Genomic DNA, 70,180 nt, shown 5'->3' with positions numbered 1-70,180 from the left:
TTGTACAGGGCCTTGGTGAGACTGCACCTTGAGTACTGTGTGCAGTTTTGGTCGCCTTACCTGAGGAAGGACGTTCTTGCCATGGAGGGAGTGAAGCGAAGATTCACCAGGCTGATACCTGGGATGGCAGGAATGACGTATGAGGAGAGATTGTGTTGATTGGGATTATACTCACTGGAGTTTAGAAGATTGAGAGGGGATCTCATTGAAACTTATAAAATTCTAACAGGACTAGACAGACTAGATTCTGGAAGGATGTTCCCAATGGCGGGGGAGTCCAGAACCAGGGGTCACAGTCTAAGGATCAGGTGTAAGCCGTTTAGGACAGAGATGAGGAGGCATTTCTTCACCCAGAGAGTGGTGAACCTGTGGAATTCTCTCCCACAGAATGCAGTTGAGGCCAATCCATTAAATATATTCAAGAAGGAGTTAGATATTTGTCTTAAAGCTAAAGGTTTCAAGGGATAAGGGGTGAAAGCAGGGACAGGGTACTGAATTTGGATGATCAGCCATGATCTCATTAAATGGTGGAACAGGCTCGAGCGGCCGAATTGCCTACTCCTGCTCCTATCGTCTGTGTTTCTATGTTTATCAATCAGTCTTTGGTAGTGTGTGTGAGTGTGGGATTCCTTCTGTATCTGTCAGTCTCCAGTAGTGTGAGTGTGGCATTCTGTCTGTGTCTGTGAGTCTCTGGTAGTGTGTGTGAGTGTGGGAATCATTCTGTATCTCACTGTCTCTGGTAGTGTGTGTGAGTGTGGGATTCATTCTGTATCTCTCAGTCTCTGGTAGTGTGTGTGAGTGTGGGATTCATTCTGTATCTCTCAGTCTCTGGTAGTGTGTGTGAGTGTGGGAATCATTCTGTATCTCTCAGTCTCTGGTAGTGTGTGTGAGTGTGGGATTCATTCTGTATCTGTCAGTCTCTGGTAGTGTGTGTGAGTGTGGGATTCATTCTGTATCTCTCAGTCTCTGGTACTGTGTGTGAGTGTGGGAATCATTCTGTATCTCTCAGTCTCTGGTAGTGTGTGTGTGAGTGTGGGAATCATTCTGTATTTGTCAGTCTCCAGTAGTGCGAGTGTGGCATTCTGTCTGTATCTGTGAGTCTCTGGTAGTGTGTGTGTGTGGAATTCATTCTGTATCTCTCAGTCTCTGGTAGTGCGAGTGTGGGAATCATTCTGTATCTGTGAGTCTCTGGTAGTGTGTGTGAGTATGGAATTCCTTCTGTATTTGTCAGTCTCCAGTAGTGTGAGTGTGGGAATCATTCTGTATCTCTCAGTCTCTGGTAGTGTGTGTGAGTGTGGTATTCATTCGGTATCTGCAAGTCTCTGGTAGTGTGAGTGTGGGAATCATTCTGTATCTCTCAGTCTCTGGTAGTGTGTGTGAGTGTGGGATTCATTCTGTATCTGTCAGTCTCCAGTAGTGCGAGTGTGGCATTCTGTCTGTGTCTGTGAGTCTCTGGTAGTGTGTGTGAGTGTGGGATTCATTCTGTATCTCTCTGTCTCTGGAAGTGTGTGTGAATGTGGGATTCATTCTGTATGTCTCAGTCTCTGGTAGTGTGTGTGAGTGTGGGATTCATTCTGTACCTCTCTGTCTCTGGTAGTGTGTGTGAGTGTGGGATTCATTCTGTATCTCTCAGTCTCTGGTACTGTGAGTGTGGGAATCATTCTGTATCTCTCAGTCTCTGGTACTGTGCGTGAGTGTGGGATTCATTCTGTATCTCTCAGTCTCTGGTAGTGTGAGTGTGGGATTCATTTTGTATCTCTCAGTCTCTGGTAGTGTGAGTGTGGGATTCATTCTGTATCTCTCTGTCTCTGGTCGTGAGTGTGAGTGTGGGAATCATTCTGTATCTGTGAGTCTCTGGTAGTGTGTGTGAGTGTGGAATTCATTCGGTATCTGCAAGTCTCTGGTAGTGTGAGTGTGGGAATCATTCTGTATCTCTCAGTCTCTGGTAGTGTGTGTGAGTGTGGGATTCATTCTGTATCTGTCAGTCTCCAGTAGTGCGAGTGTGGCATTCTGTCTGTGTCTGTGAGTCTCTGGTAGTGTGTGTGAGTGTGGGATTCATTCTGTATCTCTCTGTCTCTGGAAGTGTGTGTGAATGTGGGATTCATTCTGTATGTCTCAGTCTCTGGTAGTGTGTGTGAGTGTGGGATTCATTCTGTACCTCTCTGTCTCTGGTAGTGTGTGTGAGTGTGGGATTCATTCTGTATCTCTCAGTCTCTGGTACTGTGAGTGTGGGAATCATTCTGTATCTCTCAGTCTCTGGTACTGTGCGTGAGTGTGGGATTCATTCTGTATCTCTCAGTCTCTGGTAGTGTGAGTGTGGGATTCATTTTGTATCTCTCAGTCTCTGGTAGTGTGAGTGTGGGATTCATTCTGTATCTCTCTGTCTCTGGTCGTGAGTGTGAGTGTGGGAATCATTCTGTATCTGTGAGTCTCTGGTAGTGTGTGTGAGTGTGGAATTCCTTCTGTATTTGCCAGTCTGCAGTAGTGCGAGTGTGGCATTCTGTCTGTATCTCTCAGTCTCTGGTAGTGTGTGTGTGTGTGTGGAATTCATTCTGTATCTGTCAGTCTCCAGTAGTGTGAGTGTGGGAATCATTCTGTATCTCTCAGTCTCTGGTAGTGTGTGTGAGTGTGGGAATCATTCTGTATCTCTCAGTCTCTGGTAGTGTGTGTGAGTGTGGGATTCATTCTGTATCTGTCAGTCTCCAGTAGTGCGAGTGTGGCATTCTGTCTGTATCTGTGAGTCTCTGGTACTGTGTGTGTGTGGAATTCATTCTGTATCTCTCAGTCTCTGGTAGTGCGAGTGTGGGAATCATTCTGTATCTGTGAGTCTCTGGTAGTGTGTGTGAGTATGGAATTCCTTCTGTATCTGTCAGTCTCCAGTAGTGCGAGTGTGGGATTCTGTCTGTGTCTGTGAGTCTCTGGTAGTGTGTGTGAGTGTGGGAATTCATTCTGTATCTGTCAGTCTCCAGTAGTGTGAGTGTGGGATTCAGTCTGTATCTCTCAATCTCTGGTAGTGTGTGTGAGTGTGGGATTCATTCTGTATTTGTCAGTCTCCAGTAGTGCGAGTGTGGCATGCTGTCTGTATCTGTGAGTCTGTGGTAGTGTGTGTGAGTGTGGGATTCATTCTGTATCTCTCAGTCTCTGGCAGTGTGTGTGAGTGTGGGATTCATTCTGTATCTGTCAGTCTCTGGTAGTGCGAGTGTGGGATTCATTCTGTATCTCTCAGTCTCTGGTACTGTGCGTGAGTGTGGGATTCATTCAGTATCTCTCAGTCTCTGGTACTGTGTGTGAGTGTGGGATTCATTCTGTATCTGTCAGTCCATGGTACTGTGTGTGAGTGTGTGATTCATTCTGTATCTTTCACTCTCTGGTAGTGTGTGTGAGTGTGGAATTCATTCTGTATCTCTCAGTCTCTGGTAGTGTGTGCGAGTGTGGGATTCATTCTGTATCTCTCAGTCTCTGGTAGTGTGAGTGTGGGATTCATTCTGTATCTCTCAGTCTCTGGTTGTGTGTGCGAGTGTGGGATTCATTCTGTATCTCTCTGTCTCTGGTAGTGCTGTGACTGGGGTTCATTCTGTATCTGTCAATCTCCAATAGTGTGTGTGAGTTTGGGATTCATTCTGTGTCTGTCAGTCTCTGGTAGTGCGAGTGTGGGATTCATTCAGTATCTCTCAGTCTCTGGTACTGTGTGTGAGTGTGGGATTCATTCTGTATCTGTCAGTCTGTGGTACTGTGTGTGAGTGTGTGATTCATTCTGTATCTTTCACTCTCTGGTAGTGTGTGTGAGTGTGGAATTAATTCTGTATCTCTCAGTCTCTGGTAGTGCGAGTGTGGGATTCATTCTGTATCTGTCAGTCTCTGGTAGTGCGAGTGTGGGATTCATTTTGTATTTGTGAGTCTCTGGTAGTGTGTGCGAGTGTGGAATTCCTTCTGTATCTCTCTGTCTCTGGTAGTGCGAGTGTGGGAATCATTCTGTATCTGTGAGTCTCTGGTAGTGTGTGCGAGTGTGGAATTCCTTCTGTATCTGTCAGTCTCCAGTAGTGTGAGTGTGGGAATCATTCTGTATCTCTCAGTCTCTGGTAGTGTGTGAGAGTGTGGAATTCATTCTGTATCTGTCAGTCTCCAGTAGTGCGAGTGTGGCATTCTGTCTGTGTCAGTGAGTCTCTGGTAGTGTGTGCGAGTGTGGAATTCCTTCTGTATTTGTCAGTCTCCAGTAGTGCGAGTGTGGCATTCTGTCTGTATCTGGTAGTGTGTGTGAGTGTGGGAATTCATTCTGTATCTGTCAGTCTCCAGTAGTGAGAGTGTGGGATTCATTCTGTATCTCTCTGTCTCTGGTAGTGTGTGTGAGTGTGGGATTCATTCTGTATCTCTCAGTCTCTGGTAGTGTGTGTGAGTGTGGGATTCATTCTGTAACTCTCTGTCTCTGGTAGTGTGTGTGAGTGTGGGGTTCATTCTGTATCTGTCAGTCTCTGGTAGTGCGTGTGAGTGTGGGATTCATTCTGTATCTCTCAGTCTCTGGTACTGTGCGTGAGTGTGGGATTCATTCTGTATCTCTCAGTCTCTGGTAGTGTGAGTGTGGGATTCATTCTGTATCTCTCTGTCTCTGGTAGTGTGTGTGAGTGTGGGATTCATTCTGTATCTCTCTGTCTCTGGTAGTGTGTGTGAGTGTGGGATTCATTCTGTATCTTTCACTCTCTGGTAGTGTGTGTGAGTGTGGAATTCATTCTGTATCTCTCAGTCTCTGGTACTGTGTGTGAGTGTGGGAATCATTCTGTATCTGTCAGTCTCTGGTACTGTGTGTGAGTGTGTGATTCATTCTGTATCTCTCAGTCTCTGGTAGTGTGTGCGAGTGTGGGATTCATTCTGTATCTCTCAGTCTCTGGTAGTGTGTGTGAGTGTGGGATTCATTCTGTATCTCTCAGTCTCTGGTAGTGTGTGTGAGTGTGGGATTCATTCTGTGTCTCTCAGTCTCTGGTAGTGTGAGTGTGGGATTCATTCTGTATCTCTCAATCTGTGGTAGTGTGAGTGTGGGATTCATTCTGTATCTCTCTGTCTCTGGTAGTGTGTGTGAGTGTGGGATTCATTCTGTATCTCTCTGTCTCTGGTTGTGTGTGTGAGTGTGGGATTCATTCTGTATCTGTCAGTCTCCAATAGTGTGTGTGAGTGTGGGATTCATTCTGTATCTGTCAGTCTCTGGTAGTGCGAGTGTGGGATTCATTCAGTATCTCTCAGTCTCTGGTAGTGTGTGTGAGTGTGGGATTCATTCTGTATCTGTCAGTCTCCAGTAGTGCGAGTGTGGCATTCTGTCTGTGTCTGTGAGTCTCTGGTAGTGTGTGCGAGTGTGGAATGCCTTCTGTATTTGTCAGTCTCCAGTAGTGCGAGTGTGGGATTCTGTCTGTGTCTGTGAGTCTCTGGTAGTGTGTGTGAGTGTGGGATTCATTCTGTATTTGTGAGTCTCCAGTAGTGCGAGTGTGGCATGCTGTCTGTATCTGTGAGTCTGTGGTAGTGTGTGTGAGTGTGGGATTCATTCTGTATCTGTCAGTCTCTGGTAGTGCGAGTGTGGGATTCATTCTGTATCACTCAGTCTCTGGTACTGTGCGTGAGTGTGGGATTCATTCTGTATCTCTCAGTCTCTGGTAGTGTGAGTGTGGGATTCATTCTGTATCTCAGTCTCTGGTAGTGTGTGTGACTGTGGGGTTCATTCTGTATCTGTCAGTCTCCAGTAGTGTGTGTGAGTGTGGGATTCATTCTGTATCTGTCTGTCTCTGGTAGTCTGAGTGTGGGATTCATTCAGTATCTCTGAGTCTCTGGTACTGAGTGTGAGTGTGGGATTCATTCTGTATCTGTCAGTCTCTGGTACTGTGTGTGAGTGTGTGATTCATTCTGTATCTTTCACTCTCTGGTAGTGTGTGTGAGTGTGGAATTCATTCTGTAACTCTCTGTCTCTGGCAGTGTGTGTGAGTGTGGGATTCATTCTGTATCTGTCAGTCTCTGGTAGTGTGAGTGTGGGATTCATTCTGTATCTCTCAGTCTCTGGTAGTGTGTGTGAGTGTGGGATTCATTCTGTATCTCTCTGTCTCTGGTAGTGTGTGTGAGTGTGGGATTCATTCTGTATCTGTCAGTCTCCAGTAGTGTGTGTGAGTGTGGGATTCATTGTGTATCTGTCTGTCTCTGGTAGTGCGAGTGTGGGATTCATTCAGTATCTCTCAGTCTGTGGTAGTGTGTGTGAGTGTGTGATGCATTCTGTATCTCTCAGTCTCTGGTAGTGTGTGCAAGTGTGGGATTCAGTCTGTATCTGTCAGTCTCTGGTAGTGTGCGAGTGTGCAATTCCTTCTGTATTTGTCAGTCTCCAGTAGAGTGTGTGAGTGTGGGATTCATTCTGAATCTCTCAGTCTCTGGTAGTGTGTGTGAGTGTGGGATTCATTCTGTATTTGTCAGTCTCCAGTAGTGCGAGTGTGGCATGCTGTCTGTATCTGTGAGTCTCTGGTAGTGTGTGTGAGTGTGGGAATTCACTCTGTATCTCTCAGTCTCCAGTAGTGTGTGTGAGTGTGGGATTCATTCTGTATCTCTCAGTCTCTGGTAGTGAGAGTGTGGGAATCATTCTGTATCTCTCAGTCACTGGTACTGTGTGGGAGTGTGGGATTCTTTCTGTATCTCTCAGTCTCTGGTAGTGTGTGAGAGTGTGGAATTAATTATTTATCTCTCAGTCTGTGGTACTGTGTGTGAGTGTGTGATTCATTCTGTATCTTTCACTCTCTGGTAGTGTGTGTGAGTGCGGGATTCATTCTGTATCTCTCAGTCTATGGTAGTGTGAGTGTGGGATTCATTCTGTATCTCAGTCTCTGGTAGTGTGTCTGAGTGTGGGATTCATTCTGTATCTCTCTGTCTCTGGTAGTGTGTGTGAGTGTGGGATTCATGTTGTATCTCTCAGTCTCTGGTCGTGCGAGTGTGGGATTCATTCTGTATCTCTCAGTCTCTGGTAGTTTGTGTGAGTGTGGGATTCATTCTGTATCTCTCTGTCTCTGGTAGTGTGTGTGAGTGTGGGATTCATTCTGTATTTGTCAGTCTCCAGTAGTGCGAGTGTGGCATTCTGTCTGTATATCTCAGTCTCTGGTAGTGTGTGTGAGTGTGGGAATTCATTCTGTATCTGTCAGTCTCCAGTAGTGTGAGTGTGGGAATCATTCTGTATCTCTCAGTCTCTGGTAGTGTGTGTGAGTGTGGGATTCATTCTGTATCTGTCAGTCTCCAGCAGTGCGACTGTGGCATTCTGTCTGTGTCTGTGAGTCTCTGGTAGTGTGTGTGAGTGTGGGAATCATTCTGTATCTGTCAGTCTCCAGTAGTGTGAGTGTGGGATTCATTCTGTATCTCTCAGTCTCTGGTAGTGCGAGTGTGGGATTCATTTTGTATCTCTCAGTCTCTGGTAGTGTGAGTGTGGGATTCATTCAGTATCTCTCAGTCTCTGGTACTGTGTGTGAGTGTGGGATTCATTCTGTATCTGTCAGTCTCTGGTACGGTGTGTGAGTGTGTGATTCATTCTGTATCTTTCACTCTCTGGTTGTGTGTGTGAGTGTGGAATTCATTCTGTATCTCTCAGTCTCTGGTAGTGTGTGCGAGTGTGGGATTCATTCTGTATCTCTCAGTCTCTGGTAGTGTGAGTGTGGGATTCATTCTGTATCTCTCAGTCTCTGGTTGTGTGTGTGAGTGTGGGATTCATTCTGTATCTCTCTGTCTCTGGTAGTGTGTGTGAGTGTGGGATTCATTCTGTATCTGTCAGTCTCCAATAGTGTGTGTGAGTTTGGGATTCATTCTGTATCTGTCAGTCACTGGTAGTGCGAGTGTGGGATTCATTCAGTATCTCTCAGTCTCTGGTACTGTGTGTGAGTATGGGATTCATTCTGTATCTGTCAGTCTGTGGTACTGTGTGTGAGTGTGTGATTCATTCTGTATCATTCACTCTCTGGTAGTGTGTGTGAGTGTGGAATTAATTCTGTATCTCTCAGTCTCTGGTACTGTGTGTGAGTGTGGGAATCATTCTGTGTCTGTCAGTCTCTGGTACTGTGTGTGAGTATGGAATTCATTCTGTATCTCTCAGTCTCTGGTAGTGCGAGTGTGGGATTCATTCTGTATCTGTCAGTCTCCAGTAGTGCGAGTGTGGCATTCTGTCTGTATCTGTGAGTCTCTGGTAGTGTGTGTGTGTGGAATTCATTCTGTATCTCTCTGTCTCTGGTAGTGCGAGTGTGGGAATCATTCTGTATCTGTGAGTCTCCAGTAGTGCGAGTGTGGCATTCTGTCTGTGTCAGTGAGTCTCTGGTAGTGTGTGCGAGTGTGGAATTCCTTCTGTATTTGTCAGTCTCCAGTAGTGCGAGTGTGGCATTCTGTCTGTATCTGGTAGTGTGTGTGAGTGTGGGATTCATTCTGTATCTCTCAGTCTCTGGTAGTGTGTGTGAGTGTGGGGTTCATTCTGTATCTGTCAGTCTCTGGTAGTGCGAGTGTGGGATTCATTCTGTATCTCTCAGTCTCTGGTAGTGTGAGTGTGGGATTCATTCTGTATCTCTCTGTCTCTGGTAGTGTGTGTGAGTGTGGGATTCATTGTGTATCTGTCTGTCTCTGGTAGTGCGAGTGTGGGATTCATTCAGTATCTGTCAGTCTCTGGTATTGTGTGTGAGTGTGTGATTCATTCTGTATCTTTCACTCTCTGGTAGTGTGTGAGAGTGTGGAATTCATTCTGTATCTCTCAGTCTCTGGTACTGTGTGTGAGTGTGGGAATCATTCTGTATCTCTCAGTCTCTGGTAGTGTGTGCGAGTGTGGGATTCATTCTGTATCTCTCAGTCTCTGGTAGTGCGAGTGTGGGATTCGTTCTGTATCTCTCACTCTCTGGTAGTGTGAGTGTGGGATTCATTCTGTCTCTCAATCTCTGGTAGTGTGTGTGAGTGTGGGATTCATTCTGTATCTGTCAGTCTCTGGTAGTGTGTGTGAGTGTGGGATTCATTCTGTATCTGTCAGTCTCTGGTAGTGTGAGTGTGGAATTCATTCTGTATCTCTCAGTCTCTGGTACTGTGTGTGAGTGTGGGAATCATTCTGTATCTCTCAGTCTCTGGTAGTGTGTGTGAGTGTGGGATTCATTCTGTATCTCTCTGTCTCTGGTAGTGTGTGTGAGTGTGGGATTCATTCTGTATCTGTCAGTCTCCAGTAGTGCGAGTGTGGGATTCTGTCTGTATCTGTGAGTCTCTGGTAGTGTGTGCGAGTGTGGAATGCCTTCTGTATTTGTCAGTCTCCAGTAGTGCGAGTGTGGGATTCTGTCTGTATCTGTGAGTCTCTGGTAGTGTGTGTGAGTGTGGGAATTCATTCTCTATCTGTCAGTCTCCAGTAGTGTGAGTGTGGGATTCAGTCTGTATCTCTCAATCTCTGGTAGTGTGTGTGAGTGTGGGATTCATTCTGTATTTGTCAGTCTCCAGTAGTGCGAGTGTGGCATGCTGTCTGTATCTGTGAGTCTGTGGTAGTGTGTGTGAGTGTGGGATTCATTCTGTATCTGTCAGTCTCTGGTAGTGCGAGTGTGGGATTCATTCTGTATCTCTCAGTCTCTGGTACTGTGCGTGAGTGTGGGATTCATTCTGTATCTGTCAGTCTGTGGTACTGTGTGTGAGTGTGTGATTCATTCTGTATCTTTCACTCTCTGGTAGTGTGTGTGAGTGTGGAATTAATTCTGTATCTCTCAGTCTCTGGTACTGTGTGTGAGTGTGGGAATCATTCTGTGTCTGTCAGTCTCTGGTACTGTGTGTGAGTATGGAATTCATTCTGTATCTCTCTGTCTCTGGTAGTGCGAGTGTGGGAATCATTCTGTATCTGTGAGTCTCTGGTAGTGTGTGCGAGTGTGGAATTCCTTCTGTATCTTTCAGTCTCCAGTAGTGTGAGTGTGGGAATCACAGAAATCACAGAAATCACAGAAATGCCACAGTGCAGATAGAGGCCATTTCGGCCCATCGAGCCTGCATCGACACATATCCCACCCAATCCCCGTAACCCCTACACCAACACATATCCCACCCTATCCCTGTAACCCCACGTAGTTAATCCCCCAAACACTAAGGGTCAATTTATCATAGCCAATCAACCTAACCCGCACATTCTGTATCAACCCAATCATTCTGTATCTCTCAGTCTCTGGTAGTGTGTGAGAGTGTGGAATTCATTCTGTATCTGTCAGTCTCCAGTAGTGCGAGTGTGGCATTCTGTCTGTGTCAGTGAGTCTCTGGTAGTGTGTGCGAGTGTGGAATTCCTTCTGTATTTGTCAGTCTCCAGTAGTGTGAGTGTGGGATTCATTCTGTATCTCTCAGTCTCTGGTAGTGTGTGTGAGTGTGGGGTTCATTCTGTATCTGTCAGTCTCTGGTAGTGCGAGTGTGGGATTCATTCTGTATCTCTCAGTCTCTGGTAGTGTGAGTGTGGGATTCATTCTGTATCTCTCTGTCTCTGGTAGTGTGTGTGAGTGTGGGATTCATTCTGTATCTCTCTGTCTCTGGTAATGTGTGTGAGTGTGGGATTCATTGTGTATCTGTCTGTCTCTGGTAGTGCGAGTGTGGGATTCATTCAGTATCTGTCAGTCTCTGGTATTGTGTGTGAGTGTGTGATTCATTCTGTATCTTTCACTCTCTGGTAGTGTGTGAGAGTGTGGAATTCATTCTGTATCTCTCAGTCTCTGGTACTGTGTGTGAGTGTGGGAATCATTCTGTATCTCTCAGTCTCTGGTAGTGTGTGCGAGTGTGGGATTCATTCTGTATCTCTCAGTCTCTGGTAGTGCGAGTGTGGGATTCATTCTGTATCTCTCAGTCTCTGGTAGTGTGAGTGTGGGATTCATTCTGTCTCTCTCAATCTCTGGTAGTGTGTGGGATTCATTCTGTATCTGTCAGTCTCTGGTAGTGTGTGTGAGTGTGGGATTCATTCTGTATCTGTCAGTCTCTGGTAGTGTGAGTGTGGAATTCATTCTGTTTCTCTCAGTCTCTGCTACTGTGTGTCAGTGTGGGAATCATTCTGTATCTCTCAGTCTCTGGTAGTGTGTGTGAGTGTGGGATTCATTCTGTATCTCTCTGTCTCTGGTAGTGTGTGTGAGTGTGGGATTCATTCTGTATCTGTCAGTCTCCAGTAGTGCGAGTGTGGCATTCTGTCTGTGTCTGTGAGTCTCTGGTAGTGTGTGCGAGTGTGGAATGCCTTCTGTATTTGTCAGTCTCCAGTAGTGCGAGTGTGGGATTCTGTCTGTATCTGTGAGTCTCTGGTAGTGTGTGTGAGTGTGGGAAATCATTCTGTATCTGTCAGTCTCCAGTAGTGTGAGTGTGGGATTCAGTCTGTATCTCTCAATCTCTGGCAGTGTGTGTGAGTGTGGGATTCATTCTGTATTTGTCAGTCTCCAGTAGTGCGAGTGTGGCATGCTGTCTGTATCTGTGAGTCTGTGGTAGTGTGTGTGAGTGTGGGATTCATTCTGTATCTCTCAGTCTCTGGTAGTGTGAGTATGGGAATCATTCTGTATCTCTCAGTCTCTGGTACTGTGCGTGAGTGTGGGATTCATTCTGTATCTGTCAGTCTCTGGTACTGTGTGTGAGTGTGTGATTCATTCTGTATCTTTCACTCTCTGGTAGTGTGTGTGAGTGTGGAATTCATTCTGTATCTCTCTGTCTCTGGTAGTGTGTGTGAGTGTGGGACTCATTCTGTATCTCTCAGTCTCTGGTAGTGTGTGTGAGTGTGGGATTCATTCTGTAACTCTCTGTCTCTGGTAGTGTGTGTGAGTGTGGGATTCATTCTGTATCTCTCAGTCTCTGGTAGTGTGTCTGAGTGTGGGATTCATTCTGTATCTCTCAGTCTCCAGTAGTGTGAGTGTGGGATTCATTCTGTATCTGTCAGTCTCCAATAGTGTGTGGGAGTGTGGAATTCATTCTGTATCTGTCAGTCTCTGGTAGTGTGTGTGAGTGTGGGATTCATTCTGTATCTCTCTGTCTCTGGTCGTGTGTGTGAGTGTGGGATTCATTCTGTATCTCTCAGTCTCTGGTAGTGCGAGTTTGGGATTCACTCAGTATCTCTCAGTCTCTGGTAGTGTGTGTGAGTGTGGGATTCATTCTGTATCTGTCAGTCTCCAGTAGTGCGAGTGTGGCATTCTGTCTGTGTCTGTGAGTCTCTGGTAGTGTGAGCGAGTGTGGAATTCCATCTGTATTTGTCAGTCTCCAGTAGTGCGAGTGTGGCATTCTGTCTGTATCTGTGAGTCTCTGGTAGTGTGTGTGAGTGTGGGAATTCATTCTGTATCTGTCAGTCTCCAGTAGTGTGAGTGTGGGATTCATTCTGTATCTCTCTGTCTCTGGTAGTGTGTGTGAGTGTGGGATTCATTCTGTATCTCTCAGTCTCTGGTAGTGTGTGTGAGTGTGGGATTCATTCTGTATCTGTCAGTCTCTGGTAGTGAGTGTGTGGGAATCATTCTGTATATCTCAGTCTCTGGTAGTGAGTGTGTGGGAATCATTCTGTATCTCTCAGTCTCTGGTACTGTGCGTGATTGTGGGATTCATTCTGTATCTCAGTCTCTGGTCGTGCGAGTGTGAGATTCATTTTGTATCTCTCAGTCTCTGGTAGTGTGAGTGTGGGATTCATTCTGTATCTCTCAGTCTCTGGTAGTGTGTGTGAGTGTGGGATTCATTCTGTATCTGTCAGTCTCTGGTAGTGTGTGTGAGTATGGGATTCATTCTGTATCTGTCAGTCTCCAATAGTGTGTGTGAGAGTGTGGGATTCATTCTGTATCGGTCAGTCTCTGGCAGTGCGAGTGTGGGATTCATTCTGTATCTCTCAGTCTCCAGTAGAGTGAGTGTGGGATTCATTCTGTATCTGTGAGTCTCCAGTAGTGTGTGTGAGTGTGGAATTCATTCTGTATCTCTCAGTCTCTGGTAGTGTGTGTGAGTATGGGATTCATTCTGTATCTGTCAGTCTCTGGTAGTGCGAGTGTGGGATTCATTCTGTATCTCTCAGTCTCTGGTAGTGTGAGTGTGAGATTCATTCTGTATCTGTCAGTCTCTGGTAGTGTGTGTGACTGTGGGATTCATTCTGTATCTGTCAGTCTCTGGTAGTGCGAGTGTGGGATTCATTTTGTATCTCTCAGTCTCTGGTAGTGAGAGTGTGGGATTCATTCTGTATCTCTCAGACTCTGGTAGTGTGTGTGAGTGTGGGATTCATTCTGTATCTGTCTGTCTCCAATAGTGTGTGTGAGTGCGGGATTCATTCTGTATCTGTCAGTCTCTGGTAGTGCGAGTGTGGGATTCATTCAGTATCTCTCAGTCTCTGGTACTGTGTGTGAGTGTGGGAATCATTCTGTATCTGTCAGTCTCCAGCAGTGCGAGTGTGGCATTCTGTCTGTATCTGAGAGTCTCTGGTAGTGTGTGTGAGTGTGGGAATTCATTCTGTATTTGTCAGTCCCCAGTAGTGTGAATGTGGCATTCTGTCTGTATCTGAGAGTCTCTGGTAGTGTGTGTGAGTGTGGGAATTTGTTCTGTATCTGTCAGTCTCCAGTAGTGTGAGTGTAGGATTCATTCTGTATCTCTCTGTCTCTGGTAGTGTGTGTGAGTGTGGGATTCATTCTGTATCTCTCAGTCTCTGGTAGTGCGAGGGTGAGATTCATTTTGTATCTGTCTGTCTCTGGTAGTGCGAGTGTGGGATTCATTCAGTATCTCTGAGTCTCTGGTACTGTGTGTGAGTGTGGGATTCATTCTGTATCTTTCACTCTCTGGTAGTGTGTGTGAGTGTGGGATTCATTCTGTATCTCTCAGTCTCTGGTACTGTGTGTGAGTGTGGGAATCATTCTGTATCTGTCAGTGTCTGGTACTGTGTGTGAGTGTGTGATTCATTCTGTATCTCTCAGTCTCTGGTAGTGTGTGCGAGTGTGGGATTCATTCTGTATCTCTCAGTCTCTGGTAGAGTGTGTGAGTGTGGGATTCATTCTGTGTCTCTCAGTCTCTGGTAGTGTGTGCGAGTGTGGGATTCGTTCTGTATCTCAGTCTCTGGTAGTGTGAGTGTGGAATTCATTCTGCATCTGTCAGTCTCCAGTAGTGTGAGTGTGGGAATCATTCTGTATCTCTCAGTCTCTGGTAGTGTGTGTGAGTGTGGGATTCATTCTGTATCTGTCAGTCTCCAGTAGTGCAAGTGTGGCATTCTGTCTGTGTCTGTGAGTCTCTGGAAGTGTGAGTGTGGGATTCATTCTGTATCTCTCAGTCTCTGGTAGTGTGTGTGAGTGTGGGATTCATTCTGTATCTCTCAGTCTCTGGTAGTGAGAGTGTGGGATTCATTCTGTATCTCTCAGTCTCTGGTAGTGAGAGTGCGGGATTCATTCTGTATCTCTCAGTCTCTGGTAGTGTGTGTGAGTGTGGGATTAATTCTGTGTCTCTCTGTCTCTGGTAGTGTGTGTGAGTGTGGGATTCATTCTGTATCTGTCAGTCTCCAATAGTGTGTGTGAGTGCGTGATTCATTCTGTATCTGTCAGTCTCTGGTAGTGCGAGTGTGGGATTCATTCTGTATCTGTCAGTCTCCAGTCGTGCGAGTGTGGCATTCTGTCTGTGTCTGTGAGTCTCTGGTAGTGTGTGCGAGTGTGGAATTCCTTCTGTATTTGTCAGTCTCCAGCAGTGCGAGTGTGGCATTCTGTCTGTGTCTGTGAGTCTCTGGCAGTGGGTGTGAGTGTGGGAATTCATTCTCTATCTGTCAGTCTCCAGTAGTGTGAGTGTGGGATTCAGTCTGTATCTCTCAATCTCTGGTAGTGTGTGTGAGTGTGGGATTCATTCTGTATTTGTCAGTCTCCAGTAGTGCGAGTGTGGCATGCTGTCTGTATCTGTGAGTCTGTGGTAGTGTGTGTGAGTGTGGGATTCATTCTGTATCTGTCAGTCTCTGGTAGTGCGAGTGTGGGATTCATTCTGTATCTCTCAGTCTCTGGTACTGTGCGTGAGTGTGGGATTCATTCTGTATCTGTCAGTCTGTGGTACTGTGTGTGAGTGTGTGATTCATTCTGTATCTTTCACTCTCTGGTAGTGTGTGTGAGTGTGGAATTAATTCTGTATCTCTCAGTCTCTGGTACTGTGTGTGAGTGTGGGAATCATTCTGTGTCTGTCAGTCTCTGGTACTGTGTGTGAGTATGGAATTCATTCTGTATCTCTCAGTCTCTGGTAGTGCGAGTGTGGGATTCATTCTGTATCTGTCAGTCTCCAGTAGTGCGAGTGTGGCATTCATTCTGTATCTCTCAGTCTCTGGTAGTGTGTGAGAGTGGAATTCATTCTGTATCTCTCTGTCTCTGGTAGTGCGAGTGTGGGAATCATTCTGTATCTGTGAGTCTCTGGTAGTGTGTGCGAGTGTGGAATTCCTTCTGTATCTTTCAGTCTCCAGTAGTGTGAGTGTGGGAATCACAGAAATCACAGAAATCACAGAAATGCCACAGTGCAGATAGAGGCCATTTCGGCCCATCGAGCCTGCATCGACACATATCCCACCCAATCCCCGTAACCCCTACACCAACACATATCCCACCCTATCCCTGTAACCCCACGTAGTTAATCCCCCAAACACTAAGGGTCAATTTATCATAGCCAATCAACCTAACCCGCACATTCTGTATCAACCCAATCATTCTGTATCTCTCAGTCTCTGGTAGTGTGTGAGAGTGTGGAATTCATTCTGTATCTGTCAGTCTCCAGTAGTGCGAGTGTGGCATTCTGTCTGTGTCAGTGAGTCTCTGGTAGTGTGTGCGAGTGTGGAATTCCTTCTGTATTTGTCAGTCTCCAGTAGTGTGAGTGTGGGATTCATTCTGTATCTCTCAGTCTCTGGTAGTGTGTGTGAGTGTGGGGTTCATTCTGTATCTGTCAGTCTCTGGTAGTGCGAGTGTGGGATTCATTCTGTATCTCTCAGTCTCTGGTAGTGTGAGTGTGGGATTCATTCTGTATCTCTCTGTCTCTGGTAGTGTGTGTGAGTGTGGGATTCATTCTGTATCTCTCTGTCTCTGGTAGTGTGTGTGAGTGTGGGATTCATTGTGTATCTGTCTGTCTCTGGTAGTGCGAGTGTGGGATTCATTCAGTATCTGTCAGTCTCTGGTATTGTGTGTGAGTGTGTGATTCATTCTGTATCTTTCACTCTCTGGTAGTGTGTGAGAGTGTGGAATTCATTCTGTATCTCTCAGTCTCTGGTACTGTGTGTGAGTGTGGGAATCATTCTGTATCTCTCAGTCTCTGGTAGTGTGTGCGAGTGTGGGATTCATTCTGTATCTCTCAGTCTCTGGTAGTGCGAGTGTGGGATTCATTCTGTATCTCTCAGTCTCTGGTAGTGTGAGTGTGGGATTCATTCTGTCTCTCTCAATCTCTGGTAGTGTGTGGGATTCATTCTGTATCTGTCAGTCTCTGGTAGTGTGTGTGAGTGTGGGATTCATTCTGTATCTGTCAGTCTCTGGTAGTGTGAGTGTGGAATTCATTCTGTATCTCTCAGTCTCTGGTACTGTGTGTGAGTGTGGGAATCATTCTGTATCTCTCAGTCTCTGGTAGTGTGTGTGAGTGTGGGATTCATTCTGTATCTCTCTGTCTCTGGTAGTGTGTGTGAGTGTGGGATTCATTCTGTATCTGTCAGTCTCCAGTAGTGCGAGTGTGGCATTCTGTCTGTGTCTGTGAGTCTCTGGTAGTGTGTGCGAGTGTGGAATGCCTTCTGTATTTGTCAGTCTCCAGTAGTGCGAGTGTGGGATTCTGTCTGTGTCTGTGAGTCTCTGGTAGTGTGTGTGAGTGTGGGAAATCATTCTGTATCTGTCAGTCTCCAGTAGTGTGAGTGTGGGATTCAGTCTGTATCTCTCAATCTCTGGCAGTGTGTGTGAGTGTGGGATTCATTCTGTATTTGTCAGTCTCCAGTAGTGCGAGTGTGGCATGCTGTCTGTATCTGTGAGTCTGTGGTAGTGTGTGTGAGTGTGGGATTCATTCTGTATCTCTCAGTCTCTGGTAGTGTGAGTATGGGAATCATTCTGTATCTCTCAGTCTCTGGTACTGTGCGTGAGTGTGGGATTCATTCTGTATCTGTCAGTCTCTGGTACTGTGTGTGAGTGTGTGATTCATTCTGTACCTTTCACTCTCTGGTAGTGTGTGTGAGTGTGGAATTCATTCTGTATCTCTCTGTCTCTGGTAGTGTGTGTGAGTGTGGGACTCATTCTGTATCTCTCAGTCTCTGGTAGTGTGTGTGAGTGTGGGATTCATTCTGTAACTCTCTGTCTCTGGTAGTGTGTGTGAGTGTGGGATTCATTCTGTATCTCTCAGTCTCTGGTAGTGTGTCTGAGTGTGGGATTCATTCTGTATCTCTCAGTCTCCAGTAGTGTGAGTGTGGGATTCATTCTGTATCTGTCAGTCTCCAATAGTGTGTGGGAGTGTGGAATTCATTCTGTATCTGTCAGTCTCTGGTAGTGTGTGTGAGTGTGGGATTCATTCTGTATCTCTCTGTCTCTGGTCGTGTGTGTGAGTGTGGGATTCATTCTGTATCTCTCAGTCTCTGGTACTCTGCGTGAGTGTGCGATTCATTCTGTGTCTTTCACTCTCTGGTAGTGTGTGTGAGTGTGGAATTCATTCTGTATCTCTCTGAATCTGGTACTGTGTGTGAGTGTGGGATTCATTCTGTATCTCTCAGTCTCTGGTAGTGTGTGTGAGTGTGGGATTCATTCTGTATCTCTCAGTCTCTGGTAGTGCGAGTTTGGGATTCACTCAGTATCTCTCAGTCTCTGGTAGTGTGTGTGAGTGTGGGATTCATTCTGTATCTGTCAGTCTCCAGTAGTGCGAGTGTGGCATTCTGTCTGTGTCTGTGAGTCTCTGGTAGTGTGAGCGAGTGTGGAATTCCATCTGTATTTGTCAGTCTCCAGTAGTGCGAGTGTGGCATTCTGTCTGTATCTGTGAGTCTCTGGTAGTGTGTGTGAGTGTGGGAATTCATTCTGTATCTGTCAGTCTCCAGTAGTGTGAGTGTGGGATTCATTCTGTATCTCTCTGTCTCTGGTAGTGTGTGTGAGTGTGGGATTCATTCTGTATCTCTCAGTCTCTGGTAGTGTGTGTGAGTGTGGGATTCATTCTGTATCTGTCAGTCTCTGGTAGTGAGTGTGTGGGAATCATTCTGTATCTCTCAGTCTCTGGTAGTGAGTGTGTGGGAATCATTCTGTATCTCTCAGTCTCTGGTACTGTGCGTGATTGTGGGATTCATTCTGTATCTCAGTCTCTGGTCGTGCGAGTGTGAGATTCATTTTGTATCTCTCAGTCTCTGGTAGTGTGAGTGTGGGATTCATTCTGTATCTCTCAGTCTCTGGTAGTGTGTGTGAGTGTGGGATTCATTCTGTATCTGTCAGTCTCTGGTAGTGTGTGTGAGTATGGGATTCATTCTGTATCTGTCAGTCTCCAATAGTGTGTGTGAGAGTGTGGGATTCATTCTGTATCGGTCAGTCTCTGGTAGTGCGAGTGTGGGATTCATTCTGTATCTCTCAGTCTCCAGTAGAGTGAGTGTGGGATTCATTCTGTATCTGTGAGTCTCCAGTAGTGTGTGTGAGTGTGGAATTCATTCTGTATCTCTCAGTCTCTGGTAGTGTGTGTGAGTATGGGATTCATTCTGTATCTGTCAGTCTCTGGTAGTGCGAGTGTGGGATTCATTCTGTATCTCTCAGTCTCTGGTAGTGTGAGTGTGAGATTCATTCTGTATCTGTCAGTATCTGGTAGTGTGTGTGACTGTGGGATTCATTCTGTATCTGTCAGTCTCTGGTAGTGCGAGTGTGGGATTCATTTTGTATCTCTCAGTCTCTGGTAGTGAGAGTGTGGGATTCATTCTGTATCTCACAGACTCTGGTAGTGTGTGTGAGTGTGGGATTCATTCTGTATCTGTCTGTCTCCAATAGTGTGTGTGAGTGCGGGATTCATTCTGTATCTGTCAGTCTCTGGTAGTGCGAGTGTGGGATTCATTCAGTATCTCTCAGTCTCTGGTACTGTGTGTGAGTGTGGGATTCATTCTGTATCTGTCAGTCTCCAGCAGTGCGAGTGTGGCATTCTGTCTGTATCTGAGAGTCTCTGGTAGTGTGTGTGAGTGTGGGAATTCATTCTGTATTTGTCAGTCCCCAGTAGTGTGAGTGTGGCATTCTGTCTGTATCTGAGAGTCTCTGGTAGTGTGTGTGAGTGTGGGAATTTGTTCTGTATCTGTCAGTCTCCAGTAGTGTGAGTGTAGGATTCATTCTGTATCTCTCTGTCTCTGGTAGTGTGTGTGAGTGTGGGATTCATTCTGTATCTCTCAGTCTCTGGTAGTGCGAGGGTGAGATTCATTTTGTATCTGTCTGTCTCTGGTAGTGCGAGTGTGGGATTCATTCAGTATCTCTGAGTCTCTGGTACTGTGTGTGAGTGTGGGATTCATTCTGTACCTGTCAGTCTCTGGTACTGTGTGTGAGTGTGGGATTCATTCTGTATCTTTCACTCTCTGGTAGTGTGTGTGAGTGTGGGATTCATTCTGTATCTCTCAGTCTCTGGTACTGTGTGTGAGTGTGGGAATCATTCTGTATCTGTCAGTGTCTGGTACTGTGTGTGAGTGTGTGATTCATTCTGTATCTCTCAGTCTCTGGTAGTGTGTGCGAGTGTGGGATTCATTCTGTATCTCTCAGTCTCTGGTAGAGTGTGTGAGTGTGAGATTCATTCTGTGTCTCTCAGTCTCTGGTAGTGTGTGCGAGTGTGGGATTCGTTCTGTATCTCAGTCTCTGGTAGTGTGAGTGTGGAATTCATTCTGCATCTGTCAGTCTCCAGTAGTGTGAGTGTGGGAATCATTCTGTATCTCTCAGTCTCTGGTAGTGTGTGTGAGTGTGGGATTCATTCTGTATCTGTCAGTCTCCAGTAGTGCAAGTGTGGCATTCTGTCTGTGTCTGTGAGTCTCTGGAAGTGTGAGTGTGGGATTCATTCTGTATCTCTCAGTCTCTGGTAGTGTGTGTGAGTGTGGGATTCATTCTGTATCTCTCAGTCTCTGGTAGTGAGAGTGTGGGATTCATTCTGTATCTCTCAGTCTCTGGTAGTGAGAGTGTGGGATTCATTCTGTATCTCTCAGTCTCTGGTAGTGTGTGTGAGTGTGGGATTAATTCTGTGTCTCTCTGTCTCTGGTAGTGTGTGTGAGTGTGGGATTCATTCTGTATCTGTCAGTCTCCAATAGTGTGTGTGAGTGCGTGATTCATTCTGTATCTGTCAGTCTCTGGTAGTGCGAGTGTGGGATTCATTCTGTATCTGTCAGTCTCCAGTCGTGCGAGTGTGGCATTCTGTCTGTGTCTGTGAGTCTCTGGTAGTGTGTGCGAGTGTGGAATTCCTTCTGTATTTGTCAGTCTCCAGCAGTGCGAGTGTGGCATTCTGTCTGTGTCTGTGAGTCTCTGGCAGTGGGTGTCAGTGTGGGAATTCATTCTGTATCTGTCAGTCTCCAGTCGTGTGAGTGTGGGATTCATTCTGTATCTCTCAGACTCTGGTAGTGTGTGTGAGTGTGGGATTCATTCTGTATCTCTCAGTCTCTGGTAGTGTGTGTGAGTGTGGGATTCATTCTGTATTTGTCAGTCTCCAGTAGTGCGAGTGTGGGATTCATTCTGTATCTCTCAGTCTCTGGTAGTGTGAGTGTGGGAATCATTCTGTATCTCTCAGTCTCTGGTACTGTGCGTGAGTGTGGGATTCATTCTGTATCTCTCAGTCTCTGGTAGTGTGAGTGTGGGATTCATTTTGTATCTCTCAGTCTCTGGTAGTGTGAGTGTGGGATTCATTCTGTATCTCTCTGTCTCTGGTCGTGAGTGTGAGTGTCGGAATCATTCTGTATCTGTGAGTCTCTGGTAGTGTGTGTGAGTGTGGAATTCCTTCTGTATTTGCCAGTCTGCAGTAGTGCGAGTGTGGCATTCTGTCTGTATCTCTCAGTCTCTGGTAGTGTGTGTGTGTGTGTGGAATTCATTCTGTATCTGTCAGTCTCCAGTAGTGTGAGTGTGGGAATCATTCTGTATCTCTCAGTCTCTGGTAGTGTGTGTGAGTGTGGGAATCATTCTGTATCTCTCAGTCTCTGGTAGTGTGTGTGAGTGTGGGATTCATTCTGTATCTGTCAGTCTCCAGTAGTGCGAGTGTGGCATTCTGTCTGTATCTGTGAGTCTCTGGTACTGTGTGTGTGTGGAATTCATTCTGTATCTCTCAGTCTCTGGTAGTGCGAGTGTGGGAATCATTCTGTATCTGTGAGTCTCTGGTAGTGTGTGTGAGTATGGAATTCCTTCTGTATCTGTCAGTCTCCAGTAGTGCGAGTGTGGGATTCTGTCTGTGTCTGTGAGTCTCTGGTAGTGTGTGTGAGTGTGGGAATTCATTCTGTATCTGTCAGTCTCCAGTAGTGTGAGTGTGGGATTCAGTCTGTATCTCTCAATCTCTGGTAGTGTGTGTGAGTGTGGGATTCATTCTGTATTTGTCAGTCTCCAGTAGTGCGAGTGTGGCATGCTGTCTGTATCTGTGAGTCTGTGGTAGTGTGTGTGAGTGTGGGATTCATTCTGTATCTCTCAGTCTCTGGCAGTGTGTGTGAGTGTGGGATTCATTCTGTATCTGTCAGTCTCTGGTAGTGCGAGTGTGGGATTCATTCTGTATCTCTCAGTCTCTGGTACTGTGCGTGAGTGTGGGATTCATTCAGTATCTCTCAGTCTCTGGTACTGTGTGTGAGTGTGGGATTCATTCTGTATCTGTCAGTCCATGGTACTGTGTGTGAGTGTGTGATTCATTCTGTATCTTTCACTCTCTGGTAGTGTGTGTGAGTGTGGAATTCATTCTGTATCTCTCAGTCTCTGGTAGTGTGTGCGAGTGTGGGATTCATTCTGTATCTCTCAGTCTCTGGTAGTGTGAGTGTGGGATTCATTCTGTATCTCTCAGTCTCTGGTTGTGTGTGCGAGTGTGGGATTCATTCTGTATCTCTCTGTCTCTGGTAGTGCTGTGACTGGGGTTCATTCTGTATCTGTCAATCTCCAATAGTGTGTGTGAGTTTGGGATTCATTCTGTGTCTGTCAGTCTCTGGTAGTGCGAGTGTGGGATTCATTCAGTATCTCTCAGTCTCTGGTACTGTGTGTGAGTGTGGGATTCATTCTGTATCTGTCAGTCTGTGGTACTGTGTGTGAGTGTGTGATTCATTCTGTATCTTTCACTCTCTGGTAGTGTGTGTGAGTGTGGAATTAATTCTGTATCTCTCAGTCTCTGGTAGTGCGAGTGTGGGATTCATTCTGTATCTGTCAGTCTCTGGTAGTGCGAGTGTGGGATTCATTTTGTATTTGTGAGTCTCTGGTAGTGTGTGCGAGTGTGGAATTCCTTCTGTATCTCTCTGTCTCTGGTAGTGCGAGTGTGGGAATCATTCTGTATCTGTGAGTCTCTGGTAGTGTGTGCGAGTGTGGAATTCCTTCTGTATCTGTCAGTCTCCAGTAGTGTGAGTGTGGGAATCATTCTGTATCTCTCAGTCTCTGGTAGTGTGTGAGAGTGTGGAATTCATTCTGTATCTGTCAGTCTCCAGTAGTGCGAGTGTGGCATTCTGTCTGTGTCAGTGAGTCTCTGGTAGTGTGTGCGAGTGTGGAATTCCTTCTGTATTTGTCAGTCTCCAGTAGTGCGAGTGTGGCATTCTGTCTGTATCTGGTAGTGTGTGTGAGTGTGGGAATTCATTCTGTATCTGTCAGTCTCCAGTAGTGAGAGTGTGGGATTCATTCTGTATCTCTCTGTCTCTGGTAGTGTGTGTGAGTGTGGGATTCATTCTGTATCTCTCAGTCTCTGGTAGTGTGTGTGAGTGTGGGATTCATTCTGTAACTCTCTGTCTCTGGTAGTGTGTGTGAGTGTGGGGTTCATTCTGTATCTGTCAGTCTCTGGTAGTGCGAGTGTGGGATTCATTCTGTATCTCTCAGTCTCTGGTACTGTGCGTGAGTGTGGGATTCATTCTGTATCTCTCAGTCTCTGGTAGTGTGAGTGTGGGATTCATTCTGTATCTCTCTGTCTCTGGTAGTGTGTGTGAGTGTGGGATTCATTCTGTATCTCTCTGTCTCTGGTAGTGTGTGTGAGTGTGGGATTCATTCAGTATCTGTCAGTCTCTGGTATTGTGTGTGAGTGTGTGATTCATTCTGTATCTTTCACTCTCTGGTAGTGTGTGCGAGTGTGGGATTCATTCTGTATCTCTCAGTCTCTGGTAGTGTGTGTGAGTGTGGGATTCATTCTGTATCTCTCAGTCTCTGGTAGTGTGTGTGAGTGTGGGATTCATTCTGTGTCTCTCAGTCTCTGGTAGTGTGAGTGTGGGATTCATTCTGTATCTCTCAATCTGTGGTAGTGTGAGTGTGGGATTCATTCTGTATCTCTCTGTCTCTGGTAGTGTGTGTGAGTGTGGGATTCATTCTGTATCTCTCTGTCTCTGGTTGTGTGTGTGAGTGTGGGATTCATTCTGTATCTGTCAGTCTCCAATAGTGTGTGTGAGTGTGGGATTCATTCTGTATCTGTCAGTCTCTGGTAGTGCGAGTGTGGGATTCATTCAGTATCTCTCAGTCTCTGGTAGTGTGTGTGAGTGTGGGATTCATTCTGTATCTGTCAGTCTCCAGTAGTGCGAGTGTGGCATTCTGTCTGTGTCTGTGAGTCTCTGGTAGTGTGTGCGAGTGTGGAATGCCTTCTGTATTTGTCAGTCTCCAGTAGTGCGAGTGTGGGATTCTGTCTGTGTCTGTGAGTCTCTGGTAGTGTGTGTGAGTGTGGGATTCATTCTGTATTTGTGAGTCTCCAGTAGTGCGAGTGTGGCATGCTGTCTGTATCTGTGAGTCTGTGGTAGTGTGTGTGAGTGTGGGATTCATTCTGTATCTGTCAGTCTCTGGTAGTGCGAGTGTGGGATTCATTCTGTATCTCTCAGTCTCTGGTACTGTGCGTGAGTGTGGGATTCATTCTGTATCTCTCAGTCTCTGGTAGTGTGAGTGTGGGATTCATTCTGTATCTCAGTCTCTGGTAGTGTGTGTGACTGTGGGGTTCATTCTGTATCTGTCAGTCTCCAGTAGTGTGTGTGAGTGTGGGATTCATTCTGTATCTGTCTGTCTCTGGTAGTCTGAGTGTGGGATTCATTCAGTATCTCTGAGTCTCTGGTACTGAGTGTGAGTGTGGGATTCATTCTGTATCTGTCAGTCTCTGGTACTGTGTGTGAGTGTGTGATTCATTCTGTATCTTTCACTCTCTGGCAGTGTGTGTGAGTGTGGGATTCATTCTGTATCTGTCAGTCTCTGGTAGTGTGAGTGTGGGATTCATTCTGTATCTCTCAGTCTCTGGTAGTGTGTGTGAGTGTGGGATTCATTCTGTATCTCTCTGTCTCTGGTAGTGTGTGTGAGTGTGGGATTCATTCTGTATCTGTCAGTCTCCAGTAGTGTGTGTGAGTGTGGGATTCATTGTGTATCTGTCTGTCTCTGGTAGTGCGAGTGTGGGATTCATTCAGTATCTCTCAGTCTGTGGTAGTGTGTGTGAGTGTGTGATGCATTCTGTATCTCTCAGTCTCTGGTAGTGTGTGCAAGTGTGGGATTCAGTCTGTATCTGTCAGTCTCTGGTAGTGTGCGAGTGTGCAATTCCTTCTGTATTTGTCAGTCTCCAGTAGAGTGTGTGAGTGTGGGATTCATTCTGAATCTCTCAGTCTCTGGTAGTGTGTGTGAGTGTGGGATTCATTCTGTATTTGTCAGTCTCCAGTAGTGCGAGTGTGGCATGCTGTCTGTATCTGTGAGTCTCTGGTAGTGTGTGTGAGTGTGGGAATTCACTCTGTATCTCTCAGTCTCCAGTAGTGTGTGTGAGTGTGGGATTCATGTTGTATCTCTCAGTCTCTGGTAGTGAGAGTGTGGGAATCATTCTGTATCTCTCAGTCACTGGTACTGTGTGGGAGTGTGGGATTCATTCTGTATCTCTCAGTCTCTGGTAGTGTGTGAGAGTGTGGAATTAATTATTTATCTCTCAGTCTGTGGTACTGTGTGTGAGTGTGTGATTCATTCTGTATCTTTCACTCTCTGGTAGTGTGTGTGAGTGCGGGATTCATTCTGTATCTCTCAGTCTATGGTAGTGTGAGTGTGGGATTCATTCTGTATCTCAGTCTCTGGTAGTGTGTCTGAGTGTGGGATTCATTCTGTATCTCTCTGTCTCTGGTAGTGTGTGTGAGTGTGGGATTCATGTTGTATCTCTCAGTCTCTGGTCGTGCGAGTGTGGGATTCATTCTGTATCTCTCAGTCTCTGGTAATTTGTGTGAGTGTGGGATTCATTCTGTATCTCTCTGTCTCTGGTAGTGTGTGTGAGTGTGGGATTCATTCTGTATTTGTCAGTCTCCAGTAGTGCGAGTGTGGCATTCTGTCTGTATATCTCAGTCTCTGGTAGTGTGTGTGAGTGTGGGAATTCATTCTGTATCTGTCAGTCTCCAGGAGTGTGAGTGTGGGAATCATTCTGTATCTCTCAGTCTCTGGTAGTGTGTGTGAGTGTGGGATTCATTCTGTATCTGTCAGTCTCCAGCAGTGCGACTGTGGCATTCTGTCTGTGTCTGTGAGTCTCTGGTAGTGTGTGTGAGTGTGGGAATCATTCTGTATCTGTCAGTCTCCAGTAGTGTGAGTGTGGGATTCATTCTGTATCTCTCAGTCTCTGGTAGTGCAAGTGTGGGATTCATTTTGTATCTCTCAGTCTCTGGTAGTGTGAGTGTGGGATTCATTCAGTATCTCTCAGTCTCTGGTACTGTGTGTGAGTGTGGGATTCATTCTGTATCTGTCAGTCTCTGGTACGGTGTGTGAGTGTGTGATTCATTCTGTATCTTTCACTCTCTGGTTGTGTGTGTGAGTGTGGAATTCATTCTGTATCTCTCAGTCTCTGGTAGTGTGTGCGAGTGTGGGATTCATTCTGTATCTCTCAGTCTCTGGTAGTGTGAGTGTGGGATTCATTCTGTATCTCTCAGTCTCTGGTTGTGTGTGTGAGTGTGGGATTCATTCTGTATCTCTCTGTCTCTGGTAGTGTGTGTGAGTGTGGGATTCATTCTGTATCTGTCAGTCTCCAATAGTGTGTGTGAGTTTGGGATTCATTCTGTATCTGTCAGTCACTGGTAGTGCGAGTGTGGGATTCATTCAGTATCTCTCAGTCTCTGGTACTGTGTGTGAGTATGGGATTCATTCTGTATCTGTCAGTCTGTGGTACTGTGTGTGAGTGTGTGATTCATTCTGTATCATTCACTCTCTGGTAGTGTGTGTGAGTGTGGAATTAATTCTGTATCTCTCAGTCTCTGGTACTGTGTGTGAGTGTGGGAATCATTCTGTGTCTGTCAGTCTCTGGTACTGTGTGTGAGTATGGAATTCATTCTGTATCTCTCAGTCTCTGGTAGTGCGAGTGTGGGATTCATTCTGTATCTGTCAGTCTCCAGTAGTGCGAGTGTGGCATTCTGTCTGTATCTGTGAGTCTCTGGTAGTGTGTGTGTGTGGAATTCATTCTGTATCTCTCTGTCTCTGGTAGTGCGAGTGTGGGAATCATTCTGTATCTGTGAGTCTCCAGTAGTGCGAGTGTGGCATTCTGTCTGTGTCAGTGAGTCTCTGGTAGTGTGTGCGAGTGTGGAATTCCTTCTGTATTTGTCAGTCTCCAGTAGTGCGAGTGTGGCATTCTGTCTGTATCTGGTAGTGTGTGTGAGTGTGGGGTTCATTCTGTATCTGTCAGTCTCTGGTAGTGCGAGTGTGGGATTGATTCTGTATCTCTCAGTCTCTGGTAGTGTGAGTGTGGGATTCATTCTGTATCTCTCTGTCTCTGGTAGTGTGTGTGAGTGTGGGATTCATTGTGTATCTGTCTGTCTCTGGTAGTGCGAGTGTGGAATTCATTCAGTATCTGTCAGTCTCTGGTATTGTGTGTGAGTGTGTGATTCATTCTGTATCTTTCACTCTCTGGTAGTGTGTGAGAGTGTGGAATTCATTCTGTATCTCTCAGTCTCTGGTACTGTGTGTGAGTGTGGGAATCATTCTGTATCTCTCAGTCTCTGGTAGTGTGTGCGAGTGTGGGATTCATTCTGTATCTCTCAGTCTCTGGTAGTGCGAGTGTGGGATTCATTCTGTATCTCTCACTCTCTGGTAGTGTGAGTGTGGGATTCATTCTGTCTCTCTCAATCTCTGGTAGTGTGTGTGAGTGTGGGATTCATTCTGTATCTGTCAGTCTCTGGTAGTGTGTGTGAGTGTGGGATTCATTCTGTATCTGTCAGTCTCTGGTAGTGTGAGTGTGGAATTCATTCTGTATCTCTCAGTCTCTGGTACTGTGTGTGAGTGTGGGAATCATTCTGTATCTCTCAGTCTCTGGTAGTGTGTGTGAGTGTGGGATTCATTCTGTATCTCTCTGTCTCTGGTAGTGTGTGTGAGTGTGGGATTCATTCTGTATCTGTCAGTCTCCAGTAGTGCGAGTGTGGGATTCTGTCTGTATCTGTGAGTCTCTGGTAGTGTGTGCGAGTGTGGAATGCCTTCTGTATTTGTCAGTCTCCAGTAGTGCGAGTGTGGGATTCTGTCTGTATCTGTGAGTCTCTGGTAGTGTGTGTGAGTGTGGGAATTCATTCTCTATCTGTCAGTCTCCAGTAGTGTGAGTGTGGGATTCAGTCTGTATCTCTCAATCTCTGGTAGTGTGTGTGAGTGTGGGATTCATTCTGTATTTGTCAGTCTCCAGTAGTGCGAGTGTGGCATGCTGTCTGTATCTGTGAGTCTGTGGTAGTGTGTGTGAGTGTGGGATTCATTCTGTATCTGTCAGTCTCTGGTAGTGCGAGTGTGGGATTCATTCTGTATCTCTCAGTCTCTGGTACTGTGCGTGAGTGTGGGATTCATTCTGTATCTGTCAGTCTGTGGTACTGTGTGTGAGTGTGTGATTCATTCTGTATCTTTCACTCTCTGGTAGTGTGTGTGAGTGTGGAATTAATTCTGTATCTCTCAGTCTCTGGTACTGTGTGTGAGTGTGGGAATCATTCTGTGTCTGTCAGTCTCTGGTACTGTGTGTGAGTATGGAATTCATTCTGTATCTCTCTGTCTCTGGTAGTGCGAGTGTGGGAATCATTCTGTATCTGTGAGTCTCTGGTAGTGTGTGCGAGTGTGGAATTCCTTCTGTATCTTTCAGTCTCCAGTAGTGTGAGTGTGGGAATCACAGAAATCACAGAAATCACAGAAATGCCACAGTGCAGATAGAGGCCATTTCGGCCCATCGAGCCTGCATCGACACATATCCCACCCAATCCCCGTAACCCCTACACCAACACATATCCCACCCTATCCCTGTAACCCCACGTAGTTAATCCCCCAAACACTAAGGGTCAATTTATCATAGCCAATCAACCTAACCCGCACATTCTGTATCAACCCAATCATTCTGTATCTCTCAGTCTCTGGTAGTGTGTGAGAGTGTGGAATTCATTCTGTATCTGTCAGTCTCCAGTAGTGCGAGTGTGGCATTCTGTCTGTGTCAGTGAGTCTCTGGTAGTGTGTGCGAGTGTGGAATTCCTTCTGTATTTGTCAGTCTCCAGTAGTGTGAGTGTGGGATTCATTCTGTATCTCTCAGTCTCTGGTAGTGTGTGTGAGTGTGGGGTTCATTCTGTATCTGTCAGTCTCTGGTAGTGCGAGTGTGGGATTCATTCTGTATCTCTCAGTCTCTGGTAGTGTGAGTGTGGGATTCATTCTGTATCTCTCTGTCTCTGGTAGTGTGTGTGAGTGTGGGATTCATTCTGTATCTCTCTGTCTCTGGTAGTGTGTGTGAGTGTGGGATTCATTGTGTATCTGTCTGTCTCTGGTAGTGCGAGTGTGGGATTCATTCAGTATCTGTCAGTCTCTGGTATTGTGTGTGAGTGTGTGATTCATTCTGTATCTTTCACTCTCTGGTAGTGTGTGAGAGTGTGGAATTCATTCTGTATCTCTCAGTCTCTGGTACTGTGTGTGAGTGTGGGAATCATTCTGTATCTCTCAGTCTCTGGTAGTGTGTGCGAGTGTGGGATTCATTCTGTATCTCTCAGTCTCTGGTAGTGCGAGTGTGGGATTCATTCTGTATCTCTCAGTCTCTGGTAGTGTGAGTGTGGGATTCATTCTGTCTCTCTCAATCTCTGGTAGTGTGTGGGATTCATTCTGTATCTGTCAGTCTCTGGTAGTGTGTGTGAGTGTGGGATTCATTCTGTATCTGTCAGTCTCTGGTAGTGTGAGTGTGGAATTCATTCTGTATCTCTCAGTCTCTGGTACTGTGTGTGAGTGTGGGAATCATTCTGTATCTCTCAGTCTCTGGTAGTGTGTGTGAGTGTGGGATTCATTCTGTATCTCTCTGTCTCTGGTAGTGTGTGTGAGTGTGGGATTCATTCTGTATCTGTCAGTCTCCAGTAGTGCGAGTGTGGCATTCTGTCTGTGTCTGTGAGTCTCTGGTAGTGTGTGCGAGTGTGGAATGCCTTCTGTATTTGTCAGTCTCCAGTAGTGCGAGTGTGGGATTCTGTCTGTGTCTGTGAGTCTCTGGTAGTGTGTGTGAGTGTGGGAAATCATTCTGTATCTGTCAGTCTCCAGTAGTGTGAGTGTGGGATTCAGTCTGTATCTCTCAATCTCTGGCAGTGTGTGTGAGTGTGGGATTCATTCTGTATTTGTCAGTCTCCAGTAGTGCGAGTGTGGCATGCTGTCTGTATCTGTGAGTCTGTGGTAGTGTGTGTGAGTGTGGGATTCATTCTGTATCTCTCAGTCTCTGGTAGTGTGAGTATGGGAATCATTCTGTATCTCTCAGTCTCTGGTACTGTGCGTGAGTGTGGGATTCATTCTGTATCTGTCAGTCTCTGGTACTGTGTGTGAGTGTGTGATTCATTCTGTATCTTTCACTCTCTGGTAGTGTGTGTGAGTGTGGAATTCATTCTGTATCTCTCTGTCTCTGGTAGTGTGTGTGAGTGTGGGACTCATTCTGTATCTCTCAGTCTCTGGTAGTGTGTGTGAGTGTGGGATTCATTCTGTAACTCTCTGTCTCTGGTAGTGTGTGTGAGTGTGGGATTCATTCTGTATCTCTCAGTCTCTGGTAGTGTGTCTGAGTGTGGGATTCATTCTGTATCTCTCAGTCTCCAGTAGTGTGAGTGTGGGATTCATTCTGTATCTGTCAGTCTCCAATAGTGTGTGGGAGTGTGGAATTCATTCTGTATCTGTCAGTCTCTGGTAGTGTGTGTGAGTGTGGGATTCATTCTGTATCTCTCTGTCTCTGGTCGTGTGTGTGAGTGTGGGATTCATTCTGTATCTCTCAGTCTCTGGTACTCTGCGTGAGTGTGCGATTCATTCTGTGTCTTTCACTCTCTGGTAGTGTGTGTGAGTGTGGAATTCATTCTGTATCTCTCTGAATCTGGTACTGTGTGTGAGTGTGGGATTCATTCTGTATCTCTCAGTCTCTGGTAGTGTGTGTGAGTGTGGGATTCATTCTGTATCTCTCAGTCTCTGGTACTCTGCGTGAGTGTGCGATTCATTCTGTGTCTTTCACTCTCTGGTAGTGTGTGTGAGTGTGGAATTCATTCTGTATCTCTCTGAATCTGGTACTGTGTGTGAGTGTGGGATTCATTCTGTATCTCTCAGTCTCTGGTAGTGTGTGTGAGTGTGGGATTCATTCTGTATCTCTCAGTCTCTGGTAGTGCGAGTTTGGGATTCACTCAGTATCTCTCAGTCTCTGGTAGTGTGTGTGAGTGTGGGATTCATTCTGTATCTGTCAGTCTCCAGTAGTGCGAGTGTGGCATTCTGTCTGTGTCTGTGAGTCTCTGGTAGTGTGAGCGAGTGTGGAATTCCATCTGTATTTGTCAGTCTCCAGTAGTGCGAGTGTGGCATTCTGTCTGTATCTGTGAGTCTCTGGTAGTGTGTGTGAGTGTGGGAATTCATTCTGTATCTGTCAGTCTCCAGTAGTGTGAGTGTGGGATTCATTCTGTATCTCTCTGTCTCTGGTAGTGTGTGTGAGTGTGGGATTCATTCTGTATCTCTCAGTCTCTGGTAGTGTGTGTGAGTGTGGGATTCATTCTGTATCTGTCAGTCTCTGGTAGTGAGTGTGTGGGAATCATTCTGTATCTCTCAGTCTCTGGTAGTGAGTGTGTGGGAATCATTCTGTATCTCTCAGTCTCTGGTACTGTGCGTGATTGTGGGATTCATTCTGTATCTCAGTCTCTGGTCGTGCGAGTGTGAGATTCATTTTGTATCTCTCAGTCTCTGGTAGTGTGAGTGTGGGATTCATTCTGTATCTCTCAGTCTCTGGTAGTGTGTGTGAGTGTGGGATTCATTCTGTATCTGTCAGTCTCTGGTAGTGTGTGTGAGTATGGGATTCATTCTGTATCTGTCAGTCTCCAATAGTGTGTGTGAGAGTGTGGGATTCATTCTGTATCGGTCAGTCTCTGGTAGTGCGAGTGTGGGATTCATTCTGTATCTCTCAGTCTCCAGTAGAGTGAGTGTGGGATTCATTCTGTATCTGTGAGTCTCCAGTAGTGTGTGTGAGTGTGGAATTCATTCTGTATCTCTCAGTCTCTGGTAGTGTGTGTGAGTATGGGATTCATTCTGTATCTGTCAGTCTCTGGTAGTGCGAGTGTGGGATTCATTCTGTATCTCTCAGTCTCTGGTAGTGTGAGTGTGAGATTCATTCTGTATCTGTCAGTCTCTGGTAGTGTGTGTGACTGTGGGATTCATTCTGTATCTGTCAGTCTCTGGTAGTGCGAGTGTGGGATTCATTTTGTATCTCTCAGTCTCTGGTAGTGAGAGTGTGGGATTCATTCTGTATCTCTCAGACTCTGGTAGTGTGTGTGAGTGTGGGATTCATTCTGTATCTGTCTGTCTCCAATAGTGTGTGTGAGTGCGGGATTCATTCTGTATCTGTCAGTCTCTGGTAGTGCGAGTGTGGGATTCATTCAGTATCTCTCAGTCTCTGGTACTGTGTGTGAGTGTGGGATTCATTCTGTATCTGTCAGTCTCCAGCAGTGCGAGTGTGGCATTCTGTCTGTATCTGAGAGTCTCTGGTAGTGTGTGTGAGTGTGGGAATTCATTCTGTATTTGTCAGTCCCCAGTAGTGTGAGTGTGGCATTCTGTCTGTATCTGAGAGTCTCTGGTAGTGTGTGTGAGTGTGGGAATTTGTTCTGTATCTGTCAGTCTCCAGTAGTGTGAGTGTAGGATTCATTCTGTATCTCTCTGTCTCTGGTAGTGTGTGTGAGTGTGGGATTCATTCTGTATCTCTCAGTCTCTGGTAGTGCGAGGGTGAGATTCATTTTGTATCTGTCTGTCTCTGGTAGTGCGAGTGTGGGATTCATTCAGTATCTCTGAGTCTCTGGTACTGTGTGTGAGTGTGGGATTCATTCTGTATCTGTCAGTCTCTGGTACTGTGTGTGAGTGTGGGATTCATTCTGTATCTTTCACTCTCTGGTAGTGTGTGTGAGTGTGGGATTCATTCTGTATCTCTCAGTCTCTGGTACTGTGTGTGAGTGTGGGAATCATTCTGTATCTGTCAGTGTCTGGTACTGTGTGTGAGTGTGTGATTCATTCTGTATCTCTCAGTCTCTGGTAGTGTGTGCGAGTGTGGGATTCATTCTGTATCTCTCAGTCTCTGGTAGAGTGTGTGAGTGTGGGATTCATTCTGTGTCTCTCAGTCTCTGGTAGTGTGTGCGAGTGTGGGATTCGTTCTGTATCTCAGTCTCTGGTAGTGTGAGTGTGGAATTCATTCTGCATCTGTCAGTCTCCAGTAGTGTGAGTGTGGGAATCATTCTGTATCTCTCAGTCTCTGGTAGTGTGTGTGAGTGTGGGATTCATTCTGTATCTGTCAGTCTCCAGTAGTGCAAGTGTGGCATTCTGTCTGTGTCTGTGAGTCTCTGGAAGTGTGAGTGTGGGATTCATTCTGTATCTCTCAGTCTCTGGTAGTGTGTGTGAGTGTGGGATTCATTCTGTATCTCTCAGTCTCTGGTAGTGAGAGTGTGGGATTCATTCTGTATCTCTCAGTCTCTGGTAGTGAGAGTGTGGGATTCATTCTGTATCTCTCAGTCTCTGGTAGTGTGTGTGAGTGTGGGATTAATTCTGTGTCTCTCTGTCTCTGGTAGTGTGTGTGAGTGTGGGATTCATTCTGTATCTGTCAGTCTCCAATAGTGTGTGTGAGTGCGTGATTCATTCTGTATCTGTCAGTCTCTGGTAGTGCGAGTGTGGGATTCATTCTGTATCTGTCAGTCTCCAGTCGTGCGAGTGTGGCATTCTGTCTGTGTCTGTGAGTCTCTGGTAGTGTGTGCGAGTGTGGAATTCCTTCTGTATTTGTCAGTCTCCAGCAGTGCGAGTGTGGCATTCTGTCTGTGTCTGTGAGTCTCTGGCAGTGGGTGTGAGTGTGGGAATTCATTCTGTATCTGTCAGTCTCCAGTCGTGTGAGTGTGGGATTCATTCTGTATCTCTCAGACTCTGGTAGTGTGTGTGAGTGTGGGATTCATTCTGTATCTCTCAGTCTCTGGTAGTGTGTGTGAGTGTGGGATTCATTCTGTATTTGTCAGTCTCCAGTAGTGCGAGTGTGGGATTCATTCTGTATCTCTCAGTCTCTCGTAGTGTGAGTGTGGGAATCATTCTGTATCTCTCAGTCTCTGGTACTGTGCGTGAGTGTGGGATTCATTCAGTATCTCTCAGTCTCTGGTAGTGTGTGTGAGTGTGGGATTCATTCTGTATCTGTCAGTCTCCAGTAGTGCGAGTGTGGCATTCTGTCTGTATCTCTCAGTCTCTGGTAGTTTGTGTGAGTGTGGGGTTCATTCTGTATCTCTCAGTCTCTGGTAGTGTGTGCGAGTGTGGGATTCATTCTGTAACTCTGTCTCTGGCAGTGTGTGTGAGTGTGGGATTCATTCTGTATCTCTCAGTCTCTGGTAGTGTGTGTGAGTGTGGGATTCATTCAGTATCTGTCAGTCTCTGGTAGTGCGAGTGTGGGATTCATTCTGTATCTCTCAGTCTCTGGTCCTGTGCGTGAGTGTGGGATTCATTCTGTATCTCTCAGACTCTGGTAGTGCGAGTGTGAGATTCATTTTGTATCTCTCAGTCTCTGGTAGTGTGAGTGTGGGATTCATTCTGTATCTGTCAGTCTCCAGTAGTGTGTGTGAGTGTGGGATTCATTCTGTATCTGTCAGTCTCTGGTACTGTGTGTGTGTGTGTGTGTGTGTGTGATTCATTCTGTATCTTTCACTCTCTGGTAGTGTGTGTGAGTGTGGGATTCATTCTGTAACTCTCAGTCTCTGGTAGAGTGTGTGAGTGTGGGATTCATTCTGTATCTCTCAGTCTCTGGGAGTGTGTGCGAGTGTGGGATTCATTCTGTATCTCTCAGTCTCTGGTAGTGTGAGTGTGGGATTCATTCTGTATCTCTCAATCTCTGGTACTGTGTGTGAGTGTGGGAATCATTCTGTATCTGTCAGTCTCTGGTACTGTGTGTGAGTGTGTGATTCATTCTGTATCTCTCAGTCTCTGGTAGTGTGTGCAACTGTGGGATTCATTCTGTATCTCTCTGTGTCTGGTAGAGTGTGTGTGAGTGTGGGATTCATTCTGTATCTCTCAGTCTCTGGTAGTGTGTGCGAGTGTGGGATTCATTCTGTATCCCTCAGTCTCTGGAAGTGTGAGTGTGGGATTCATTCTGTATCTCTCAGTCTCTGGTAGTGTGTGCGAGTGTGGGATTCATTCTGTATCTCTCAGTCTCTGGTAGTGTGAGTGTGGGATTCATTCTGTATCTCTCTGTCTCTGGTAGTGTGTGTGAGTGTGGGATTCATTCTGTATCTCTCAGTCTCTGGTAGTGCGAGTGTGGGATTCATTTTGTATCTCTCAGTCTCTGGTAGTGAGTGTGTGGGATTCATTCTGCATCTCTCAGTCTCTGGTAGTGTGTGTGAGTGTGGGATTCATTCTGTATCTCTCTGTCCCCAGTAGTGTGTGTGAGTGTGGGATTCATTCTGTATCTCTCAGTCTCTGCTACTGTGTGTGAGTGTGGGATTCATTCTGTATCTGTCAGTCTCTGGTAGTGTGAGTGTGGGATTCATTCTGTATCTCTCACTCTCTGGTAGTTTGTGTGAGTGTGGGATTCATTCTGTATCTCTCAGTCTCTGGTAGTGTGTGTGAGTGTGGGATTCATTCTTTATCTCTCAGTCTCTGGTAGTGTGAGTATGGGATTCATTCTGTATCTCTCAGTCTCTGGTAGTGTGTGTGAGTGTGGGATTCATTCTGTATCTCTCTGTCTCTGGTAGTGTGTGTGAGTGTGGGATTCATTCTGTATCTGTCAGTCTCCAATAGTGTGTGTGAGTGTGGGATTCATTCTGTATCTGTCAGTCTCTGGTAGTGCGAGTGTTGGATTCATTCAGTATCTCATAGTCTCTGGTACTGTGTGTGAGTGTGGGAATCATTCTGTATCTGTCAGTCTCTGTTACTGCGTGTGAGTGTGGGATTCATTCTGTATCTGTCAGTCTCTGGTAGTGCGAGTGTGGGATTCATTCTGTATCTCTCAGTCTCTGGTAGTGTAAGTTTGGGAATCATTCTGTATCTCTGTGTCTCTGGTACTGTGCGTGAGTGTGGGATTTATTCTATATCTCTCAGTCTCTAGTAGTGCGAGTGTGGGATTCATTCTGTATCTCTCACGTCTGTGGTAGTGTGAGTGTGGAATTCATTCTGCATCTCTCAGTCTCTGGTACTGTGTGTGAGTGTGGGAATCATTCTGTATCTGTCAGTCTCTGGTCCTGTGTGTGAGTGTGTGATTCATTCTGTATCTTTCACTCTCTGGTAGTGTGAGAGTCTGGAATTCATTCTGTATCTCTCAGTCTCTGGGAGTGTGTGTGAGTGTGGGAATCATTCTGTATTTGTCAGTCTCCAGTAGTGTGAGTGTGGGAATCATTCTGTATCTCTCTGTCTCTGGTAGTGTGTGTGAGTGTGGGATTCATTCTGTTTCTTTCAGTCTGACTCTAAGTGAGATTTTTGGACTCGTAGGTAATGTATTGCTCAGTCTGCAGTCTGGGGAATATTTATGCAACTTTTTTCTATACCTTTCATTCAGATACCGTTCGTCTGCTCTATCTGATATTTAATTTGGTGCTAAGGCTGCACTATTGTGAGATTAACTCAGTGAATTTCAATCTGGGTGTGATTTTGGGCTGGGATTGATGCATCTGCCCGTCAGAGGGACTGTGTTGAGGGGAAATGGAACCAACCTCTGTCTCTCCTGCTCTGTTTGACTGTTGGATTGAAAATGTGTCTCTGAAACTTGGGATCAGTGCGGGACTGACTACTGCTGCTGTCTGTGACTGTGGAACTGATAACCTGTCTGTGTCTCTGCACTCTGGGAGTGAAAACATACCTACTGTGTGTGAGAAGGAGCTGGCTGCACTGTTCCTTAAGTCTCAGATGGAGGAAGCTTCACATTTATTCTGGTTCCTTCAAGTACTTGCCTGTCGGGAAAAAATGTATATTTTATCAATCAAGAACAGATGAGGTAGAAAATACAAAAATTATCAATTTATAATCTCTCTGCTAATTCTCATTATGAACATTCTCAAAGGAAAGCCAGCGATACAAACAGTGTCAGTGTCTGACTCCACTGCAGTACTGCAGCAATCAGCTTCTGCACACCAAGTGTGTTGTGCAGTTTTACAGCAACTTAGAGACATCTGCTCACAACCCTTACCCCTTCACTGCTCCATGAATGGGACTACCCGATGGAGCAGGGAATCTCACACCAGCCAGATTGCTGCTTCTAACCGTTCAACCAAAAGCAAACAGCCACAGTTTAAAACGTGTCCTTCAATCTTCTTACCTGGCAAGAAACACGGTGAGCCTGGAACTAAAGCGGATAAAGCTCACTGCTGGTTTGGAGAGAGAAAGCAGCAATGATTGTAAACAGCAGATTCTTCCCATTCTATCTCCCTTACCCTGGACACACGCTGGCCACACACAGCCCGAGAACGGCCTCTCCCTTCCCTCACTCACTCCATGCTCTGAGACCAGTTCTTGTTCCACTCCGGCTCTTACAAACAGACGCCGACTCCCCCTGAACTGTCCCCGGACTCAATGCCGATCTCTGAGTCCATCTGCGGACACGCTCCCAAAGTGATGTGCTGCTGTAAGGAGGCTGCTGTTTGCTGCCTTCCTCCGGGGCCCTGATGTCTACATTCCGGGCCATCTTCTTCCGCTCACTGAGTGAATGGCGAACAGAGGCAGAGCTGGGGGAGGGGACCCGCATGCGCTCTACTGCTCACTGGAAATTGATTGAGGGGGCGGGGCTAAACAGCGCAAGCGCAACTCCCTGCATTAATTGAGCACAATAATCAAAGGGAACTTTCCCCAACTCACTTTTATCAGAATCTGAGCAAATGAACTGGGCCTGGGGGGAAAAGGACAGAGAATGTTTAAAGCTGGAGGCTTGCCCCTTTAAGACGCTCAATTTGGGATCATTCCGTGCAGGCTGTTTGTTCTTCATGATCGCGTCTTCACAAAGCAATCCTGCAGAAACTATTGAGGAACGAAGGATTCGGAGTGTTTGCTGGGACCGTGCAGGAGTTAATATCTGACAGGAACAGCACCAGATTAATTTAATCGGAGAGAATCACTCGGTTACTGAGAGTAACACCGAACGACCCTGAGCTGCGAGATTGTAAGAGAGTACAACAGGGAAGAGAGGGTTAAATATGGGACATTGTTCCTCTCACACTCTGATATTGTCCCGCAGTGTGGGATTAATAATGTGTCTGTCTCTGGTACAATATCATAGAAGCCTAGAATCATAGAATGTTTACAGCACAGAAGAAGTCCATTCGGCCCGTCGAGCCCGTGCCAGCAAGGGCCCTTCAGTTTGTCCCAATCACCCGCCCTTTCCCCGGAGCCCTGCAAATGTATTTCCTTCAGGTGTTTATCCAATTCCCTTTTCAAAGCCAGGATTGAATCTGCCACCATCATCCTTTCAGGCAGTGCATTCCAGATCATAACCGCTCACTGCATCAAAAACTGTGTCTTCAGGGCACCTCTGCTTCATTTATCAATCACCTTCAATCTGTGTCCTCTGCTTCCCCACCCTTCCACCAATGGGAACAGTTTCTCGCTGTCTACTCTGTCCAGGCACTTTTTGATTTTGAACTCCTCCATCAAATCTCCCAACATTCTCTGCTCGAAGGAGAACAACCCCAGCTTCGCCAGACTCTCCCCGGAACTGAGGTCCCTCATCCGTGGAACCATTCCTGTGAATCTTGTAACTCTCAGTGAGAGGTGAGTCTGCATCCTCTGCCTCCCCAGTGGGATCTCTCTGGATTCACGGGACTGGAGAGCCCAGCCTGGAACTGATAGGCTGTATGTTTTTCTCACCGCCCTGCCTCGCTCTGGCCTGTCTCTCGCTCAGCCCAATCTCTCTCTCTCTCACTGTCTCTCTCACTCTCTCGCTATCCGCTCTCTCTTGTACTGTTTGTCAGAACGGGATACAGTTGAGCCTGATATGGAAGCACTGTTGAAAGTGCAAGACTGACATTGTGTCTGTTTCTCTCTCTCTCTCTGGTGCTGCCCCTGAATCTGGGGAACAGAGCGCCGGCCTCAGAGTGTTTAACACTGACTGAGCTGGGAAACTCCAACTAACCCCGAGAATCTGCAGCACAGGCCGAGCGGAGAGGAAAACCTGTCCTGTGAACTGTAAATCTGGGAACAGATTGTGCTGTGAATGAGCAGAGTGAACATTGTGTCAGCGAGAGTGTGTTAAAGGGGCGGGTGGGTTAGACTAATGTCACTGTGTTTGTGTGTCCGCTCTTATCGCCGGAATTCAGAGACCCTCTTGTGTAAAATTCAAAGATTTCCCTGTCATAGGATCGTCCTGCCCCCTGCTCAGCCCTGAAGTGGGAATTAAAGGTGAAGCTTTATTTGATTTCAAATTTCAGTCAAAAAACAGCGAACATGTGCGCGGTCGGGTGAGAGAGCGCGATCAGTGCAGCAAAGAAACGGCTTTAAATCGAAATTGCTGCCTTTAATTCTGATGAAACTTTCTCGACAGCAAACATCCCGGTCTTCGAGAGAAACAGAGTCTAGCCTGGGAATGTGGAGTGCCCGAGTTTAATTGGAATCGGAGAGTTAATGAGGAGAGAGAAACACAGAGAGGCTGGAGGGCCGGGAGCTGACAGCAGGATGTCTCCGCCCCGTCCGCTCACTGCCTTTAAGTTGCTCTGTGCCGCCGCCTCTCGTTTCATTCCTGACACAGCTCTGACTGTCAGAGAGATTTTCTACAGAGTCGCCGACATGACTGAGACTGCAGCCGCCGAAACGGCTCCTCCTGCCGCCGCCGCTCAAACCAAGGCTCCGAGCAAGAAGAAGAAGGCGGCTCCCCGCTCCAAGCCAGCCGGTCCCACGTTGGGCGAGCAGATCCTCGAGGTTGTGGCGAGTGGCAGCGATCGCAAGGGGATGTCGCTGGTCGCGGTAAAGAAGGCTCTGGCTGCCAACGGCATCGATGTGCTGAAGTTAAGTTCCCAGATCAGGTTAAGTATCAAGAGGAAAGTGGAAAACGGCTCCCTGGAGCAGACCAAGGGCACGGGCGCCTCGGGTTCCTTCAGGCTCGCTAAGAAGGAATCCCAGCGGAAAGAGGGAAAGAAGGTGAAGAAACCGGCAACCAAGAAATCTGCAGTAAAGAAACCGGCAGCTAAGAAATCTCCAGCCAAGAAACCAGCAGCCAAGAAATCTCCAGCCAAGAAACCAGCAGCCAAGAAATCCCCAGCCAAGAAACCAGCAGCCAAAAAAACGAGCAACAAGAAGACAGCAACGTCACAAAAGACAGTGAAAGCGGCGGCTGGGAAGAAGGCGGCGGTGAAGAAGCCCAAGAGCCCCAAGAAGGCAACAGGCGGAAAGGTGAAGGCAGCCAAGAAGGTGGAAAAACCCAAGGCCAAGCCCAAATCAGCAAAGTCTCCCAAAGCAGCGAGCAAAAGAAAGTAAAAAGGACAACTTGTAAACATCTCAACCAAAAGGCTCTTTTCAGGGCCACCCACGTCTTTCCAAAAAGAGCTGATCGCGGAATGAGATGATCCCTGTCCCGGGGCTGGGCTCAGACTCCCGATTGAAATCATTTCAAATGAACCCCGGCTTCCTGGTGACTCGCTGACATTCGCAGCTCCCACCCCTCCCCAATGTCTAATAAAACACAGAATGGGATGTCCGGGCCGGGCCTCACTCTAACTGGGGGGGTGTTCGGCTCCAGTCTCAGTTCAGGGTCATTTTCAGTTCACAGGTTCAGGGTGAGAGTCTGTGAGACGGTGACACTGGGGATACCCCGCGTCACAACTCAAACCCCAACACATGAGATTCTCCAAATCAGTTTGTAAACTGCTGAACCCGTCTGTGTGGGGAGAGGGAATAAGGTCAGAGATTGACATGGAAGGAGACGGGTCGACTTGTGATTGAAGGGACTGTATATAGGCGCGAATATTACTGATTGTTAATTGTAACCGGAACTTATGTAAAAGATTCTGGTTTCAGGAAACCCTTGAATGTGAAGTCCGAGTCTGTAAGGGTTTGTGCGGAGCGCTGTGTTTCTGTTCTACTGTCGAGAAACGGTTTGAAATTGGCGGTTACAGAAAGCTGGAGGTGGAGCTGGAAGATCAGAGGCCGCTCTCTGTTCTGTCTGTCACTCTTGAAATTGTCTCCTCCCCTCCCGCTCTCTCTGTTTAATCTCTCACTCTGTCTCCTCCCCCCCCCCCCCCCCCCACTCCCTGCCTTTCTCAGTCAGGTCTAACCCGACCTTACTTCTGATTGGTGGTCTCCTTCACAGTCCCATTTCTTCACCAATCACAGAACTACAATCACACATTAGAAAGTATGCACATCATTGGTTGAAATTGTCGACCAGACGAAATGTTTGAATTTTTTGTTTTAGAAAAAGCCCGCCAATTCCAGTGCCGGGTGGAAGCGAATTAATCTAAAGTCTAGTTTCAATGGAATGATTTTAAAATCTCGGTCCTTTTGTTCTGTTATTCTGCGTTCACCGTCAGTAATTCCTGGCGCTGTTCTACGAACAGGTTTAATTTGTCAGCCTCTTATCTGTAACCGGCGCCAATAAGTCTCCATTCAGCAATCTGAAATGTGCCGAGTATCAGATAGCTGACTGCACAGTTACCCAATGACAGATTATTGGCCAAGGCCTTCTCACAGGCTCCACGGGGACAGAGAGAAGCGACTGAATTCTGATCCTCTCCCCTGAAAGCGGCGGCTAACGTCACAATGGGACGGGCGGAGGGAAATTCTGAATGGGCTGGAGAGGAGAGGGAGAGGAATCGAGTGGAAGAGCGGGAGATTGGCGCGGGGCCCTTTCCCCGCTCCTGTCAGCATCAACAGCCCAGAGTGCGGGCAATGGGAAGGGCCCTAAAGCACCAAGCCCAGGAAGGAACATTTAAAACCTTCAATGATTCTGGCAATGATCGTCTCAATATGTGCAGAATAAAATCGATTTGTCTCAAAACGGTTATTTCCTGCACTAAATTTGGCGGACTTTTTGAAATGGGCGATTAATCACAGTTCAGCCAATCGGGGCCTGAGTTTCCAGCGTTTCATTGATTGGTCAGAGTTGGGTTTGAAGTGGGTGGGCGCCGGTCTCCAGCCAATCAGTGCTCGGGGTGGTCCCTCACTGAGTATAACAAGGCGGACACAGCAAATTCCGCATTAACAGTCCATGTGTTGCAGATTGTGCTGAGATCGGTTCAGAAAATGGCCAGGACCAAGCAGACAGCGCGCAAATCGACCGGAGGGAAAGCTCCTCGCAAACAGTTGGCGACCAAAGCGGCCCGGAAGAGCGCTCCAGCCACGGGCGGAGTGAAGAAACCCCATCGCTACAGACCCGGCACTGTGGCTCTGAGGGAGATCCGCCGCTACCAGAAATCCACCGAGCTGCTGATCCGCAAACTGCCCTTCCAGCGCCTGGTGCGGGAGATCGCTCAGGACTTCAAGACCGACCTGCGCTTCCAGAGCTCGGCCGTCATGGCCCTGCAGGAGGCCAGCGAGGCTTACCTGGTGGGGCTCTTTGAGGACACCAACCTGTGCGCCATCCACGCCAAGCGAGTCACCATCATGCCCAAAGACATCCAGCTGGCCCGCCGCATCCGCGGGGAGCGCGCCTAAACTCACCCTGCCCGGCTCTAGACTTTAGCACCAAATACAACAACGGCTCTTTTAAGAGCCACCAAATCAACAAAGAAAAGACCTCCGATCAGCGCAAGAGAAACTGGACTGTGCACACAGCGTGCAGGTCTTGTACTGTTACCTTAACTGGGCATCTATAAACTTCGGCATTGTATATCTGACGGTGATTTTATGTTCTAGGTTGAAATGTGAGTGAGCTGCCCGGTAGACTAATGAACTCGCCCAGTGTGAGTCGGAAAATATAAGCGGGGGTTCTGATAGTAAATTGATCCAACTCGACATACCAGATAGATCCGAGAGAGAGAACGAGGTGCCTCAAGTCTGAATCTAACCTTTAAAACCAGCGGACAGGTGGGAACTTCAATTACTATTTGGAATATTTAAAAATTAACCAGAGCTGTAATTCTGGTTTGATCCTGTCTGCCAATTAAAAGGGGAAATGTTTGTATGGGTCCGGATGTATATATTTATTCCTATGGGATTATTGTCCCAATAAGGAACGGTAAGCCCAACAACCCCGCTCTCACTTTATACTCGGTTCTAAACATCGGTTCATATTCGGCTCTCCCAACAACGTGTTCACTGAGTGACGGTCTCACGTTACGGTTCCGTGTGTATTGTATTTCGCTGAAGCCAGACCTTCTCCATATTGAATCACTGATCTGAATATTGGCTAACAGCAAGCCCGCTGCAGTGTTTGCGGATCTAGATTTCCACATGTTCGACAGTTTACTGAAAATGGTTAAATAGTAAGCAACCCTTTCACAGATGAAGTCGATGGCTCTGAAAAGAGCCTTTGGGTTATTAGATTGAATCTTGTCCAGTTTACTTGCTTTTGGAGTTGGCAGTGCTGGTTTTCTTGGGCAGCAGCACCGCCTGGATATTAGGCAGCACCCCGCCCTGAGCGATGGTCACCTTTCCCAGCAGCTTGTTGAGCTCCTCGTCGTTGCGGATGGCCAGCTGCAGGTGTCTGGGGATGATGCGGGTCTTCTTGTCGCGGCCACGTTGCCGGCCAGCTCCAGGATTTCAGCGGTCAGATACTCGAGCACAGCAGCCATTTAGACCGGGGCTCCGGCACCCACACGCTCAGCGTAGTTACCCTTTCGGAGGAGCCTGTGAACCCGGCCCACAGGGAACTGCAGTCCGGCCCTGGATGAGCGAGACTTAGCCTTGGCCCGAGCTTTACCGCCGGTTTTTCCTCTTCCATACATTTCCACAATTCACTCGTTCAGAGAAAGAATGAAAGTCTCCGCCCACATCTGCCCCTCTTATACCTTCTGGAGGAATGAAGACAGCCTACTTGTGATTGGTCGCTCTGTGGTGAATTTCATTGGTGTTTTCCGGTGACCAATCACAGTCTGTTTTTCCCGCCAATGAAAAGTGTGTGGAAATAACTGCCTCAACAGTCAGATCGCCAACCATTTTTTAATTTCAAAAAGCCCGCCAATATTTTCCAAAATCTGCGAATTAATTGAATAAATTCACTTTTAGCCAAAGATTTCCGGACAGTTTTTTATTCCTTTTGTCTTATTCCATCTCTCCCTTGCAAATTCTAGGCTGTTACAATTAGGATTAATTTCGGGTTCAATTTCAAATGTATCGGGCGGGCCTCAATTTGCATTGATTCTGTAACGGGACACATTCCAGCTCAATCTGTGTAAAAGTGAGGATTCACAGATTATCGATCGATCCTTTGCACAGGCGCTGCTGCGGGAGTGAAACCAGATCTGGGAGTCCTGCTGTGAGAAGAGAAGAGGGACAGAGTGTTCAAACTGACCGCGTTCTGGTCTCTAAGAAACCCCATTCTGGGTTATTACACTGCAGGAATTCTCGGGTTAATAAAACGATTGACTGCCAATTGGCATTTAAAAAAATGAAAATGTTTTTACAGAGATTGAGGTGAATGAAATCCGAGTCTCATCTCAAAAACAAGCTTTTAATTCGTCGGAAGGAGCTGCAAGTGAACGGGTCTGAGAACAAAGGGAAAGAGCGATCAGGGACCGTGTTTGTCGTTTACTGAGCGGGAAATACAACGGCGACGCTAAGGTCGATCCGGTCAGTGAAACTGCTTATCTGAAAATTCAAAACTAAATTGACAGCTGGAACTTCAAACGTTCTCAAACACACTTGTTCAGGAAATAATTACAGTAAATTGATTCTAAAGGGAGATGCGATGTGTAGATCTTTCAGAGAGGTTGTGGGTGGCTCTTAAAAGAGCCGTTGTGTTTGGAGTTTCTTCTTTCAGGACAGCGTGGAGTTTTACTTGGAGCTGGTGTATTTGGTCACCGCCTTTGTCCCTTCCGACACGGCGTGCTTGGCCAGCTCCCCGGGCAGCAGCAGGCGCACGGCGGTCTGGATCTCCCGGGAGCTGATGGTGTGCCGCTTGTTGTAATGGGTCAGGCGGGAAGCCTCACCCGCGATGCGCTCGAAAATATCGTTCACAAACGAGTTCATGATGCTCATGGCTTTGGAGGAGATGCCGGTGTCGGGGTGAACCTGCTTCATCACTTTGTAGATGTAGATGGAGTAACTCTCCCTCCTCGACTTTCTGCGCTTCTTGCCGCCCTTCGGTGCCGCTTTCTTCACGATTTTTTTGGCGCCTTTCTTAGCTGCTGATTTCTTCTCGTCAACCATTTTCTCTTTCAAAGAGCAAAGATATAAGGAAACGCTGCTATCAGCTCGCCTGATATAGGCAGCCGCACGGTCCGTCCCACAGAGCTATGCTAATCAGGGATGAGTGGAGGCAACGATTCTGATTGGTTTATTGGCAGTATGGTCAATATCCTTTGTTCTTTAACTCTCCGATTGGCCTCTTTACACATCCAATCAGATTTAGCGCTCACCACAATCTCACAATCTTGAATGCTGTCATGAATTACAACCCACCCTTATTTATACTCTGTTCTTTATTTATTTCTAATCTGCTCTCAATAAAAATGGTCACTGACGGCCTGTCTTACGAGGATGGTTCATTAATATATTGCCTATATATATAGATATATATATATTCAATAATCTGAACAGCAAACTCACTGCTGTGTATGTCGATCTAGATTTATAAATGTTTAACAGACATTGACCGTTCTATGACCGAAATTGCCTGAGGGTCACTTCTAATCAGGACAATTCCAGCTTAACAACTGTAGGGATTTAATATTAAAACACAGCTGGGATAATTGTGATCAACAGGTCAGTTTCTGTGAGAGTAAGCAACCCTTTCACAGATACAATGGGTGGCTCTGAAACGAGCCTTTATGTTATTAGATTAAATCTTTTCCCCTTTACTTGCTCTTGCTGGGCCCAGCCCTGAATTTCTTCGGCAGAAGCACCGCCTGGAACCTAAGCAGTTCAGCAATGATCTTAGTGAATGGTGCAGCAAACTCGATGGCCTTATGGCATGCTCCTGTCAGTCTCTGGTATGTGAGCGTTGTTTTTTTCTTCAGTTTCTGATTTGGGTTTTATTACACACCCTGACAGCATCTGGGATCTAAGTGTCTGTTTCACTCTATATCGGTCAGTTTCTGGCATGTGAATGTGGGAATTACTCTGTACCTGTCAGTTCCTGGTATGTCATTGTGATTTTATTCAGTACTTGCTGGTTTCTGATATGTAAGTGTGGGTTTCCCTCTGTTCCTCACATTTTCTGTAAGTTAGTGTGGTTTTTATTCAGTATCTGCTAGTTTCTGGGATGTGAGTATGGATTTTACCCTGCATTTGTCAGTCTCAGGTTTGTGAGTGTATGTTTTCTTCTCTATCTGTCCGTCGCTGGGATGTGAGTGTGGGTTTTACTCTGTATCTGTCTGTCTCTGGGATGTGAGTATGGGATTTACTCTGTAGCTTTCAGTCTCTGGGATGTAAGTGCATGTTTCACTCAGAATCTATCAGTATCTGGGATGTGAGTGTGGATTTTACTCTATCTGTCTGTTTCTGGGATGTGAGTGTGGGTTCCACTTGATTTTGTCAGTCTCTGGAATGTGAGTGTGGGTTTTATGCTGTATCTGTTAGATTATTGTAAGTGAGTGTGTATATTATTCAGCATTTGTCTGTTTCTGGGATGTGAGTGTGGGTTTTGCTATGATTTATGTTAGTCTCTATACAAATGTTCTGGATGTCTGGGGAACCCACGCAGGCTGCTCACCGGCTCTTCAGTGGAAGAAACCATGCATGTGCCAAAACTTGAATGGGCCGCACACCCAGTTAAAGGGGCTGCACACCCAAAATATTAAAGGGAACATTGTTCTGTACCTGTCAGTTTGTTGTATTTGAATGGGGTTTTCTTATACATCTGGCAATCTCTGGAACGTGTGTGTGGGTTTTATGCTATAACTGTCAGTTTATCTTATATGGGTGTGTGGTTATTTGGTACCTATCAATTTCTGGGTTGGGAGTGTGGAGTTTAGTTTCTATCTGTCAGTTTGTGGTATGAGTGTGGGTTTAACTCTGCATTTGTCAGTTTCTGGGTTCTGAGTGTGGGTTTTACTCTGCATCTGTAATTTTCTGGGGTGTGAGTGTGGGTTTGAATCGACATCTCTCAGTCTCTGGTATGTGAATGTGTGTTTTATTCTGCACCTCTCACTCTTTTATGGGAGTGTTGATTTTGTTCTGCATCAGTCTGTCTCTCGTATGTTAGTCTGGGTTTTACTCTGTATCTGTTAGTCTGTGGTATGTGAATGTAGGATTTACTCTGTATCTGTTAGTCACTGGTATGTGAGTGTGGGTTTTACTCTTTGGGTTTTACACTGTATCTGTTAGTCTCTGGGATGTGAGTGTGGGGTTTACTCTGTATTTGTTCGTCTCTGGTATGTGGGTTTGTGTTTTACTCTGTATCTGTTAGGCTCTAGTATGTGAATATGGATTTTATTCTGTATCTGTTATTGTCTGGTATGTGAGTGTAGGTTTTACACTGTATCTGTTAGTCTCCGGTATGTGAGTGTGGGTTTTACTCTGTATATGTTATTATCTGGTATGTGAGTGTAGGTTTTACACTGTATCTGTTAGTCTCTGGTATGTGAGTGTGGGTTTTACTCTGTATTTAGTCTCTGGTATGTGAGTGTGTGTTTTACTCTGCATCTGTTAGTCTCTGGTAAGTGAGTGTGGCTTTTACTCTCCATCTGTTAGTCTCTGGTATGTGAGTGTCGGTTTTATGCTGTATCTGACAGTCTCTTGCATGTGAGTTGGGTTTTACTCTGTATCTGTTAGTCTCTGGTATGTGACTGTGGATTTTACTCTGTATCTGTTAGTCTCTGGTATGTGAGTGTGTGTTTTACTCTGTATCTGTTAGTCTCTGATATGTGTGTGTTGGTTTTATTCTATAGCAAGTGTTCCCTTTAAGCAGCAGGTCCTGTACAGCAGATCCTACGATGTTCTAAAAGCAACAACTGCACATGCATGTTAATCTGAATAGGTCATGCAGCCCCCACAATAAATAATCTCTGGGAATTGAGTGTGGGTTTTACTCTGTATCTGTCTGTCTCTGGGATTTAAGTGTGGATTTCACACTATCAGTCAATCTCTGGGAGGTGAGTGTGATATTTACTCTATATCTGTATGTCTCTGGTATGTGACTGTGGGCTTTATTCTGTACCTTTCAATTTATTCGATGTGTGTGTGGCTTTCTCTCTGTCCCTGACAGTCTCTGGTGTGTGAGTGCGGGTTTCATTGTGTGTTGTTCTGTCTCTGGTAGCTGAGTGTGGGTTTTATTCTATATTAATCTGACATTCAGATTAACATGCATGTGTGTGTGTGTTTTACTTTATAGGATTGAAAATACGTAATTTTTTTGAAGGTGAAAGCCGAGTAAAAGTTCATATTCAGAGGGATTTGTGTGTCCTTCTACATGAATCACAGAAAGTAAACAGCAATCAATTGGGAATTAAATTTTATATTTGCCCTTATTGCAAGTGGTTGGAGTATAAGTGTATGGTAGTGTTGGTTCAATTTTATAGGTCTGGGATGAGCAGAAATGTATTCCCTTGGAGGGTTATAAATCTTCTCATATCTAACCCAGAGTTCTGCGGATGCTCAGTCGGTGGGTATATTCAAGATTGAGATATGTTGATTTTTGGGCACTTAGCATATCAACCGAATCAATTTCTGCTAATTACATCTGGGGTTCTCTCTAACTGTCAATCCCCGGTGTCTGAGTGTGTGTTTACTCTGTGTCTCTCAGTCTTTGGTTTGTGAATGTGGGTTCTACTCTATACCCGTCATTTTCTGCTATATTAGTATAGTTTTATCTGTACCAGACATAGTTATGATACGTGAGTATTCGTTTTACTTTCTAAGTTCATTTGAATTTCGAGCAGGGGTTGGCCATTATGCCCCCTGAGCCTGCTCTGATATTCAATAAGATCATGGCTGACCTTCGAACTCAACTCGGATTTCCTGTCCTTTCCCGATCTCTCTTAATTCCTCCGCAGTACAAGAATCTATATCAGCCTTAAACATAATCAACGACTGGGCATCCACAGCTCTTTCGGGCAGCGAATTCCAAATATTCGCAACCCGCTGAGTGAAGAAATTCCTCCTTATCTGAGTCTTAAAAGGCCAGCCATTTTTCCGGAGCCTTTGCCCCATAGTTCTAGATTCTCCTGTGAGGGGAAACAATCTCTGAAATGTGTGAGTGTGAGTCTTACTCTTTACCTGCCAGTTTCTGCTAAATTGTGGGTGGCTTTTCATTGCACCTGTCAGTTTCTGGTATGGAAGAGAGCTTTTCACCCTGTACCTGTCAATTACTCGTAATTGTGTATGGGCTTTACTCTGTATCTGCCAGTTTCTGTCGTGCGAGTGTTTGTTTTGTTCTGTATCTGTCAATCTCTGATACATGACCTTCCCCTGCAGTATCCATAGCACTGTTTGTGACCTGAAATCTTCTCTCTTTTTTCATCCCCATTTTTAATGTTGTTTTAAAATTCCTTTTTATTTCTATGGGAGACGCATGGAATTCCATGGAAGATCAAAGTATTTTGTCAGTTGCAATGGTCATTTTTTTTCTCTTAAAATCCTACTGCAACGTTCCATAAGCCAGTTCTGACCTGCGAGGGGTATTAAAAGTATCTCGGCTGCGATGGCAGGGAATCGAACCCAGGTCAACTGCTTAGAAGGCATCTATGTTCACCACTGTACCACCATCGCTCACATCTTAATTAATATATTTACGGACTTCTTTGGCCCCTAAGTGGGCCAAGTGAGAGACACAGCAATCATTTAAATCAGAACATCAGCACTATGCTGAGGCACTTTCCCTCCAATTAAAAATGGCCACTGTGAATTGTTATATCGCTAGGATTGAGCCCTCACCCCATTTATTATTTTTAAATCTTTTATAGGTTAAAAAATAATAATCCACAAAAATAAATTGAAAATCATTTTTATGGGAGAAGCAAATGGACGATAATATATTTTTGTAAATTTTAGTGAAATGGCATTTGCTGGAAGGCATTAAACTGCGATAGGGAGACCTAAACTGTAGCAAACATATCAAAGTTTGCAGGTGATACTAAGATGGGAGGGAAAGTAGTGAGTGAGGAGGACATAAAAAACCTGCAAGGGGACATCGACAGGCTAAGTAAGTGGGCAGAGATTTGGCAGATGGAATACAATACTGGAAAGTGTGAGGTTATGCACTTTGGCAGGAAAAATCGTAGAGCAAGTTATTACCTTAATGGCTAGAAACTGAAAAGTACTGAAGTACAAAGGGATCTGGGGGTCCTGGTGCACGAAACTCAAAAGGTTAGTCTGCAGGTGCAGCAAATGATTAAGAAGGCCAATGGAATGTTGGCTTTCATTGCTAGGGGGATAGAATATAAAAATAGGGAGCTATTGCTTCAGTTGTACAAAGTATTGGTGAGACCGCACCTGGAATACTGCATACAGTTTTGGTGTCCATACTTAAGAAAGGACATACTTGCTCTCGAGTCAGTACAAAGAAGGTTCACTCGGTTAATCCCGGGGATGAGGGGATGGACATATGAGGAGAGGTTGAGTAGATTGGGACTCTACTCATTGGAGTTCAGAAGAATAAGAGGCGATCTAATTGAAACATATAAGATTGTGAAGGGGTTGGATCGGGTGGATGCGGGGAAGATGTTCCCGATGATGGGTGAAACTAGAACTAGGGGGCATAGTCTTAGAATAAGGGGCTGCTCTTTCAAAACTGAGATGAGGAGGAACTACTTCACTCAGAGGGTGGTAGGTCCATGGAATATGCTGCCCCAAAAAGCTGTAGAAGCTACATCATTACATAAATTTAAAACAGAAATAGACAGTTTCCTAGAAGTAAAGGGAATTAAGGGTTACAGGGAGCGGGCAGGAATTTGGACATGAGTCTAGGTTCAGATCGGTCATGGCCCTGTGGGCAGTGGAGCAGGCCCAGGGGCCGTGTAGCCTGATCCTGCTCCTATTTCGTGTGTCTAATTCTGTTAGATTCAGGAGATGGTTCTGTGATAGTGGATTGGCAGTTAGGATCAGATCAGCCATGATCTTATTGAATGGCGGAGCAGGCTCGAGGGGCCGATTGGCCTACTCCTGCTCCTATTTCTTATGTTCTTATGTATCAACAGGAGCCTGGTTGCGATGTCGCGAATTCAAACCCCAATCAACTCGCTCAAAAGAGCAGCTACAATCACCACTCTCCAACCATCGCTCTAATTTTAAAATGTAATCCTCTGTATTTACAGATCGCACGCAATAGATCTTTGGAGCTTTAGTCAGGACGAGTAAAAGACTTTGCAATCATTTCAATCTGAACATAAACAAGGTGTTCAGATTATTTCTCTCCAATTCAAAATAGTTACTGATGAATGGTTATATTGTTGCACTCCTAGCTGGCGGCCAGGAGATGGCACCAAACTCTAATAGTTTGGAGTGTGCGGATTGTGTCCACACATCCAGACCGCTGTGAGTCTGGTGCTGCCCGGGGAGCTGGCCAGCACGGCGTGTCGGAAGGGACAATGCCGGTGGCCATTGCAAATAAATTTCACAACGCCCTGAGAAAGCATTAAGCAAAGCAACGGCTCTTTTAAGAGGAAACCACACCATTAATTTCGTCGAATTATCCATTCGGGATATTGTCCTTTTAATGAATCAGAGAAAGGTACAGCACATTTGTTTGTGGCTTTACTCTGCCACTGTCATTTACTACTATGTGAGTGTGGGTTTAACTCTGTACCTGTCTGTATCTGGAATGTGAGTGTGTGATTTAATCTGTACCTGTTGTTTTCTGGTAAGTGAGTGAACATTTTTCTTCGTATCTGTCAGTGTCTTGATGTGAGAGTGTGTGTATCAGTCTACATGTCCACCTCTGGTATGGAAGTGTGTTTTTTATTTTGTACCTGTTATTTTCTTGCATGGAAGAGAGGCTTTTCTCTGTACTTCTCAAGCTCTGGTATGTGTGCGTGGGTTATACCCTCGATTTCTGATTCTCTGTTATGTGACAGTTCATTTAATCTAAGTCAGCCAGTGTCTGATATAATACTGTGGGTTTTACTCTACTTGTCAGTTTCTGATACGTGAGTGTGGCTTTTCTGCTGTAACGCTCAGGTACTGATATGTGAGTGTGGGTGTTTCTCTGTACCTGTCAGTGTCTAGTATGTGAGTACAGGCTTTATTCTGTACCTCTTGATTTCTGATATGAGAGTGTGTGGTTTACTCTTTATCATTCACTCTCTGGCATTTGAATGTAAGTTTAATTTTGCATCTGTCTGCCTCTGGTATGTGAGTTTGGGTTTTACTCTTCCTCTCAGTTTCTGATATGTGAGAGTGGCTTTTACTCTGCACCCGTCAATATCTTGTATGTGAATGTGGATGTTGCGTTGTACCTTTCAGTGTCTAATGTGTGAGTGTCTGTTTCACTCTGCCTGTAAGTTTGTGACATCGTAGTGTGGTTATCACACTGTAACTCTCAAATTCTGAAATTAGAGTTTGAGTTTAACTATCTTTATTTCACTCCATGGTGTGTGAGTGTGGGTTTTCCTCTGCATCTCTCGGTCTCTTGTATGTGAACTTGGCTTTTACTCAAAACCATCAAATTTGTGAATTTATTCCATATCAGTCAGTTTCTGATTTATCAGAGTGGGGTTTCCTATCTTCCTGTCAATGTCTGCTATGGAAGAGAAGGTTTACTCATAATCTGTCAGTTTCTCGATTATGAATGTGGGTTTTGAGTCTGCATCTATCAGCCTCTGATGTGTGATATTCACTCTGTATCTATCAGGCTCTGATATGTGAGTTTCACTCTGTATCCATCGGTCTCTGGTATGTGAGTATGTGCCTTACACTGTATCTGTCAGTTTCTGTTATGGAAGTCTGGTTATATTCTATACCGGTCTTGTTCTGATATATGAGAGTGGGTCTTACTCTATACCTGTCAGTTTCTGCTCAGAGATTGGGTTTTCTGTTGTACCTGTCAGTTTCTGGTATGCTGGTTGGGTTTTCGGCTTCACCTGTCAGTCTCTGCGATGTGAGTGTGGGCTTTTCCATATCTGTCAGTCTCTACAAATACAGAGTAAAGTCCATACTCACATCTCAGTTACAGATGTGTCAGTGTTGATTTTACCCTGTACCTGTCATGTCAGTCTCAGGTACGGTAAGTGAATGTGATTCTTCTCAATCTATTATTCTCTCTGTCTCTCGGTCTCTGGTAATGTTTGTGAATGTGAGATTATTTCTGTATCTGGTAAGTTTCTGCTACTGTTTGCGAGTGTGGTGTTGATTATGTATCTGTTACACTGGTAATGTGAGTGAGTGGGAGATTCGTTATGTAATTGGCAGTCTCGTGTACTGGACTATTCTTGCTCTGTGTGACTTTTGGACTCCATTCCTTCTCCACCTTATGTAGGCCAATGCTAGTTTGATTTTATCTGTGACTGTCTCAGGAGGAGGTTTGGTTCAGTCCATTACCTCTGATTGTCTGGTCTTGTCTGTTGGCTGTTGGGTTTGATAGTCTGTGTACAGCCAGCAGTGTGGATTGACACCGTATCAGTGTCTATCTGTTCGTGTGTGTGAGTAAAGGAGTGAAAATATATCTGCCTGTCAGAGCGATATGTTTGGACTTTGAAACAACATCTTATTCTACTGCTGCAAGTGACTGTGAGATTCATAATGTATCTCTGGGAATTCGGATCACTGTGGGACTGATTGCTTCTGCTGCCTGTGATAATAGGATTGAGGGCAGTTCTGTGTCTCTGTGTTCTGTGTGTGAGAAGGAGCTTTCTGACTGTCCCTTGTGTTCCGGATGGAGGAAAGATCACACTTATTTTGGCTCGTTGTAGTAGTTTGCTATGAGATTAATACAAGAACAATATAAGTTATAATATATGGATTGGTGTCGCTAGAATATAAAAATAAAGTTATATTAATGTGTTTGTTTATAATGAAGTAATGTATCTTCAGAGGGGAAATCGCGATACAAACATTGTCTGACCTCACTGCAGTACAGCGGCACGCAGATTCTCCACGCCAGGTGTGTAGGACGGTTCTATAATAATTATCAGCATCCAGGCACAACCCAAACCCAGCTCTGGACCATGAATGGGACCATCCGATTGGCACAGTCCAGGTTTATATCTCCCAGTCCCAAGTGACTATATATAAAATTCTGGATCGCTTCCTGCAAGATAGTCAGAGGTACCTGGTCTGTACAAATAATTGTTTTCAGTCTATTGAAACCGAGTTGAGGGCCTGTGTAGATAAAAGACTGCCACAGAACCCGTATCCATATGAATTTGACAGAGTGTATCCATATGTATTTGCCGGAGCGACAATGTATCTTTCGATCACCAGCAACACCTTTCTGGAGAACACAGCGCACCGAAACAAAATAACCGATCATTGAAATGTATTCTTTCACACTTCTCACCTGGTGCCTGCAATAGATGCACTTTGTGAAACTCCTCACATCCTCACAGTCAGGCTGTGTTTCCACTGTTCCCTGTCCTAGAACAACAGACATGGTGAGATTGCAAATGATTCAGGAACATTCACTCCTGATTTGGGGGAAGAAAGCAGCAATGATTTGAAAGAGCGAGGTGATGTACTTTCTCTGTTACCTTACACTGTACACAGAGCCCGAGAAAGGCCTCACCCTTCCCCCTACTCTCTCCATGTTCCGGAACTGGTTCCCGCTCCAATCTGTCTCTTACAAAGAGCCCCCGGTTGCCGCTAAACTTACCCCGACTCAAAGCCCATCTGTGGACACAGTCCCAATGCGATGTGCTGCTGTGAGGAGGTTGCTGTTTGCTCCCTTACTCGGGCCCGTGATATCTCCGCTCCCTGATGTGTTCAGCGATCATCAGCCGAGCACAGAGGAAACGCCCCCTGCTGGCAGAGCTGGGGGAGGGGAGCTCGCAGGACACTTCCTGTCACTTTAAACACTGTGTGGAGAGGGGGAGGAGCAGGCAAGTGTTTATCACGCATGCTCAGACCTGTCTTCCTCAACCTCAAATTAAATAAAGCAACAACAACAACAACTTAAATCTATATAGCGCCTTTAACGCAATATATCGTCCCAATCAGCTTCACAGGAGCGTTATCAAAGAAACATTGACACCGAGACAGATAAGGAGATATTAGGAGAGTAGGAAGTGACTCTGGACACACGTCAGTTGCAGCCGGTGAGTGTGAGAGCGACGCGAATCCTGTCCCTTAGCGCGATTTGTTCCCCCAATACTGTATGGAACAATGGAGAGGAACAGGCTCTGTCAATCTCAGACACTGAACTGCTGGTGAGTGGTGTTCGATCCGTGGTTCAGTGGATAAATAATTACACGGATGCTGTACATAAACAAATCACAGGTCTTTACTGGAGGAGGGTCATCTCTAGACTGGGGTACAGAGGCATGCGCACAGCTTATATACCAGTGTGGTTACTGCCGGTAATACAGTATACAGGAGCTGTAATAGTAGTTCTGACTTAAAGCACATACACGACAATTCCTCCCTTTTTATATTAATAATACCCCCTTAATATTCAAATAACAATTACATTTTTACATGTACATTCAATAACAAAAGTCCATTTATAGATTCAGTCTTTGGTGCGGCTTCCTGACCCTTTCAGGATAGTGCCTTTCCGGAGGTTCTTGTTCTTGGTGCAGAGGTGATTCTGACCCCTTTCAACGGGTAGTTCATCGGGTTCCACTGCTACTGGGTCTGAAGTATGTCGGGTTCATCCCCAGGTACTCGAGACATGGGGTTGACGCCTTCCTGGGACGCTAAGATCTGATCGACGTGACTTCTCACAATGTTCTCCCCGACATCCACTGTGTACATTAATGGCCGCTACCTTGTACATATCATTCCGGGTTGCCACTTCTCTGTTCGATAGTCATGGGCCAAGACTGGCTGCCCTAGATTGAAGCTTATTGTCGGCTTCTCGTTGATGTGCTGGATTTGTTTGTCGTCAACATTTCTTCGCACATTTGGTCTGAGCAAGTCCAGACGAGATCACAACCTTCGATTAAAGAACATCATGGCTGGGGTCTGGTTGGTAACTGCATGCATCGCGTTTCGGTAGGCTGATAAGAAATTGTCCATCTTATGCTGTAGTGGAATTTCCTCATCGCACATGGCCTTTATCGCCTTCTTAAAGGTTTGTACGAACCTCTCAGCCAATCCATTGGTGACTGGATGATACGGGGCGGATGTGTAATGCCTTACCCCATTCCTTTTCATGAATTTTTGGAACTCGTCGGACACAAACTGTGGTCCATTATGAGAGCAGATCTGCTCTGGCAAACCGTTTCTGGCAAATATGGTCCGTAGGACTGCAATCGTTTTCTCTGTAGTGGTTGAAGACATCTTTATCACCTCAGGCCACTTTGAATGAGCATCCACTGCTATTAAGAACATTGAGTCCATGAATGGACCAGCGAAATCAATGTGCACCCGTTGCCATGGAGAGGAGGGCCACTCCCATGGGTGTAGAGGGGCATGTGGTGGTGCATTTTGGACCTTTTGGCATCCTAAGCAGCTCTTAGTTAGGTCTTCGATTTGCTGATCGATTCCTGGCCACTGCACATAAGCCCTAGCAAGGCTTTTCATTTTCACTCCCCCCAGATGACCTTCATGTAGCTCCTTTAACACCCTCTCCCTTAACTTGGGTGGAATCACCTCTCTGGATCCAAAAATCACTGTCCCCTGGCATACTGACAGCTGTTCTCTTCTGGATGAGAATGCTGGCAATAGTGAGTCACCAAGTGTTGGCCATCCCCTCACCGTCAATTCATATACCCGTGACAGCGTCGGATCATTGCTGGTCACCTTCTCTATATCCGCATTTCTTGCTGGCAATCATTCAATTATCGACGAATAAAATATCTCGATCGGGTCCACTGCTGGTGCTTCCTCCACCATAGGCAGTGGCAGGCGCGATAGCCCATCAGCGTTCCCATGCTGTTTCGTGCCTTTATATTCTATTTCATATTGATTCGCCCCTAGAAACAGGGACCATCTTTGTAACCGCTGTGAAGTCATTACTGGCACGCCCTTCTTAGGATTAAAGATGGAGACAAGTGTTTGGTGGTCAGTCAGCTAGGTGAACTTCTGCCGATGCAGATAATGGTTGAATTTTTTTACTCCCCATATTAGGCTGAGGGCCTCCCTGTCAATCTGGGCGTAGTTGCGCTCGGCTGAGGTTAGTGACCGAGACGCAAATGCTACTGGCCTTTCCAACCCATCTGGGAATTTGTGCGACAGCACCGCTCCAATGCCGTAGGGGGATGCATCACATGCTGAACGAATTGGTAGTGCTGGGTTGAAATGGGCCAGCACCTCTTTTGATGTGATCAATCCTTTACACTTCTAGAAAGCTCGTCTACGTTCGTCATTCCACTTCCATGGTACCCCTGTTTGCAGTAGGATGTTCAGTGGGTGTAATACTGCAGACAAATTTGGTAAGAACTTGTGGTAATAGTTTACCAGCCCGAGGAACGACTTCAGTTGTGACACATTTTCCAGTGCTGGAGCCTTGACTACTGCCTCAATCTGGTCAGGGGACTTATGTAACCCCTCTTCATCGATGACGTGGGCACAATACGAGATCTGTTTCTGGAAAAACTCGCACTTGTGGCGATTAGCTCGTAGCCCATATTCCTTTAATCTGGCGAGCACCTTCTCCAAGTTAGCAAGGTGATCACCGTCATTTTCGCCCGTGACCAAGATGTCGTCCAAATAACACTGGGTCCCTGGAATCCCTTGCAGGACCTGATCCTTCGCCCTTTGCCAGATAGCCGGAGCCGAGGCTACTCCAAACACCAGCCGGTTGTATTGATAGAGACCTTTATGGGTGTTGATCATAAGGTAATGTTTCGCAGCTTCTTCTACCTCCATTTGCAAGTACACCTGGGCTAGATCAATTTTGGTGAAGCGTTTACCACCAGATAGCGAGGCGAAAATATCCTCAATTCGTGGAAGCAGATATTGCACCGTGTGAAGGACTGGGTTCACTGTCACCTTAAAATCCCCACAGATGCGGACATTCTTTGGTCCCCCAGGCACATTACTCAACGACCTCTTCATTACAGGAACGATGGGTGTAGCCCACTCGCTCCAGTCCACTTTGGACAGTACTGCTGAACGTTTCAACACTTCCAGCTCTGCTTCAACCGCTGGTCTGATCGCATAAGGCACTGGTCTGGCCTTCAGAAACTTTGGACTTGCATTATCCTCTTTTTTAATTGTTGCTGTTATTCCTTTTAGTGTTCCTAGTCGCTCCTGGAAAACTTATTTTGCGTCGGTTAGCATTTTTGACAGTTGTCCAGATGTGACATCGTCATCCTTTTTGGCCTCCACCTTCAGTGCATGTATGGAATGCCAATCTAAATGTAGCTTCCGGATCCATTCACGTCCTAGCAGTGGTGGTCCTCCATTTGGCAATACATATATAACCATTTCAAATATTTCCTGACATTTATATGTCACTTTCACCCTTATTTTTCCTTTGGGGTAGACTTTTTGCCCCGTATATGTCTTCAAGACAATCTCTGTAGCTTTCAAGGGTATGTGTGAAAATAGCTGCTTGTAGTCTCTTTGATTTATGACTGTTAGAGCTGACCCTGTGTCCAATTCCATTTCCACTTGGACTCCATCTATCTTGAGTGTAACCCAGATAGTCTGGTGATCCTCCATTTCAGTTACATTATGTAGTTTCAGACAAACCAGCTCCTTGCTTCCGGAGTCTGTGTCACTTTTCTGTTCATCTGAACCACTGTCCATCACCTGGTGTAACTTTTTGTACTTCTCCTGTGGAGATTTCTTACTGTTGGGTTTCTTCCCAGACCTGCAGACTCTTGCTATGTGTCCTGCTTTCCCACACTGTCTGCACACTTGGTCCTTGAACCAACAATCTTTCTGGTCATGTGTTGTTCTGCCACAGCGATAGCACTTCCCTGTTCCATAGGTCATTTAATTGGTGCCATATTCTTGCGGTCTCCGTTGTACCTCTGCAGTGCCCCTTGTGGCTGCTTCGTGTGATACTGCCATATTGAAAGCTTTGTCCAGCGTAAGGTCCTTTTCTGATAGAAGCCATTTCTGGGTTCCTTCACTTTGTAGCCCACACAAAAACTTGTCCCTTAACGTGTCTGCTAGTCCCGCTCCAAACTGGCAGTATTTCAATAGCTTGCGCAGTTCCGTTAGGTACTCAGCATTGCTTTCGCCTTTGTGTTGGTTCCTTTTATGCAACTTAAATTGTTCTGCTATCAGCAGCGGTGTGGGGTTTAAGTGGTCCTGTAGGATTTCTACTATGCTTTCAAAATTCTTGTTTACCGGCTTTTCTGGGGTTATTAGATTTCGCAGTAACCCATAAGTTTTTGTACGCATGGAATTTAACAGAACAATGCTTTATTAGCACCTGGCACTTCATTCGCCCTGCAGTACACCTCAATACGTTCCACATATGTCTCCCAATCTTCGACTTCATTATCGAATGTAGAGATACTGCCACTCTTCGGCATCCTTGGCTGTGCGTTAACTATCCCCAATGGTGCCTCCCGTGCTTCCCCTTCTTCTCCGCTGGCAAAAATGGCGTCTCCCGTGCTTTCCTTCATTCCTGTGCTCGCCCGTCTTCTCCGCTGCGGCTTCACAAAATGGCGTCTCCCGCGCTCTTCCTTCTTCTCAGTGGCTCCTCCTGCGCTCTCCCTGCTTCTCTACAGCTCAATGGCACATCCCGCGCTCTCCATGCTTCTCCGTGTCTCCCCTTGCTTCGCCCCGCAGACCCTGATCAGCCCGTGATCCCTGGCTCTGCTCTGCGCATTCTTCTCTTGATATTTGTCGACGCTGCTCAGTCTAGAACCCGGCTGTTTCTTACCCTCTCTCTCTCTCTCCGGTTTGCAGTATTTTTCCTCGACGCCACTCGGTGATCAATCCCCGGCTGCGCCCTGCTCTCTTCACCCTCTTTCGTACCCCGTCGACGCTGCCCGGCTCTCTCTCTCTGCCATCGGTCGGCTCCAGCCGCCGCTGCTCGGGAAGGGTCTGCTCTGCACCTGTCGTTGGTCTCTTACTGCTCGTTGTGGCTGGGGAACCACAGCCTCCCCAGCGAAGTTGGATCTCTGCCTGCCTGCTGGGCGGTTGCTTGCGGTCGACGCCCATGTTCCTGGACTCAACTATTTTTTTTTATGTTGCAGGTAGATTCGCATGAACACTCGTCACCACTGTTACATCCGTGGTTCAGTGGATAAATAATTACACAGATGCTGTACATTAAAAAAAAATAGGTCTTTACTGGAGGAGGGTCATTTCTAGACTGGGGTACAGAGGCATGCGCACAGCTTATATACCAGTGTGATTACTGCCGGTACTACATTATACAGGAGGTGTAAAAAGTAGTTCTGACTTAAAGCACATACACTACAAGTGGGGAGTTTAATCAGTCTCTGCCTGTCTCTGTTTGGTGTGTAGGCAACAGATGCCAGACATAGAAACATAGAAGGTAGGAGCAAGAGTAGGCCATTCGGTCCCTCGAGCCTGCTCCGCCCTTCAATGCGATTATGGCTGATCATCGAAGTTCAGTACCCAGTCCCTGCTTTCTCCCCATACCCCTTGATCCTTAAGAAATATATTGTGGTAAACCACGTTCACTATCGTATCACTGTTAGTAGTTAGCACTGTTCACCACTGTTCGTTATAACTGTATCACTGACCACTATTGTATCACGGTACGAGGTTGCCTCTTGCCACACTGCTATACCTGGGATGACCACTGCCGACTCCGCCTTGGCTCCACCCACCAGGCCAGGTATAAAGGTGAGCGACTGGCTGGTATTCCTCCTGCTTGGATCGGATCACCCACAAGAGTGGGCTCTGTTATTTAGTCAATAAAAACCTTTAGTCACCTTCGTAACTCTTCGCCTTTTATTGGAGGAATTGATAGGTATATCAATTTTATTGACTAAATTTAATGATGTCCGACAACGAGTCACAACCGGCGGAGGAGCCACCAGCGCAGCTCCCAGGAGCACAGCCACACCAGCCAGCTTGGCTGCGAGCCCTCAGACTGCCGTACCTGGACCTGAACCCACGAGCAGCAAACTCAGCCGCAGACTTTAAACACTGGCTGGTCTGCTTCGAATCATACCTGAGAGAATCCAGCGTCCCTCAGGCATCCAAACTAAGTGTCCTGCAGGCACAACTGAGCCCGAGAGTATACACTCTCATCGAGGACATGACTACCTACGAGACCGCCATCAACCTGCTGAAACAGAAGTACTGGACCCCGGTAAACTACATGTACGCTAGGCACCTCCTAAGATCACGGCCGCAACAGCCAGGAGAATCAGTAGCTGAATTCTCACAGGCGCTATATGCACTCGCCAGGAACTCTGACTTTAAATTGGTGTCGGCAGCCGAAAATACTGAAGATAATATCCGCGACGCATTCCTGAAAGGCCTACGGTCCGAGTACTCACGGCAAAGACTGCTGGAAGCTAAAGACCTCAGCATGGAAAAAGCTGAAGCCCTCGCTATCTCCCTGGAAGTGGCCCACCAAGATCAGGAAGCATTCACCAGGTACTGCTCGCGACCCTGGGACTCGGGCCCGACCCCTACCACAGCACCCTTCCCAGCGCCGCCCCCGGGACCTACCTCTGCGTCGGCGTCCCGGACCTGACCGGCCCCGCCACCCCCGGCACCGGCCCCGACATCGGGCATCCGCGATCGGGCCGCCGGCTGTTTTTTTTGTGGCCAGGAGAAGCACCCGAGGTCGCGCTGCCCAGCCAAGAACTCCATATGCAAAACCTGCCTGAAGAAAGGCCACTTCTCCAAGGCCCGCAGGAGCGGATCCTCAGAGGCCAGCAGTGCCGCATGCGAACTATGGGGGCGGCCATCTTTGTTTAGGGCAACTGAGGCCAGCATCCCCACACATGAGTCATGGGGGCGGCCATCTTTGATTAAGGCAACCGACCCCAATAGTGCCTCATGTGAGCTACGGGGGCAGCCATCTTCTCCGTCATTTTGCCCTACCTCGTGGGAGACGCCATTTTACTCACCACGCCCGACCGCCTCGCCCGCAGATGACAACGACTCGTTCAGCTACACACTAGCTTCCGTCACCCTGGACCAAGCCCGCCCGCACCATCTGTCCAAGTCAATGATGGACATCAAAGTGAACGGCCACGCCACGACCTGCCTGTTCGACAGCGGAAGCACGGAGAGCTTCATCCACCCAGACACGGTGAGCCACTACTCCCTCTCTGTCCTACCAATGCGCAGCCGAATCTCGATGGCATCGAGGTCCCACGCCACGGACATCAGCGGCTATTGTGTCGTGACCCTGTCGGTTAAGGGCACGGAGTATAAAAACTTTAAACTCCTCGTCCTCCCCCATCTCTGCGCTGCCGTCCTACTAGGGCTGGATTCCAATCCCACCTCCAAAGCGTAACCCTAGCATACGGTGGACCCCTCCCCCCACTCACAGTCAACAACCAGCAAACGTTAAACCGCCCACCGCGTAACACCTGCAGCCTCTCCACCCTCAAGGTCCCGCCACCCTCTCTGTTTGCAAACATTACCCCTGACTGCAAACCCGTCGCTACCAAGAGCAGGCGGTATAGCGCCGGGGACAGAGCCTTCATTAGCTCTGAGGTGCGGCGCCTCCTGAAAGAGGGCATTATCGAGGGGAGCAGCAGCCCCTGGCGTGCCCAGGTCGTAGTAAAGACCGGCGATAAAAACCGCCTGGTCATCGACTACAGCCAGACCATAAACAGATATACCCAGCAGGACGCATACCCCCTCCCCCGCAAATCTAACATGGTCAATCAGATTGCACAGTATAAAGTATTCTCGACCATCGACCTGAAGTCGGCCTACCACCAACTCCCTATCCACCCTGAGGACCGCCAGTATACCGCCTTCGAGGCGAATGGGCGCCTATACCACTTCCTTAGGGTCCCCTTCGGTGTCACTAATGGGGTCTCGGTCTTCCAAAGGGAGATGGACCAGATGGTTGACCAGAACGAACTGCAGGCTACATTCCCCTACCTAGATAACGTCACTATCTGCGGCCGCGACCGGCAGGAACATGACGCGAATCTGGAGAAATTCCTCCGTACGGCCCAACGGCTGAACCTCACCTACAATAAGGAGAAATGCGTGTTTAACACCACGCGCCTTGCCATCCTCGGCTGCGTAGTGGAGAACGGAATCATCGGCCCCGACCCAGAAAGAATGCGCCCCCTCATGGAGCTACCCCTCCCCCACTGCCCTAAAGCACTTAGGAGAACCCTGGGGCTTTTCGCCTACTATGCCCAATGGGTACCCAATTACGCGGACAAAGCCAGACCCCTCCTGAAAGCCACTTCCTTCCCCCTCACGGAGGAGGCATGCGCGGCCTTCTCCCTCATTAAGGGAGACATAGCCAAGGCCACGATGCACGCAGTGGACGAGTCCATCCCCTTCCAGGTGGAGAGCGACGCATCCGACTTTGCCTTAGCCGCCACCCTAAACCAGGAGGGGAGGCCAGTGGCCTTCTTCTCAAGGACCCTACAGGGCCCCGAGATCCGACATTCGTCGGTCGAGAAAGAGGCCCAGGCGATCGTGGAGGCAGTACGGCGCTGGAGGCACTACCTGGCAGGCAAACGATTTACCCTCCTCACCGACCAGCGTTCGGTGGCTTTCATGTTTAATAACAAGCTGAAGGGCAAAATCAAGAATGACAAGATTTTGAGATGGAGAATCGAGCTCTCCACCTACGATTATGAGATCTTGTACCGGCCAGGGAAGCTGAACGAATCCCCTGATGCCCTTTCACGAATGACATGCGCCAGCGCGCATATCGATAGGCTTCAGACCCTCCACGACCAGCTCTGCCACCCCGGAGTCACCAGACTCTACTATTTCATTAAGGCCCGCAACCTGACCTACTCCATCGAGGAGGTCAGGACCATGACCAGGAACTGCCAGACCTGTGCGGAGTGCAAACCGCACTTCTATAGGCCGGACCGAGCAAGCCTGATCAAGGCCACCCGCCCCTTCGAGCGCCTGAGCATCGACTTTAAGGGGCCCCTCCCGTCCCCTGACCGTAATGTGTACTTCCTCAACATCGTTGATGAGTACTCCCGTTTCCCCTTTGCCTTCCCCTGCCCCGACATGACCAGTAGCACGGTCATTAAGTGCCTGAATGCCCTCTTCGCCTTGTTCGGGTTCCCGAACTATATACACAGCGACCGGGGCTCCTCCTTCATGAGCGAGGAACTCCGGCAATTCCTCCTAGAGAGAGGTATTGCAGCAAGCAGGACCACCAGCTACAACCCCATAGGTAACGGTCAGGTGGAAAGAGAGAACGCGACGGTATGGAAGGCCGTCCTCTTAGCCTTAAAGTCTAAGGGCCTCCCAACCTCCCGCTGGCAAGAAGTCCTCCCGACAGTGCTGCACTCCATCCGGTCATTACTTTGCACGGCCACTAACACCACCCCCCATGAACGAATGTTCGTTTTCCCCAGGAAGTCGACTACGGGAACCACTCTACCAACCTGGCTGACCGCCCCGGGGCCGGTCTGGCTGCGGAAACACGTGAGGGCCCATAAAACGGACCCCCTGGTCGAGAGGGTGAACCTCCTGCACGCCAACCCCCAGTACGCCTATGTGGCGTACCCAGACGGGCGGGAGGACACTGTCTCCCTACGAGACCTCGCACCCTCAGCCGATCCGGAAACACTGCCACCACCCCCCCCCCCAACCTCAGCCCAGGTAGACGACATGCCGGAACCCCACGAGCCCTCGCCGACCACGCAAACACCAGCATCAACACCGGATAAGGCACCAGCACCGGATAAGGCAACACCACCGCTGCGGCGATCGGAGAGGCTTACGAAGCCTCCGGACAGACTGACCTACCAGAATTGGTTGTACACTTCACCCCGCCGGACTTAATTCTAAACAAGGGGTGAATGTGGTAAACCACGTTCACTATCGTATCACTGTTAGTAGTTAGCACTGTTCGCCACTGTTCGTTATAACTGTATCACTGACCACTATTGCATCACGGTACGAGGTCGCCTCTTGCCACACTGCTATACCTGGGATGACCACTGCCGACTCCGCCTTGGCTCCACCCACCAGGCCAGGTATAAAGGTGAGCGACTGGCTGGTGTTCCTCCTGCTTGGATCGGATCACCCACGAGAGTGGGCTCTGTTATTTAGTCAATAAAAACCTTTAGTCACCTTCGTAACTCTTCGCTTTTTATTGGAGGAATTGATAGGTATATCATATATACAAATCCTTCTTGCATATATTTAATGTATTGGCCTCTACTGCCTTCTGTGGTAGAGAATTCCACAGGTTCACCACTCTCTGGGTGAAGAAATTTCTCCTCATTTCTGTCCTAAAATGCCTACCCCTTATCCTTAGACTCTGACACCTGATTCTGGACTGCCCGACCATCGGGAACTTCCTTCCTGCATCTAGTCTGTCCAGTCCTGTCAGAATTATATAAGTTTCAATGAGCTCCCCTCTCATTCTTCTAAACTCCAACGAGTACAAGCCCAATTGATCCAATCTCTCCTCCTACATCATTCCTGCCATCCCAGGTAACAGTCTGGTGAATCTTCGCTGAACTCCTTCCATGGCAAGTACATCCTCCCTCAGATAAGGCGACCAAAACTGCACACAATACTCAAGATGTGGTCTCACCAAGGCCCTGTACAACTGCAGCAAGATATCCTTGTTCCTGTACTCAAACCCTCTCGCTATGAAGGCCAACATACCATTTGCCTTCTTAACGGCCTGCTGCACCTGCATGCTTACCTTCAGCGACTGGTGCACAAGGACACCCAGACAAGATCCCGGGCCGGTGAGTCTGTCACCCCATGTGTCTGTCTCTGTGACTTGTGCACAAGATCAATCCCCAGTCAGCAAATCCCCCAGCCCTGCCAGTTATATCTGGATCGATGCTGAACCTCTCAGTTTTCGGTCTATTGAATCCGAGTTTAAGCCATGTGTGGTAAACAGAATGTCTCACTATTTCTGTGAATAATACTATATTCTAAAAGCAGGCTAGGATACACACAGACAAACTGTGACACGTTCCTGCCCCTAAACCTTTCTAACAGAGAGTGCCTGGGCCGCCTGTATCAGAGTACGAACATTAAGACTGACACCATCTCTCTCTCTCTCTCTCATTGCTGTCTCCGGGTGTTGAGAATGGAATGCATCAGACACCAGTTGCTCTGTTCAGTTCCTCAGTTTCGGAGGAGGAGAGAGAGAGGCTAGAGGGGCAGTGAGATCATCATTTCTATTTTCATATAAATCAAACATATTTCTGCCTGCAAACAATATAGTACCTTCAAACCAGATAGTAGTGAACACAGCCACAGCTGTGATTGGCTCCTGCCCCTGAATCTGGGGAACAGACACTGTGAGGAGCGCCGGCCTCAGAGTGTTTAACACTGACTGAGCTGGGAAACTCCAACGAACCCCGAGAATCGACAGCACAGGCCGAGCGGAGAGGAAAACCTGTCCTGTGAACTGTAAATCTGGGAACAGATTGTGCTGTGAATGAGCAGAGTGAACATTGTGTCAGCGAGAGTGTGTTAAAGGGACGGGCGGGTTAGACTAATGTCACTGTGTTTGTGTGTCCGCCCTCATCGCCGGATTTCAGAGGCAATCTTGTGTAAAATTCAAAGATTTCCCTGTCATAGGATCGCCCTGCCCCCCTGCTCAGCCTTGCAGTGGGAATTAAACGTGAAGCTTTATTTGATTTCAAATTTCAGCCGAAAAACAGAGAACATGTCGGCGATGGGGTGAGAGAGCGCGATCAGTGCAGCAATGAAACGGCTGTAAATCGAAATTGCTGCCTTTACTTCTGATGAAACTTTCTCGGCAGCAGACATCCCGTTCTTCGAGACAGAAAGAGGCCAGTCTGGGAATGTGGAGTGCCCGAGTTTAATTGGAATCGGAGAGTTAATGAGGAGAGAGAAACACAGAGAGGCTGGGGGGGCCGGGAGCTGACAGCAGGATGTCTCCTCCCCTCCCGCTCTCTCTGTTTAATCTCTCACTCTGTCTCCTCCCCTCCCCGCCTCTCTTACTCTGCGCTTTCTCAGTCAGGTCGGAGTCGGCTGTATATAAGAGCAGCCACAAACAGTTTGTTTCTCATTCAGCAGAAGTTTGACTGAAGAATCATCATGACTGGACGAGGTAAAGGAGGCAAAGGACTCGGCAAAGGCGGAGCCAAGCGCCACCGTAAAGTACTCCGTGACAACATCCAGGGCATCACCAAACCAGCCATCCGCCGCCTGGCTCGCCGTGGCGGTGTCAAGCGAATCTCGGGTCTGATCTACGAGGAGACCCGTGGGGTGCTGAAGGTTTTCCTGGAGAATGTGATCAGGGATGCGGTCACCTACACTGAGCACGCCAAGCGCAAGACGGTCACTGCCATGGATGTGGTGTACGCTCTGAAACGGCAGGGCCGCACTCTCTATGGATTCGGCGGCTGAACAACTCGACCCTTTCAACCAAACTCAACACAAAGGCTCTTTTAAGAGCCACCCACAGCCTCACAGAGAGCAGTGACCTGGGAACGGGAGATGGTGTAGATTGTTCTCAAAAATAGATTGTGGTCAGAAATATTATTAACAGATATGTGATGTGTTCTGTAATGTTTGAATTTCGCTTTCGGTTGCACCAGGTTTATGGAGAGTTATTTCCTCAGACGGAACATTCCCTCTCCGTGTAAAGCCACATCGCGTCTACACATTTCTCCATTGTGCAGTTTTACTGTAATGATTATAATTTAATAATTAGTTGGCTGGTCGGACATAAGCCGTTGAGTGGGTTACTGAAAAGAGTCCAACTTGTGAATTTGCAGCCAGACGGTGGTGTCCGGCCCTGATACTGACAGGGTTTGTGAAATTGTGAAATTTCAGTTCAGTCATTCGGGGACCTGAAATTACCGCAGTTTGAGACCGCTCTAACCCGACCTTACTTCTGATTGGGGGTCCGCTCCACAATCCCATTTCGTAACCAATCACAGAGCCACAGATTAGAAAGTAAGCACATCATTGGTTGACATTGTCGGCCTGTCGACATGTTTGAATTTTTTTTGATTTTGAAAAAGCCCGCCAATTCCAGTGCCGGAAAGAAGCGAATTAATCTAAAGTCTAGTTTCAATGGAATGATTTTAAAATCTCCGTCATTTTGTTCTGTTATTCTGCGTTCACCGTCAGTAATTCCTGGCGCTGTTCTACGAACAGGTTTAATTTGTCAGCCTCTTATCTGTAACCGGCGCCAATAAGTCTCCATTCAGCAATCTAAAATGTGCCGAGTATCAGATCGCTCACTGCACAGTTACCCAATGACAGATTATTGGCCAAGGCCTTCTCACAGGCTCCACGGGGACAGAGAGAAGCGACTGAATTCTGATCCTCTCCCCTGAAAGCGGCGGCTAACGTCACAATGGGACGGGCGGAGGGAAATTCTGAATGGGCTGGAGAGGAGAGGGAGAGGAATCGAGTGGAAGAGCGGGAGATTGGCGCGGGTCCCTTTCCCCGCTCCTGTCAGCATCAACAGCCCAGAGTGCGGGCAAAGGGAAGGGCCCTAAAGCACCAAGCCCAGGAAGGAACATTTAAAACGTTCAATGATTCTGGTAATGATCGTCTCAATATGTGCAGAATAAAATCGATTTGTCTCAAAACGCTTATTTCCTGCACTAAAATTGGCGGTCTTTTTGAAATGGCCGATTAATCACAGCTCAGCCAATCGGGGCCTGAGTATCCAGCTTTTCATTAATTGGTCAGAGTTGGTCTTCAGCCAATCAGTGCTCGTGGTGGTCCCTCACTGAGTATAACAAGGCGGACACACAGCAGACACCGCATTAACAGTCCGTGTGTTCCAGATTGTGTTCAGATCGGTTCAGAAAATGGCCAGGACCAAGCAGACAGCGCGCAAATCGACCGGAGGGAAAGCTCCTCGCAAACAGCTGGCGACCAAAGCGGCCCGGAAGAGCGCTCCAGCCACGGGCGGAGTGAAGAAACCTCATCGCTACAGACCAGGCACTGTGGCTCTGAGAGAGATCCGCCGCTACCAGAAATCCACCGAGCTGCTGATCCGCAAACTGCCCTTCCAGCGCCTGGTGCGGGAGATCGCTCAGGACTTCAAGACCGACCTGCGCTTCCAGAGCTCGGCCGTCATGGCCCTGCAGGAGGCCAGCGAGGCTTACCTGGTGGGGCTCTTTGAGGACACCAACCTGTGCGCCATCCACGCCAAGCGAGTCACCATCATGCCCAAAGACATCCAGCTGGCCCGCCGCATCCGCGGGGAGCGCGCCTAAACTCACCCTGCCCGGCTCTAGACTTTAGCACCAAATACAACAACGGCTCTTTTAAGAGCCACCAAATCAGCAAAGAAAAGAGCTGCGATGGCCCCAAGGCAAATTGGACTGTGCACACACCGTGCTGCTCTTGCAGTGTTAATGTAATTGGGATTTATAAAGTGGGGGCAGTGAATGTCTGGGTATGGTCTAGGTTTAAATGTGAGTGATCTGCCCAGTAAACTGACTGCACCCGCCCAGTAGGAAACTATAAGTGGGAGCACTGATCCAACTCCACATACCGGGATTGATCATCGAGAGAGAACGAGGTGCCTGAAGTCTGAAGCTCACTTTTAAAATCAACTCTTACTGCGGGGAGAGGTAGTTACTATTAGGAATATTTTATATTAACCAGAGCTGTAATTCTGGTTCGATGCTCTCGTTGAACGGCGGAGCAGGCTCGAAGGGCCGAATGGCCTACTCCTGCTCCTATCTTCTATGTTTCTATGTCTGCAAATTAAAAGGGGAAAAGTTAGTATGGATCAATGTGCTCAGGATGTATATGGAATTATTGGCCCAATAAGGAACGGTTCTCCCATCAACCGCTCACTGGCTTAATAATCGTTTCTTAACATGCGTTCATATTCGGCTCTCCCAATGTGTTTAAATAGGGCCGGTCTCACGTTAAGTTTCCGTGTGTTTTGTTTTTCTCTGAAGCCAGCCCCCCTCTGTATTGAATCGCTGATCTGAATATTCGGTAACAACAAACCCGCTGTAATGTTTGTGGATTTACAGTTCTACATGTCCTGTTTATAACCGAGAATGGCTGAACAGTAAACAACCCTTTCACAGATAAAGTGGGTGGCTCTGAAAAGAGCCTTTGGGTTATTAGATTGAATCTTGTCCAGTTTACTTGCTCTTGGAGGTGGCAGTGCTGGTTTTCTTGGGCAGCAGCACCGCCTGGATATTAGGCAGCACCCCGCCCTGAGCGATGGTCACCTTTCCCAGCAGCTTGTTGAGCTCCTCGTCGTTGCGGATGGCCAGCTGCAGGTGTCTGGGGATGATGCGGGTCTTCTTGTTGTCGCGGGCCGCGTTCCCGGCCAGCTCCAGGATTTCAGCAGTCAGATACTCGAGCACAGCAGCCATGTAGACCGGGGCTCCGGCACCCACACGCTCAGCGTAGTTGCCTTTTCGCAGGAGCCTGTGAACACGGCCCACAGGGAACTGCAGTCCGGCCCGGGATGAACGGGATTTGGCCTTGGCCCGAGCTTTACCGCCGGTTTTTCCTCTTCCAGACATTTCCACAATTCACTCGTTGAAAGAAATAATGATAAACTCCGCCCACATCTGCCC

General features: G+C 47.0%; 2 protein-coding genes and 1 pseudogene across 2 annotated transcripts; 2 read left to right on the top strand and 1 right to left on the bottom strand.

Annotated features, from left to right (window-relative positions):
* The first annotated feature begins 39,180 nt into the window (after nucleotides 1-39,180).
* LOC147087949 (histone H1-like) lies at nucleotides 39,181-40,068 on the top strand. Its single transcript, XM_085977856.1, has one exon. It carries the CDS (start codon nucleotides 39,213-39,215, stop codon nucleotides 39,897-39,899), a length of 687 nt encoding a protein of 228 aa, XP_085833982.1. The 5' UTR covers nucleotides 39,181-39,212; the 3' UTR covers nucleotides 39,900-40,068.
* Nucleotides 40,069-44,046: 3,978 nt separating this feature from the next.
* On the bottom strand, nucleotides 44,047-46,665 carry LOC147087948 (histone H2B pseudogene; annotated as a pseudogene).
* A 20,039-nt stretch (nucleotides 46,666-66,704) lies between these two features.
* Nucleotides 66,705-67,039, top strand: LOC147087947 (histone H4). The gene has a single exon (XM_085977855.1). The coding sequence runs from the start codon at nucleotides 66,705-66,707 to the stop codon at nucleotides 67,014-67,016; it is 312 nt and encodes a 103-aa protein (XP_085833981.1). The 3' UTR covers nucleotides 67,017-67,039.
* The last annotated feature ends 3,141 nt before the right edge of the window (nucleotides 67,040-70,180 follow it).

The sequence above is a fragment of the Somniosus microcephalus genome, unplaced genomic scaffold, assembly GCF_052327205.1.
Source record: "Somniosus microcephalus isolate GS21.2 unplaced genomic scaffold, FLI_Smic_1.0 unresolved_chr5, whole genome shotgun sequence".
In the NCBI taxonomy this organism is placed as follows: Eukaryota; Metazoa; Chordata; class Chondrichthyes; order Squaliformes; family Somniosidae; genus Somniosus; species Somniosus microcephalus.
The sequence above is the reverse complement of the archived record's forward strand: the minus strand, read 5'-3'. Positions and strand labels throughout refer to the sequence as shown.

What these genes read in the sequence shown, in the direction of transcription:
- LOC147087949 (XM_085977856.1), top strand. Translation starts at nt 39,213, where the DNA reads ATGACTGAGACTGCAGCCGCCGAAACGGCTCCTCCTGCCGCCGCCGCT.
- LOC147087947 (XM_085977855.1), top strand. Translation starts at nt 66,705, where the DNA reads ATGACTGGACGAGGTAAAGGAGGCAAAGGACTCGGCAAAGGCGGAGCC.